The sequence below is a fragment of the Diabrotica undecimpunctata genome, chromosome 2 (assembly GCF_040954645.1).
Source record: "Diabrotica undecimpunctata isolate CICGRU chromosome 2, icDiaUnde3, whole genome shotgun sequence".
Classification (NCBI taxonomy): Eukaryota; Metazoa; Arthropoda; class Insecta; order Coleoptera; family Chrysomelidae; genus Diabrotica; species Diabrotica undecimpunctata.
In genome coordinates, this window is record NC_092804.1 from 98,124,400 (window position 1) to 98,196,488 (window position 72,089).

At 31.5% G+C, this 72,089-nt stretch overlaps 1 protein-coding gene across 2 annotated transcripts; it reads right to left on the minus strand.

Moving 5' to 3' along the window:
- Positions 1–13,472: 13,472 nt before the first annotated feature.
- On the minus strand, positions 13,473–32,737 carry LOC140433383 (uncharacterized). Of its 2 annotated transcripts, none has more exons than XM_072521399.1 (5): positions 32,562–32,733; positions 24,685–24,895; positions 18,946–19,133; positions 18,688–18,863; positions 13,473–13,713 (listed from the first exon to the last, which is right to left on the minus strand). In XM_072521399.1, exons 2-5 carry the CDS (start codon positions 24,886–24,888, stop codon positions 13,541–13,543), a joined length of 741 nt encoding a protein of 246 aa, XP_072377500.1. In that variant the 5' UTR covers positions 24,889–24,895; positions 32,562–32,733; the 3' UTR covers positions 13,473–13,540. The 2 variants fall into 2 exon arrangements, with proteins under 2 accessions (XP_072377500.1, XP_072377501.1); XM_072521400.1 differs by lacking the exon at positions 13,473–13,713 and adding an exon at positions 18,137–18,501 and having other exon boundaries at positions 32,562–32,737.
- Positions 32,738–72,089: the final 39,352 nt, after the last annotated feature.

The window sequence follows — 72,089 nt, forward strand, 5'->3', positions numbered from 1 at the left end:
GTTATCCTGTGTATCTTCTTCTTCTTCTACTTTTTCTTTTCATATAGACATAACTGTCTGTTTTTCAATGTGCCTCCAGTAAGTTGCCTTTCCATCGTTTTCGTGGTCGTCCTACTGATCGTCTTCCTATGGGTTAACCGTCTCTTGCCGTCTTTATTGTTTTATTTGTTGTCATTCTATTTTTCTAAGTGTTTTCATCTCTGCTGTTTCATATCCTTTTTGTCCTCTCTGTGTCAGATCTTGTTTCTGCCGCGTATGTCATTATTGGTCTGATGACTGTTTTGTAAATTCTGCCTTTCGTTTCTGTTTCGATATTTTTATTTCTTCATAATGTTTCATTTATGCAGCCTGTGGCTCTGTTTGCTCTATTCACTGGGTCTTCCACTTTAGTTTCGAGATTTCCGTAGCTAGATAATGTGATGCCTAGATATTTAAGCTCTAAAACTTGTTCTATTATATGACCTTCCAGCTCCAATTAACATCTTAGTAAATTTGCTGTTGTAACCATGCATTTTGTCTCTTTTGGGCAAATTAACATGTTAAATTTTCTGGCGGTTATATGAAATTGGTACAGCATACGTTGTAAATCATTTTCACTTTAAAAGAGTAGTATTGCGTCGTCTGCACAGCAGATTATTTTAATTTGTTTTTCTTCCATTTGGTATCCTTTTTTAGTTCTTATTTTTTATTATTTCATCCATAATCAGGTTGAATAATAGAGGACTCAGGTAATATTCCTGTCTTATTCCATTGTCACCTTCAATAGGGTCGGTTAGTTCTTCTTCTACTTTTACTTTTATTGTGTTGTTTTGGTATATATTTTCGATCGTTTTGATTTTTCCTAGAGGTATCTCTCTTGCGTACAATAAGGGGATAACGTTTTTTTAATTTGTGTATCTTCTGTATATCATTATTTCTTTTGTGTATTAAAAATTAAATTTTGGTTATTATTTCTTAAGATTCTCTTAACGTGTTTATTAATTGTCTTGTTTTATGTGTATCAAGATATGTGTGTCATGATAGATTGTAATGCATATTTCATTTAATGTAATTAAAGTGCTCTTTGCGTTTGCCTATTACTTTCTCACTTCCTTAGCGATAGGTCTTTTTTTCCTCATCAATAACCTTATCCTCGCTCGATACAGCTATTTTAACCCTCTCTAGACCCGTGTGTACTCAAGGTAACAAAGGAGTTTTTGATGCAGAAAACTTTTTTAAAACAATTTCCGACTCTAGTATGCCCTCTGTTAATTTCAGGCAATATTTGGTTATACATTTTAATACACTCTATGAACCTATGACGAAACCTATATGGAAATGTTTAACAGTATGTCAAATGGACATGACTGCCTTATTAGTTTGTATTTTCGATCGTGATTTATTGTTATAAATTGTGTACAATTTATATAAAAATACATACAGAGGCATTATATCAGCATTTAGATATTGATTACCGTTGACATTTGTTTATTTTATTGTGTTGTTTCAGTACTGTGATAAAAAACAGGTATGTTGCTTTGAATCCACACTTTACCATATTATTTTAAATTATTTCTTTAAGATGGATACAAAAACGTTCTACGGGAAAAGCAGTAAATATCCGAGGAATCCAAAGACTCTGACTTTGATAGTGATAATAAGAAAGTAATAATAAATTTTCCAGGTAGCCAGATATTAATCGATTCAGAATCAAATAAAATGGAAAATGAAGACGATTTGTACGAAGCAAATTTAGACCAGGATACCAATTTAGATTTAGACTAAGATGAAGATGAGGGCGATACCGATAAAACTGAAAAACACACTGAACAAAATGTGCTCAAAAGGTCAAAAATGATCGTAAAAAACATTCAGTGGAAGAGTGGTTCTCGAACAGTATTTCCAATTCCAGAATGGAAAGGTAATTTACCAACATGCAAATTATTAGAACCGGAATCCCCTCTACATTATTTTAAAAAGATGATATCTACCAATATGCTGGAAAACATAGTAGAACAAAGTAATTTGTATGCACTGCAAAAGAATATAAATAAACCATTGAATATGACACTAGCAGAATTAAACCAATTTATTGGATCTGTTCTACTGATGTCAATATATGGCTTGCCAAGGACAAGATCATTTTGGCAGAAGGAAACACGTATTGCTCAAATAGTCGATACTATATCTAGGAATCGCTGGGAAGAAATAAAAACTAAAACGCATTTCAATAATAACGAAAATATGGTCAACAATAATGATAAGTTATACAAAATTAGACCATTCATCAACGGTCTATTTTAAAATTTTCAAAGTATTCCAATGAGTGAAAAATTGTGTATTGATGAACAAATGATACCATTCAAAGAGGCACATTCTTTAAAACAATATATGAAGAACAAACCCAAAAAATGGTAATACAAGGCATTTGTTTTGTGTGATAGCAATGGTATTGTTTATAACTGGGAATTATATACAGGAACTGTTAAAGATCCCCTTCATTTACCTAATGTAGACACCAGCGGTAATGTAGTAATAAGATTGTGTGAGATAATTAAACCAAACAAATACTATAAAGTATATTTTGACAACTGGTTCAATGGCATTCAGTTGCAGATTGAAATGGAAAAACGTGGACTGCAATGTTTGGGAACTGTTCTTCCAAACAGATTGCCTTATTGCCATTTTTCTAATGACAAGAATATGAAGAAACAGGGCAGAGGTACTGTAGAAGAAAAGCACGCTACAGTAGATGGCATAAGACAAACAGCGTTAAAGTGGTACGATAATAAACCGGTTCATTTGCTTAGTACATTTGTTGGTTCTAAGCCTACTTCGTTAGTCAAGAGGTGGGATAAGAAACAAAAATCAAGAATTATTGTATGCTGTCCAAATTCAGTACAATTTTATAATAAATTTATTGGAGGTGTCGATCTTATGGATTCACTAATTGCTCTTTACCGAACAGACATAAGATCTAAAAAGTGGTATCTAAAAATATTTTTTCACCTTCTGGATTTAGCTGTTGTTAACAGCTAGTTGTTGCATCGTCGTGATTGCGATTACTTTGAAATTAAAAAGAAAAACCAGTTACCTTTGTTACAGTTTAAGTCCCACTTATGTAGCGTACTGTTAGCAAGCAATGATCAGATCAAAAACAAAGGACGTCCCAGGCTCACTGAAATTGAGAACGAAATTGTAAAATAACAGAGGAGAGGATCTACTGCTATTGTACTACCAAAGGAAGTTAGGCTTGACCAAACCTTCCACTGGCCAGTAATTTCTGAAAAAAAGGAAAGATGCAAAAAACCAGGATGCTGTAATACTTCTAAAGTAATGTGCGATAAATGTAAAGTTGCTTTATGTTTTACAACTAACTACAAATATTTATTTTTTTGAATGACATAATAAATAAGTATATAACTTAATTCGTTAGTTTTTGCTAAACACTCCCAAAACTCTCCCCAAACGAAATTTAAAAAATCTAAAAAAATTACTAGTTGTTGTAAATGGATATTTGAGCACATATACAAATTAAAACATTTTATAAACAAACAAGTTTACAAAAAAGTCGGGCAATAGAGGGCTAAGATATTTATATTTCACTATATGCTCTATCATTTGGTTTTCATTTATAATTTGCACCTATGACGAAATTTATAATATCTAAGATCTGGTGCTTTCATATGAAACTGGAATAAAACACTTGTTAGATAATATTTATTCGTTTTGAGTACACTTTTCTTAGAACCTAGTATATAAAAAAATAATATTTGTCTGTCAACAAATTTCTTTATAAAAGTACGAGGCACTATTCTCATGCTGTGAGCTTTGCTGCTCTATTACTTTTATAACGCTTAAGCTATTTTTAATTTATTGTCAATATTTTTGAGGTTAATATCTGGTTAATAACTTGGTGTTATCTTAAATGATCATTTTTAAGGTTAGTACGTTTGATTAAATGAAATTGACATTAATTTGATAGTTTCCATTTTATTAGTGCTGATGGTATATGACTAGCATCTGTTGGTACTATATATCAATTTCAACATGTGGAAGTGAGAGCACTCTCTTGTTAGTAATTTCAGCGTAAATTTTGACGAAACCAGAAATAACCCATATTATTCTCCCCGTGTGATCTTAGTATTTCCGTTGATTAAATAGTATAGGGTATCCAATATCAATATCTAATGTTGATTTTTAAATGCACACTTTAGATACTCTGTTTTTGTTTACCTTATTTTTAGACCTTTTTGCTCAAGCGCCCATCTCCATTGTCTCAATCATTAATTCAATTATCTCTCCTTATCTCTTACTAACACCACATCGTTAGCATACATAAGGCACCAAGGGATATCTCCTTAACATGTTTTCGTTAATTTTTTCAACACTAATTAGAAGAGATAAGGGATTAGCACTGACCCCTGATGCAATACTATTCTCAAATGAAATTTATCAGTCTTACCCTCACTTGTTCTAACATTAGTTTTCCATTACTTGCCTTATGATAAAAATTGCATCCGTTGTTGAGATGCCTTGCATGAATTTAAACTGATTTCCTAATATTTCTGTTTCTTCCTCTATCCTACTATCAATTATTCTCTCCCACAGTTTCATGGTGTGACAGAGTAGTTTTAGGGCTCTATAGTTTGTACAGAGTTTAACATCTACTTTGTTTTTGTATACAGGTACTAAAATGCTACTTCTCCATTCATCCGGTATTCGCCTTACTTTCAAAATTCTATTAAATAGTCCTGTTAGCCAACTGTTCCTGATTTTCCTAATGCTGATCATATATATCCAGGGATGCCATCAGGACCTATGCCTTTTCTTTTTTCATCTTATGTAGCTCTTGAATTACTTCCGCGGTCGTCATTTTCGGCACCATTGCTATTACTGTCTCTGTTGCCTCTATAGATGCTTTCTCAAACTCTTAGTTTAATTGGTCGTTAAAGAACTCCTTGTAGCTATTTTTTAGATCCTTTCCTTGCATAAATAGTTTAATGTATTTATCTCGTATACATTTAATCTGATTAAAATCTTTTTTTACAATTTTTTTTTTACACTTTTAACAATTTTGTATATGTTTTTTTCTTAGTACTCAGTTCATTGTACAGCTTTTCATGCGCTGCTACCTTATATTGTGCTACCGCACATTTGCCTCCTCTTTATCTATTTGATACTTTCTTATTCTGATATTTTTTCTTGTCCCTCCTTCTCTTGTCTTTTATATTGTCTTAAACATCGTCTGACTATCTATATTTACCAATTTTTAAGTCAATTTTCTGAGATTTTTTCAAGTATTTTAGTTACACCCTCTTTAATAATTTTTGACACATTTCTCCAAATTTCATTATGACCTTTTCCATATTCCAACACATTCTTTTTTTATTTCTGTTCTAAATTGAACTACTTTGTCGCTTGTTAACGTCAATTAATTGTTTTTGTGACTCTCCTCAATATTTTGGTTTTATTTCATATTTTACTTGTATATCTAGTTATATTTCACTTACAGTTACACTAATTATTACTTTAGAGTCTTTACATAAGGGATTGGCTTACGATCCATATTTGGAATTGATTTTGTCTGCTTTTAAATTGGATAAGTTGTCTTTCTCTTTTCTAAAAGCATGTACTAACAGTGGACTAGGTATGGCCACTGTTAGTACATGCTACTGCTAATTCCAGCATATTATCTGCCATATTATTTGCTGCTAATAGCATTCTAATATTTCATCTATAGATTAAATCCGTATAACAAATAGATATTTTTCACTTTCTCGGAGTAATAATATTCTAACATACAAAATCCTATTAAATTGCCAAAACCTTCCTTGCATATTTTATTCACTCATAAGGGAGAGCAGCAATATTAGTACCATAATAAGGGTCCTGGTAATAAGTCCTGGACTGGCTAATCGTTGGATAATAGGAAGCATGAGTGTAGCAGTTTTAATGTTTTCGGGACTGCTACCTGGTATGGGGGAGCAGAGATATCAGTACCAAGTTATTGCATATATGAATTGTTGCTTGAACTTTATTATTATTAAACAGCACTATATAAACAGCACTATATTCTATAACACAAGAAACACTGTTATAAAACAGTCGAATAATATACAGATTCTCAATTCAAATATTCAAAAAATTAAAGAACAGCTTACTAAAATAGAAATCGCCCTTTTAAAAATGCAATCCATTAATGGCCCAAAGTACCAAGCACTTCTAGCATATGGTAATGATATTGATCTCATAAGAAACTCTCTCCCGTCTGCGACATCTTCAACAAAGTGAAGAGAACACGAAAAATGTTTTACTTAAAATCAACAAAATGAAAACAAATACAAGCGAATCAACAGAAGAGAGCAATTCAATCTAGATTGTGAATAAAACAAGTGATGTTTTTATCTAAGGGACGTCATAGAATTTTTGGAGAAATTTTCTCTAATTTAATATGTCGTAAGCGGCATTTTGATTGACAAATACTACCCCTAATACCTGATATCTTTCGTACCCGTTGTTGATTTTTGCAACAACGGGTACGTTATTACATACTTTATAAGTATTACGAATAAAAATAAATAAGCAAGAAGAATGTAAGTGTACTATATTTAAACCAAGTGTACTATAGTTAAACCAATATTATACATACATGTACTTCTAATTAAAAATTATATGCCTGACAACGCAAGATACAAAAAACAATGATTTAACATTGAAAACAATGATAGCTTGCACAAGCGACAAAGTATTTAAAACGATAAGGCCGAACATATTATATGTAATTGTAATAGATATGTTGGCTAAAATTATACCATAAGACACCGAAATATTATATCTATGTGTTTATGTGTATCTAAAGTATAGTAGTATATTGAATTCCCTACATTAAAAAATCGAAATATTTAAATTAGACAGTAAAAAATTATAATTTTAAGATTGATTTATAAATTATTATAATTTAAATTTTACTGCTTGATGAAACAAATATTGTAAGTCATACACTATAGCAATCGAAACATCGGAAAGTACATTTATAATATAATAAATATTTCAGTGCCAATGTATTAAAAAAAATTCTAGTACATAAAAATGGACACTTGCCTATTCAAAGTTTATAATAGACACTAATTTCAGTTTATCTATAATTAAAGCAAGTAATATAAATTATAATTATTAAAATATTTAACTACATTAACCAAGTACGTATTTGTGAAATTTCTCGATGACTAAATTGATTGGTATTTAAATAAATTTGAAGTTCCAAAACGTACCTGCTGTAAAATTTAAAAATCTACGACTAATCAAATTATTGGCAACATCGGAGGAGTTTAGTTGGGTACGCAAAGAAATGTATACGGATCCCAAAAGTGTTTTAACCTATTACAGAGTCCACTTAATCCGACGTGTTGGTCGGAGTCCACATAAAGCGCTACCCAGATAATAATATACACGGTGTATATTCGCCTGGAGTTAGTATAATACCGTTTTAGTACGGAGCTCTCATTAACCGCTAGATCTATATATATATATATATATATATATATATATATATATATATATATATATATATATATATATATATATATTATTTATGAGTATTTTAAAAATAATACTTATTTAGAAAGGCCCAATTTTATTGAAAAACTGGCATCTCAACTTATCCAACCTCAGCTAAATAGAAGCGACATTAATAGCAACCAATACCGCATGAGAACAAATGCTGAGGTCAAGCAGATGTATAGAGCGAGCGATATAGTCCAAGAGATTAAATAATAACGTCTAAGATGGGCTGGCCATGTCCATAGACTCCCTAATAACCGCCTTGCCAAGTTAATATGGGAGGAATCCCCCACAGGAAAAAGGCCCTTAGGACGTCCACGAATGCAATGGAGAGACAATATATGGTCAAATCTAAGAACAATGGGATTGCCCACTGACCCAACTATTATGGACGACCGTTTAAGATGGAAACAAGTTGTGCAGTTAGCCAAAACCCACCCCGGGTTGTAGTGCTACGAGAAGAAGAAGAAGAAGCTAAACAGAAGACTAGAAAGTTCCTCTACCTGGAAACTAAAGTTAAGCATATGCGAGATACTGGGTATAGATGAACCTCAACGGCGTCCAGAACTAAGAGTGGAAAAATGAGAAAAAATAAAGGACTGTTCTTACTGTCGCTATAAAAAGAAAATAAGAACTAACATCTTATGTATGCTTTCATTGTCAAAAACAGTTGCTTGGAATATGCGAAAAAGGTTTGTTTTGAGTGCGCTACACTCTGCCAACTTTAGTGACTGTTAGTTTTTTTTGTGTTAACGTTTTTTAAAAATATTATTATTTTAATGTTTTTTACTCTTTGCTTATCCCGATTATAAATTTTTATCAAGATTCTTTAATTTGTTTCATTTTTATCACACTCTTTTTTAGGCGTAAAAATGTACACAAAAAATCGATTCATTCTTGTTATAATGTTTTTTATTTTAATCTTCTTCTTAAAGTGCCCTCTCCTCAATGGAGGTTGGCTACTACAATTTTAAAATCTTCTCTATCTTCAGCTGTTCTTATTAGCTGTTCAAAATTTAGCCCTGTCCATTGTCGGATGTTTCTGAGCCACGATAGTCTTTTCCTTCCTAGGCCTCTCTTTCCCTCGATTTTTCCTTTCACTATAAGTTGGGCATATTGGTACTTATTATTTCTCAGTATGTGGCCTAGGTATGATGTTTTTCTAACTTTTACTGTGTTAAAAAGTTCTCTTTCCTTGCCTATTCTATGCAGCACTTCTTCGTTTGAGGTATGCGATGTCCATGAAATTTTAAGCATTCTCCGGTAGATCCACATTTCAAAGGCCTCCAATTTATTTACGGTTGATGTTTTTAGAGTCCACGTTTCAACTGCATATAGAAGAGTCGACCAGACGTAGCATTTTGATAAACGTAGTCGAATTTCGAGTTTTATTCGAGAATCACAAAGCAGTTTTTTTATTTTTTCGAAAGATTTTCTGGCCTGTTCTATTCTCGATCTTATTTCTAGATCAGGATTTAGGCTGCTATCGATCCAACATCCCAGGTACTTAAATCTATTGACCTGTTCTAAAATGTGCCCATTTATTGTGCAAGGTTGAGGTACGTTTTGATTTTTTCGGATTGACATCACTTTGGTTTTTTTAATGTTTATTTTCATACCAAATTGCTCACAGGTCGAGTTGGTCTTGTCGATGAGTCGTTGTAGACCTACGTCGGAATCCGCAATTAACACTGTATCATCGGCGTATCTGATACTGTTGATATTTACGCCATTCACCTTGACTCCATCCTTGGAATCCTCCAATGCTTCTTTAAATAGAAACTCGGAGTAAAGATTAAACAGCAGAGGCGACAGAACACATCCTTGTCTAACTCCCCTCCTAATTTCTACTTCTGCGGATGTGGAACCTTCGATCCTAACTCTGGCGTTTTGGTTCCAGTACAAGTTTTTTAAGATATTGATGTCTTTTCCATCTAAACCGACTTCTTGCAAACGTTCTAATAGTAGGTCGTGTCTTACTCTATCAAATGCTTTTTCGAAGTCTATAAAGCATATATTTATTTTAATAAATACACATAAATTATATCAATTACAATTTTTTTAGATAGCTAATACTTTCAGTAAGTCATCGTAATTAAAATATCTACCAATATTTTTTTGCTTTAAAATATTTACCAAAAAAAAAAGATCCATTAAAATGTTAAACCCGTTTGTCAGCGGTTAGTTAGTGTTTACGCCATTGATTTAAGATGTTGTAAGTACTTAAGTGTTAAGGTCTACGAAACATGCAAGTATAATATTATTATAATAAAAAATTACCTATTAAAACGAATTAGGTATGATTTTTTGAAAAATTATGGAACTAAAAACCAGCTTCTACAACGGCGACTTTTCACAACAATGACGTACTGTGCTGACGTTATAGTGAATGTGGACCATCTGTTTAACAGTTTCGACACTTTTGTATTACTATCTTAGTACCAAGATTTCTATCGTTTAAACATAAAAATAGTACGAAATTTGTTAGATGGCCATATTACCGTACATGGCCATATTACCTACACCTACCTTAGTTATTTTTCGAATAAAATTTAAGTTGATTATATTTTTATTTGATCAGTATAAAAATATTATAAGCATGGTAGTCGCCGACGTTCCGTAGGGATATGGGACTCTAAGAAGAAGATATTTTTATTGTTTCAATATAATTTTGATAATGTAAAGGTAAATTGACCAATTTTCTTTGTTATAGACGTTTAAAGAGAGATTAACTTGTCAATTTATTTGAAGAGTAAATATTTATTTGATACATAGATAAAGTAAGTATTGGACGTTAGTGAAACGTAGATGTGTCAGTTTTATTGGTCGAATAACTTTATTCATCGAATAAACTATCATTCATCGTTGCCGAAACCGGCCACTAGAAAACTAATTTGAATACAGTTTAGATTTTAAAATACAACTCAGAACGTAAAACTACCATTTAACTTTATGTAAGTGCTTTATTTCTTATTAGATTTTACCGATAAAGAAACAGACGACAAGACATTTTCGTCTGATTCGATAGAGGATCCCAACTACTCTGTTAAAAATGATCCTGATTATGTAGAAATAATAGAAGACACAAATAGCATTGGTTCAAATTTGAAAGAACTAAGCGATTCAGCTTCTGAGATATCAGAAAATGAATTTTACAGGCAGGCAGGTTGGAGCATTCTGCAAGGAACTCATCAAAATTTTTTTCCTACATATCATGAGTCGGAAGGAATACGACCAGAATTTGCAGCAGCTTTGGTCACTGAAACCCCATTTGATTATTTTTCTACATTTATAGATAACGATATTATCGAGACCATGGTTCACCAATCAAACCTTTATGCGAGGATGTGCCAGAAGGTGCCAGATTATATCAGTGGACTCAGACTATGACAACTGAAATGTACAAGTTTTAAGGTCTCAGAGTATACATGAGATTGGTAAATATGCTATTACGTCATTCCTGTAGTCGAAATACACTTAAGTAGCTTTGTACCAAAGGTGATGAGTCGAAATCGGGTATTGATGTAGGTTTGGCATTTTACAGATAATATAATGTGTCCACCAGGTTCTCGCACAACATTCTGCGTAGATGAATCGCTTATTTTATTTTAAGAACGCCTCATATTTAAGCAATAATTACCGCTTATAACCCACAAATATGGAATAAAAGTATTCAAACTGTGCTCTGACGGTGATTATATGTAATATGAAGATTTATTGCTGAAAAGAACAATACGCAGAAGCTAGTATTCCTAAAAATATTGTAATGACTCTGTCTGAGCAAGTTTTGGACGCAGAAAGGACAGTAGTTACCGACAATTATTATACAGGTTTAACAAATAAATTGTTAGATAGACAAACACACCTTTTGGGTACACTTCTATGAAATCGACACGGTAATCCAAAAAAAGTTACATACAAAAAGCTAAAATGTGGAGAAATTGTAGGAAGAGAAAATGTAAGAGGAGTTTGTGTTACGAAATGGCGTAACAAAAGGGATGTCTTTTGTCGACAAGACATACCGATTCAATAAAAGAAGCAAAAGTCAGAGGCCAAACAAAGTATAAGCCAACTGCTGTTCTGGAGTACAATAAAGGAAAGAGTTTCATAGACCTTTCTCATCAAATGGCATCCTATAATTCAGCTTTGAAAAAGAGTATAAAGTGGTACCGCAAAGTTGAAATTGAAGTACTGTTTGGTACTTCAATTCAATTGTGGTAAATTCGCACAATTTTTACAAAATTATTAATAATTCCCGTATATCTATTACTGAGTTTCGCGAAAAAGTGTACAAACAAATATTGTTTTATGAAAAATAAGACAAAGAAAATGTGGTAAATGGAACACCAAAAAAAAAGCGAAAATCTAAACATATTTTAAGCAAAAAAGAAGGGCCTTCACACAAAACAAGAAAGTATTGCAAGACTGTTACCAGAAAAAAAGAGAAGGAAAAATATCCAAAAATAACGTAAGAAAGTTAATACATTTTTTAAAGATTGTGACGAATATATGTACATTAAATGTTTTAATTCCAGTCACAAATGAATTCAGTTATTTTATATTATTTTGTTTCACAATTAAATGTTTACTTCCGTAGTTTTGCTAAATATGCTTGCTTTCCTAAATATACATACACTTGCATAAAAAATTGTTGTTTTATTGTTTGGATAAAAAAAATAAAACAACAGATAAAATCTTATACCAAAACCTAAGCTGTACGCCTAGAGGTCCATTGGATTCGATAATATTAATGAATTTGTTGGTCCCTTGACCCACAGAAAAAAAAACACTGAAAGCATAACAAAGCGGTCCCGACGGACCGCTCTGGCCCGGTGCATTAGTATAAGATCGGTCCCTAGGGACCACCATGGCGTTTAACCTGATATTCTTTTAACTGTTTTTTGACATCCCCATTTAGTTGACTAGCAATTCATTTGTTCTCTTGATTTCTTGTTCTGTTGGTTCTTCTCCTTTTGTTGTTTTTCTCCTTTATTAGATCTTTCAGCTCAATGCTGATTTCTATAAATTTTTCTTTTATTGTAGGTATATCTCCTTCTGTGGTGCTGGCCTCGATAGCATTTTTTATGATTTTCTCCTATTATAGAACACATTCTTCTAGTTATTTTTTGTTGTTACTGTTGGTATTCTTCCGATGGTTTAACTTACAATTATTCTTTTGTAGTTTGTCAAACGTCTCCACTTTTTCTTGTGGGATTTCAAGTAATTTGTTTCTACTGCTCCCATGGTCAACACAACTGAGTTGTAATTTGCTTTACTTTCGTTCACTGAATGCATTTCGTGTTAATAACCCACTTTTTGTATAATTCCTAATATGGGGTGAGTCTGTCTCTACTGTGGAAGCATGTAGGTTCCGTGGACCCTACTACTGCTATGGTCTTTTGTCTTTCTTCGAGATAGCCACATAAGAGTCTCCCGTTGCGGTTTGTAGTGCAGCGAAGCATTTGGACGACCTAGCATTTAGGTCTGCTATAATAGTGATGAGCTCCCCTGTGTCGAAAATGACATGACTTAAAATTGGACTTAAAATGCATATGGTTTCCCGTTTTAATCCTTAATATGGTGACTTCCATAGTGACCAGAAATGAAAACTTTCATAGTAGGAACTACTTGATTTTCATTTTTCACCAGAATTACCGTGCCTTCTAATATAGTCATTGCTATAGATATCATAGCCCGGAAATTTAAGTTTTATTTTTTTCTATTATTTTTATTTCCTGTAAAGCTGTGACATTTAATTCGAGTCTGTTGCCAAACTCATTCAGGGTATAGATGTTTTCTAAAAACTGATCAACGTCAGTTTTTAGTTTTCCTAGTTTGGAGAATGTTTTTTAAAATACATTGAACATAGATACAAATTTATAATAAATGTAATAAGTAATAACGGTGATTAAATAAAAATTCAGTTGTAATTATTACTGAGCTATATTTAATAAAAAAATTCCAAATATTAACTGAAACTAAATACTAAAATTAAATACTAAACGTCATTATTCTGGGTAATACTATTTCCATAATTTAATTTTTCTGCAATATCTTCAAGTGCTTTAGCAATACGGTTTTTTGCTTCAACATTCCGTTCTAATATCTCTAACTTCTTTTTGTAATATTCTTCTTTGGCGTTATTGCAAAGAAAAGAAGTTGTTTCATTCGCTAAAATAAGACAAAAATAAAATTACAACTTATAAGTATAAGAGATATATTGACACGATATGCAATTTAACCTGGTACCTAATAAATTACGATTATAAAGGTCTTTATAATCTTCATCAGTGATACTGTAGGACTATTGGAACCTGGACATTCACTACTGTTTCTTCAGTTTTTCCTGTTCATTGACAATTTTTCACGCCAATTTTCGTCACATTATCGTCTCACCATCCTTTCAGCTTAGTTTTGGCTTACCCCACTTATGTTTCTTACAGGAAGCGATAATATGATTTGTCTACGATGGTATTTTATATTCGCTTTTGAGATGTGCCATATTGATCTTTTTATTTTTTAAAATAATATTACATACTTGACATCTACTTTACATATTTCTTTACATTTTTATATAGATTTAAAAGTTATATAATTCCAAATTATTGGTTAATCATGAGATGAACAGACGCTTTGCTTTTTAAAAATAGTCCACGGAATAATAACCATATGTCATCACTGATAGGATGCCGGTCTTAAATATATTGGTAGTTTGGTTTTTTTGGTTTAATATTCTGTTTTTAATATGTTTACTTAATTTAAAATAATACGTATTCTACAATTATTGTTCTTCTGATTTTCTCCACTTTAGAGTTATCATTGGTCCTGAGGAAACCTATATAAATTGGTTTAACACCTTCAAATTGTTATTCTCTATGGTAAAGTTTTGATCAACACCTCTTCGATTAGGTCTGTTATTTGTAGTCGATATCATAGCATGCCATTATCTTTTAGTGATATAAATATTATTTTCGGCGATAATTTAAAAGAGAGAAAACACTTGTCCATGCAAGCCGATAACGTGGCACCTCGTAGAGTGTATTTTCAGTGCTATATTATAATAAAAATAGTATGCTTAAGAGACACTCCAGTACATCTCCTTATAATAACCGTATACGGCTTTCAATCATTGCTTGTATTTGTCTTCTGAAAACTATTTTTACCATTGTTGTTTTTATGGGTTTTATGTTTTTTTTTTCAAATAGTTTAGTTTATTCATGCCTTTGTATAGTTTACATTTTAGCATCGATATTGAATTTGTGGGTTTTACCTCATTTTTTATGTATTATAAAGATTCGATCCATTGTAGAACTGCCCAATCTAAAACAACTTAACTCACTACGGAATTTTTCGAAGTATTCAATTGCATGGCTGCATAAAGTGTTCTTATAACGATAATTCTGTATAAGCAGATTATCTCGAACAGTGCTTTCAAAAGAGTTTTGCCCCTGTAATTTTTATACTCTAATACATATATCTTTTCCTGTATATTTTGTTTCATAATAGGTCTTTTTAAAATTTGTTTTTTTCTTCTATATACGTGTATTTCCTTCCATTTCAGTTGGTTATAGATTTGCAGCTTGTCTCATTTATAGCTAAATATCTGATTTTGCTACCATTTTTATTAGAAGTCTAAATTAACTTTACTGAAAAACTTATTTAACCAGAAAGCTTATTTAACAAACATTATTTTTATTTACGATTTGTTTCAACCTCAAAGGGTTATTAGCATTTAACTGTATTTACATGGAGTGTGAAAGAGGAACGTTACTTATAGTCGGTTCGCTATATTTACGCGGGTTTCGGATTAACAAAATTATGCTAATGACTCATTGATAACCAGTTGCAGTAAACGACTTCCCAGAAAATTAGGTAAAAACTGCATTAATGGTCATATTTTAAAACACATTAAAATAACATTAGGGTAGGTATAAATTTGTTACAATATTGCAGTTGAATTGATTCTTTGCCAGTGTTGACATTGTATGTTTGGTGGAAATATTTAAAAATGCCTAGACGTGTGTTAGATGTAGATAGTCTAATTTGTAGTGTAGATAAGTATTTTACGGGTGAAAAAGAAAATGCTCTAGGAATTAGTGAAACCAAACTAAGAGGAGTATTACAAAATCGCAATAATGAACGGCCAAAAGAAGATCACCGAAAAACTCGCCTATCATTGAAAACGAAAGATATTCCAGATGGAAAAAAATTTGAAATTCGTGATACCATTTATCGAATGCGAGCCAACAAGGAACATGTGACCTTAAATACAATTCTTTCGGAATTAAAAGATAGAAAATTTGACGAAATTTTCAGAACAAGTCTATGGCAAGTGATACATAATTTGGGTTTCAAATTTCAAAAGGAGGATAACAGAAAAGCCCTTTGTGAAAGAAGTTCTGTTGTGCATAAAAGAATAAACTGTCTAAGAAAATATTCTAAATTAAAAGAAGAAAGGGCAAATTTTATATATTTAGACGAAACATGGATATTTTCTAGGGGTGCAACCAAGAGAATATGGCAAGATGATAACGTAAAGTCTATCAAACATACTGATGGAGAAGGGAAGCGACACATAATTTTACATGCAGGAGGGAAATCGGGTTTTATAGAAGGTGCTGATTTAATATTTTCATCTAAACCAAATCAAGTGACTATCACGATAATATGAACACAGAAATGTTTGTAAAATGGTTACATGAAAAACTTTTCCCAGGTTTAAGTGAGCCCAGCGTAATTATTTTAGACAATGCACCTTACCATTCTGAAGTTTTAAACAAAAGTCCAACAGTCTTGGACTGTTAATAAAATTAAAGAATGGTTGACAAAGGAACATATACCATTTACACAACATATTTTAAAATCAGAATTATTACGCTTGGCAAATATCCATGCAAAACCAAAAATCTTTGTTGTGGATCAGATTATTGAAAGTTACGGTCATCAAGTTTTACGTCTGCCACCGTATCATTGCCAGTTTAATCCCATCGAATATATATATATATATATATATATATATATATATATATATATATATATATATATATGGGGAATAGCAAAACAATATTATGACAACCATATTGGGCCTAACGGTTATAGCGACGACGCAGTTCGGGAAACTTGGCGAAAGGCACTTTCAATTGTAACTCCAGAAGTGTGGTGCAACTGTATATTCAAGTGAGAGAAACTAGTAGAAGATTGGTGGACTCGTGAAAATAAAATAAACGAAATAAGTCCAATCATAATAACAATTAATGGTGATGACAGTGATGATGATGACGATTATGATACTTTTGATGATAATGACTGATTTTCATTTTTGTTGGCAAGTTAATTTTTTTTATTTTTCATTAGAAATTATGTCCATGGAACAAATATACATAGACCATATTTTCTGTGTGAAGTGTAATATAAAATTATTATTAGGTTTATATTAGCCACATTAGACTCCATTAATAAAGTAATTCTCCTTATTATACTGTCAATTATATAAAAGATTTTCCATTATTATTTAATTAAAAAAAGTTATGGATTATTTTTCATTTCATTTGACCAGTTGATATTTCCCCAAAGAGCAGGTAATTAAAACTGGGTACTTACAATAAAATTTTTAATCCGAAACCCGCGTAAATATAGCGAACCGACTTTTTGCTTTGTAAAATAAATATGGTTATCACGTTCTAAGGTTCTTAGCTAACCTCTAAATTTATAAAACGCCGTTTTTGACTCTTTAATTGCTGTTTCATAATTTAAATTCCACCATGCGACTGGAACATGTTTTTTAGGAATCTTTGAAAAACCTATGGACTCGTGAGCTATTGACGTTTAAAATTGTACGAAATGGAATACTTTAGAGTTAATATCAATATGTGTATCGAAGGGCTGTACCAACTGAGACATTTTTTTGTGAAATTAAAGAAGAGTAAAAAGACCAATCTACATTTTTCAGACTCCATTTATTGGATGGAGTTAATGAGAAGATATGGTTATTGTGAATAATTAGTATGGGAAATTGATCACTTCCATACAAATAGGATGTCACATCCCACCACAGAGACGGTAGCAAGACAGAGACGGTAGCAAGACAGGGCTACAAAAAAATATTGGGGACCCATCGCCAGTGGAAATATTAAATCTTGCGATTTTTTCATCAATAAGGATATTTGTATTAAAATCAGTAACAATTTATCCGATTTTACGTCCCAATGAATCTGTTTTTTGGCCCTTTAAAGTATATTGTGGATATTAAAATCGCCTAAAATAATACGAGGCCCTGGAATTTGATTGAAGAGTTCATTTATGGACTGGTTTAAGTCCGGAGGTAAATAAATATTGCGGATATTAACTTTATAGGGCCCTTTTATAGTTACTGCTATTGCCTTTAACTCAGTTCTTAAATGTATGACTTCTAGTAAGTGTCAGCAGAAGTATCGCTGCTCTAATCAAGATGTAGATTGTATATTTTTTCGTAATTTAATTTTTTAATCTAGTACAGCGGCTTTTAAGATACCTGGTAGTTAGTGCTGGATGGACTGTAGTTAAAAAAATAAATAGTATATAATATAATAGTCTGTCGATATCTTCTGTATACGTTTTAGCAAGGCTAAGAGGATCAGAAGAAACGTGTGCATTTTCGAAAAAATCACTTAGTTCTTCCAGGGTTAAGTATTTATTATTAAAATTATCTTTAAAGAAAGAAGTATTACATTTAATAAGATCTTCTGCTAAATTCGTGTTATCTTCAGGTACAGTTTTTGGTTTCTTAGATTTGCTTATAGGTTCTTTAAATGAGTTCTGGTCTACTGTTGTCAGAGGAGTTGTTATTTCTAATGCCGTTCTTTTGAACGATTGAGTGTCACATCATGTCAGAGTTGAATTTTGACTGAGTTCATTTATTTCAACGTTTTCTGGGTGTATGAGAAGTTCAAAACTGCGGTTCAAGAACTTTAATGTTAGCAACTAAAAACATTAAATAGTTAAAGACACGAAAGAGTATATAAAAACGACATTATTAACAGTAGAGTCAAAATATTGAGCGATTGTGATAAAGCATCAGTTCTGAAATTTGATAGTGACCACTTGGCAAAAAAATACTGCATTGAAATGGATATTAAAAAAATTAGAATAAAGTTAATATTAGGTTACCTTTTAAAACTTGTGTGCCTGTTTGTTCTTCAAAAATACCTATTATTTCAGGATGATTTAACTCTTTTGGTTGATATTTTTCTTCAAACTCATCAATTCCTTCACATCCTTGTTGAAACTCATCAATGTCATCAATCATCTCTAGTTTAGTCTCAATAATTGGTGCATCTTGCGTTCTATAAACAAAGGATTTACTACATACATAACTCAAAACTACGAGTGTATTTTTTCTGCTTTTTGCATCTACTATATACGTACCCCACAGAAGTACTATATTCTTTAGTTTCCCGATGTGCAGATTTTGTATCATTTTCTATAATCGTCACTATTCTTTCTTCAATAGGTGTTAAACTCTCGATTGGTATATTAGCTTTCATAGATTCAATATTTAGTTTGTAAATTGATGCTTGTTTATATTTTGTTTTTGTCCGTATGTCTTGCCAGGTCTAGAACAAATATCATAAAAAATTATTTATATACTATTTATTCATAAGTATTAATGTATTTTTAAACATGGACATAAAACAAAATCATAATCCTAAAAAACCTTTTTTTAATTATCTTATATACTAAAACGCTACGCAATTACGTATGAGATTGTCAAGATATACTTTTGGTACAAAAATTCACTTCCGGCTTTGAGATGACCGGAAGTTAAAATTTACTTTAAGTTTTAGACCCCACAATGTATATATGGATCAAAAGGTCTCGTCGAGACGAATCTAAATATGTACTTCCGGTTGCGATCGGACACCGGAAGTGACCCGAAACGCGCATTAAACGTCAAGATAGATAATCGATGACACCGGATTCGTGATTAGCATGCAAAATTAACTGCTAAATGATAACATTGTAACAAAAAACATTGTTTTCGACGAAATATTTCGTGATATATATACTAAAACGCTAAGCCCTTTTCTTGTCCACCACTTTACTCAAAAATCATATTAGATAATTAAAATATTTTTTCGGAATATTATTAGTATTACGTATGAGATTGTCAAGATATACTTTTGGTACAAAAATTCACTTCCGGCTTTGAGATGACCGGAAGTTAAAATTTACTTTAAGTTTTAGACCCCACAATGTATATATGGATCAAAAGGTCTCGTCGAGACGAATCTAAATATGTACTTCCGGTTGCGATCCGACACCGGAAGTGACCCGAAACGCGCATAAAACGTCAAGACAGAGCAAATCTGACACCGGATTCGTGATCAGCATGCAAAATTAACTGCTAAATGATAACATTGTAACAAAAAACATTGTTTTCGACGAAATATTTCACTTATATTTAATACACTTTTTACTTGTATTATTATTGATGAATGTTATGTATATTCTTGCTTATATTGTTTGTATTGATCTCTTAATTTTTCTCGCAAAATAAAACTTTAATTTAAAAAACTCGATGTCGAGTTGGTCCGCTAGTGTCTACAACTATATCAAGACCTAAATTAACAGCAAGTTCTAAATCTATGAACATCATCATACGATTATCTAATCAGTATTGTTTCGTTGGCGACCGACATTTTGTTTTTATAATGCTAACTCGGAGAAGCATCGTTCTCGAGTGCAGCTAATAGCCGGAATTGTGGTGAATTTTATTATCAATATTATAAATATCATAAACTGATTTTAAATTAGAATATCCAAGAGCATTTTTAAGAGAAACATTTTTACTTTTTTGTTTGTTTTTAAAAGTCGAACTTCTGCCTTCAATTCTGACGTATTCAGTTTAAAGTAAATTGATCTGAGACACATTTATGATTATTTTGATTTAACGAAAATTCATCTTATTTACACATAATTAATTCACCTACAACAATATTGTTGTTTGGTTCTTGCCTAAAACTAGCGTTTAAAAATTAAATCAACTTGTCACAGGATAAAAAACAATTAATTTTGTTTCTTCTGTTTTATCATTAAATACAAACGCCATATCGGGATTATCGTCCAAGAAGCATGTCTTGTATATCCAATTTTTTTTGGCATATTTTTTAAGTATATTTTAAATTCACTATCATATTTTTGTACTAGCTTTACAATCTTGATCGGTAGTCCTTTTTCGTAGCTATCCTTTTTATTATCATGGCTACGTATTCGTTTTCCTCAATAACTGTAGTGTTCGAGCCCGGTCGTCCTAAGCTAAATAAAATAGACTGTGAGTAAGTCTATTAAGTAAATTTATTTCTATAACCCTTTTTATATCCATATTATTGTAATCTGTACATACTTTGTTGCCAAATATCCAAATAACTTGCCACGCTAGCTACAATTCTGTAAATCACTACAAAATAACGTAAAAGAAAATCCAATAGGTATTCTTGTAAGAAATACTGTTTACAAATGAGTATTTACTTATTTGGAGAGAAACACATTTTCAAATTTGTGTCTGGCTGTGTGGGTAATTACCCTAAAGCCAATAACAAAAAAAAACACATATTTTTTTCAACATGTGTTTTCAAAAAAAATCGGTTAGTTATATCTCATGGTAATAAAGGTATAAATAATAATAAAGATGATAATAAAGGTGATCTTGTGCCTCAGAACTTAATCCTTTACACTTTTATATATGCAAATAAATGACTATGACGAAGAACGAAATCTCTACAGTATATGTATTAAGAATAAAATTTAATTACAATTTTAATAGCAAATTCGTTATATTTGACGTTATTCACGATTTCTGAGGAAAAAATCGAAACGTCAAATATAATGTGGAATTTAGCACAAATGGCAAACTTTATATAAAACTGTAACTAAGCTCATAACAGCCAATATTATTCAATTCATCCAACTCTGCCCGGTAGCATTCCTTATTTGACCTTTTCTCCTTCCAAATCATTATGCTTTCAGTGTTACTAAAATAAAAATTCACCATGGGTGCTTCTCAGCCCATCGATTTAAAATAGAAGTATTTCAGAGACCTTCGGTGTACCGTCATTTCAATAAAGGCAGCTTTACATCTAGGCTATGCAAGTCTCATGCTATGCAAGTCCGTCTTGCATGGCACATCTCTTGCCTAGCTTGACCTTTTTACATCAGAGATATTTCTGTGCAATTTTAGATCCCACTTTCATTGTTGCCAACAGAGAAAATATTTATCAATTTGAGGTTATTTTATTTTAAATAAATATAATTAAGTACTAAAATAAATAATATAATAAATAAATAGACACTATTTATGGTTATTAAAAGGGTGAAGGATGTCAACCAAAGAAAAAAAAACATTGTTATTGTTGAATATTGCTGTTGTAGCAACAATCATGAAAAATAATAAAAAAAGAAAACCTAGAAAATGCTGGGTCAAACCTTGGTTGAATGCAGGACTGGGAAATTTGAAGTTACCCCAAGAGTTCTTGGATGCTAGAGACCTTCAAAGTTTTAAAAACTTTCTTCGAATGAACGAGTCCACTTTCCTTAAGCTCCTGGAAAAAATTAATCCCTTAATTCAGAAAAGAGATACCAATTTTCGCCAGTGCATTCCATCAAGGACAAAATTAATTCTAACTTTAAGGTATCTGGCAACTGGTGAAACGTTTCGATCTCTAATGTACAATTTTAGAGTATCAGAATCAGATATCTCTCAATTTATTCCCATTGTGTGTAGGGTAATTTATGATATACGCTAAAGATAGAGATAAGGTTATATTTTATTCTGTAATCTATTATAAATAATTGTTATGTTGGCAACATGAATTTTAACGATAAATTGCAAGAAAATAGCATGAAAAATAGAACATGTTCTAATTTTTCGTCTAGCACAGGAATTGCATGGAAATAGCCCGTGGGCATGCGCAGTTCCATGATCTGTCTTGCATGGCTCTTGCCTAGCATGAAAATAGCATAATGTAAAACTGTCTTAAGAAACTTAAACCACATATTTTTCAAATGTATAGTTTGTCTCAAAATATATCGTTTTGACTTTCCCGTCGTTAAAGGATTAGTGGTATTATCGCCATTATTAATAGACAAATGCGTTTTAAATTTCTACCTGACCGCTCAGGGTTGAATCAGGTACGGCTAATGTAATCAGTCATTAAAAATCTCTACTTGCTACTGTGTGTATAGTATATTAGTGAAGATTGTTCGTAACAAATATGTTTCGTCGACGGAAAAATAATCGCTCGAGATCTACTAAACCTAATCAAAAGCATTTGTCATTGGACGCAAAAAAATAGTTAAAAATGTGTGTCATACTTTAATAGATAGGGCCGACAAAGGCTATTGTAAGCGAAGAACCATTGACAAGACGAAAAAAAGTAGTAATTTTTAGTCTATATATATATATATAATATATATATATATATATATATATATATATATATATATATATATATATATATATATATAAATATATATATGGCTTTAAAATAATTAACATTTTTTAATAAAGACTCATAAATTTCAGTTTTAGTACTTGTTTGGCGCTTTTTGTAGCTGTAGACTGTAGTAGCTTGCGTTATCCATGACGATTACACTACTTTCAGGAATATTTTTTAAAATAGAATTTTGAAACCAATTTTCAAAAAGTTCTGCACTGGTATCTTCATGATAGTCTAAGCTGAAGTCTTTCATATTCTTTGCAGATAAGAACAAACAGTTTCGAACCCACATATCTTTCGAACTGGCGTGAATTATTGTTATGCGTTTTCCTTTATTTAAAGATGCTTTCGTATGACATTTTTTACTAAAATCGACCTTCTTTTACATACTATATCATGAGTATCAAACCATGTTTTATCCAGATATATGATAGATTTGTTTTCTAACCTATAATTTCAGAGAGATACTCAGTTCTTCAAGTGTTTAAAACTTATTTTAGAAAGGACTGTATGGAGAGTGGTATCTATATTTGTTTCTTCTTCCTATAACTTCAATTTAATTTATCTAACGTAGGAACTATCTGATTTTCGTAAAGAACAACTTATTGTTCTTCTTATAATATCTTATTGAGTACTGTCCAAATAATGAGACTAAAAATTACTACTTTTTTTCGTCCTGTCAATGGTTCTTCGCTTACAATAGCCTTTGTCGACGATATCGACGTTTTTGTAAGTAAATATGTTCTTTTCACAACATTATGTTTGATTAGGCCCCTATCTATTAAAGTATGACACACATTTTTAACTATTTTTTGCGTCCAATGACAAATGCTTTTGATTATGTTTAGTAGATCTCGAGCGATTATTTTTCCGTGGATGAAACATATTTGTTACGAACAATCTTCACTAATATACTATACACACAGTAGCAAGTAGAGATTTTTAATGACTGATTACATTAGCCGTACCTGATTCAACCCTGAGCGGTCAGGTAGAAATTTAAAACGTATTTGTCTATTAATAATGGCGATAATACCACTAATCCTTTAACGACGGGAAAGTCAAAACGATATATTTTGAGACAAACTATAACAAATACACGAATTTATCCAAAGAGTGATTGTGATTATCCAAGTTGCACAAAATAAACATTGCGAGTCCCGTTAATATATATCATACAATATTAATTACCTTAAATCAATATATAATCGATATTTCTTATTAAAACAAAAATTAACATTTAGCATCAAAATAGTCAGTAAAATTCATTCGATACGTACAAGTAACGAATTCTTATTAACACACAAATTATTACTAATTTTTAATAAGATTATTTCATATTTAACGTTCTGTATTTTGTTTTCAATTAGTTATGAAACATCTTTAGTTATGGCACCCCCATTAGTTATGGAACACCCTGTATATCCGTACCTGTGTAATGAGAAAACTATATTAATTGTACTACTAAAAATTTTAAACGTTTTGCAACAGTTAATTGAATAAAAATAAATATGAATCAGAATCCCTCGGGTAATATCCATAACTGCAAACATATATGGTTGCTGTAGAAAATACAACAAAAAACAATCAAAAGAAAAGACTCATACCTGGGATCATGATTTTATAATATACCTACACATTTATAAATATATAACATAAATCATTTTACTTTTCTCCACTGTCGCCAGTCCTTTCTGGAACCAGGTACGCTGTTAAGCTTAGTTGCAAGTTGCTGCCACAGCATCTGAGCTTGCCGGAAGGTAAAATTGCTGTTGAACTTTCCACTTCTAAGGTGCTTGTGATCTTCTAAAAACTCGATTAGAATCTCCTTTTGACCAGAAGACAGATATCTGGCACGTTGTTTGCGTGACATTGGAATACTACAAAATATAAAGCATATATCTTCTCGATTTATTCTACTATCAAATTAGAAACTGAGCAAAGTGACCTTAAAGTAAGTAGCTATAAGTCTTTATTATAATAAATCCCAGAGCTTAAAATTTTTAAAATACAAGTTTGTAATAGAAATGAGTAAAATACGTTTATAGGAAGTAGTAATATAATAGTAAATCTAACAATAGCAAGTATTAAAAATTTTATATTTTCAAAGCTAACTTAAGTAATGAGAATAACAAAAAATCTATATTCTAAACCCCACTTCTCTAGATGATTATGATACTCTCCAACACAGATAATAAGTTAAGAAGTAAATACAATAATTTTAAAGAGGTTCTGAAACTGTTTTTTTTTAATTTTTTTGAAAACGATTTCCTGAGTGGAAGACGAAATGTCCAACAGTTATAGAATGTAATTTCCACTACAATCAACTGTAGCTTAATCCTATATATAAACATAATATTTACAATAACACTCGTCAACAAAATCAACTTTTTTGTGAGATGGATAAAACATAGTGTTTATTATATACACTATCATGAGAAAGCTGAAAATAAACCTGAATTTTTTCTATCACCCACACTTTATTTGCTACGAAGAATTGTGCATTGTAGGGAAATATATCAACTTTAGTATCTTCTTCGCAGTGCGCTTGCCTCAAAATATTGTACCAGGTGTTTAACAGTGATACTTATTAGCTGGAGCATAACAGATTAACGTCCAGCAGTAGTCTGATTTGGTATTACGGAAAAGCCGTAAATTATTTGGTGATTTTGGTCTAGGGATGAGAAATGAAAGGAGAGAAAGATTAAAACTATCTGTAGAGGAGAAATAATTTGCAATACTAAATACGTTCTTCAAACTACCGCCAAGACGTTTGTATACTTTGGTCCCTCCGCAAGATCAACCAAGAAACATAATAAGGAATAAAATTGATTACATAATGGTGAAAAAGAGATTACGTAATGGATGCCTATCAGTTAAAAGTTACTCCAGTGCTGACGTATCGTTAGATTATATTCCTCTTATTGGTAAATTTAGGTTTAGATTTAAAAAGGTTACAAAAAAGAATAGTAACAAAAAATGTGAACACTAAAAGACTAAGAAACAAAGGAGAATTACTCCAGAATATATGCAAAACCTTTAACAAGTTCAGAGAAGAACATCTAATAGAAAATAAAGAGAAGAGAAAAAGTTGGATGAATGACAAAATACTGCACTCATGCAAGAAAGAAGAAAATCAGAGAATAACAAAAGAATGTACAAAAATATTCAGAGAAAAATAAGAACCGAAATACTAAAGGCCAAAGAAAATTGGTTAAAAACACAGTGTGAAGAGATAAAGTTGTTATAACAAAAAAAAAACGATACATTTAATATAAAAAGGTAAAATAAGCAACTGGTCTTCAAAAATCCAACACAGCTAGCAACATGGAAACATTATCATAGATAAAAAACAAGAAATATGTATATGGACCAAATTCATACAAGAACTCTTTGGTGATAATAGGTCTGAACAACCCCCGTCCTACATATGTAATGACCACTTACCAATTACATCAGAGGAAGTGGAAAAAGCAATATCACAACTAAAAGATGGCAAAGCTCCTGAACCTGACAATGCATATGCTAAACTCATAAAGCTATTTAACACCGACGGTACTCAACGACTAACAAAAATTTTCAATGACATATATTTAATAGGAGTAATACCAACAATATGGCTGATGTCGACGTTTATTGCTCTACCAAAGAAAACAAAATCCGTTGAAAAAAAAATGAGCGACATTTTAAAGCTATTTCTAAAAATCATACATATATATATATATATATATATATATATATATATATATATATATATATATATATATATATATATATATATATATATATATATATATATATATATAACAAGCGAGTCTTCTACAGCTGACGCCGCTTCTTGCATCCTAATTTCTAGCGTTTTCTGTCGAAGCAATCTTCAGTTGTTAAATCTCTGGCGGTCATTGCATCGTCGACATCGTCTCTCCAGGATCGTCTTGGTCTACCTCGTTTTCTTCTAGTTGGCGGAGTCCATTCTTCTATTTTTTTTGGCCATCTATTTTCAGGCATTCTCTGAAGGTGTCCATACCAGTTAAGTCTTTTGGCTTCGATTGTGTCTATTATGTCTAGATCGACTTCACCCTATCAAGTCTAGTGAGCTGGCAACATCGTCTTCAGTAGTTCATTTCCATGGCCTTAATTTTTGATTTGTTTCTTTGGTTTATTTCCCAGAGTTCGGCGCCGTACAGTCCAATACTTTCTATTATTGTTTTATAGATTCTTCTTTTATTTTCTTTTGTTATTTTTTTTTTATTCCATAATAGTCCGTGTAGCTGTCTGGTGGCTGATCTTGCTTGGCCAATCCTGGAGTTTATTTCTTCGCTACTTCCTGCTTTTGATGTTATTTGGACTCCCAAGTATTTGAAATTGTCTGTTGGTTTTATAGTTCCCATTTCGATTTGTAGGCTTTCTGGTTTTTCTCCTACAACTAAGTACTCAGTTTTTTGTATATTAATTGTAAGGCCCCATTTGGTATACTCATCTTCCAGTTTTCTAAGCATGTAGCCTACATCACTCTCGTCTTCAGCTAGAATGGCTTGGTCGTCAGCGAAGTGTATCGTGTACAATCTATCATCTCTGATTGGAATGCCCATATTGCAGCACTTTCTTCTCCACACTGAGAGTGCCTCATTTAGATATATTTTGAAGAGTGTAGGTGCTATGCCGTTTGATTGTAGTAAATGTTTCTGATAATCTACAATCAAACGGCCAAAATCAAAATAGAAGACCAGTTAACTGATAAAATTGCAATAGAACGTGGAGTACGACAGGGCTGTATTTTGTCTCCATTGTTGTTCAATGTTTATTCTGAATGGGTATTTAAGGAAGCTTTAGACGGTTGTGCGAAAGGAATACTAATAAACGGTGAATGGTTGAATAACATTAGATATGCAGATGACACTATAGTTTTTGCCGATAATCTGAATGACTTACAGATATTAACAAATCGCATAACAGAAGTCAGCAACAGATACGGACTAGCTCTTAACATAAAGAAAACCAAATTTATGACAATTAGTAAAAAACCAATACTAAACGCTCAACTTACAATCAACCAACAGAATATCGAAAGAGTCGAGCAATATACATATCTAGGCACCAATTTAAATAGCCAATGGGACCACTCAACAGAAATTAAACAGCGAATAATAAAAGCAAAAGCAGCATTCGTTAGAATGAGAACTATTTTCAACAGTCGAGACATATCATTAAAAACAAAATGCCGTCTATTGAACTGCTACATATTCACAGTTCTGCTCTACGGAATGGAAGCATGGACACTGACTGTTGCATCTATGAATCGGCTCGAAGCTTTCGAAATGTGGTGTTATAGGCGCATCTTACGTATATCCTGGGTTGACAGAGTTACTAATGTGGAGGTCCTGCGTAGAATGGGGAAAGAATGTGAAATTCTCATGACCGTCAAAACTAAAAAGTTGGAATATCTAGGTCATGTAATGAGAAATCAAGAACGTTACGGCCTTCTCCAGCTGATTCTCCAAGGGAAAGTAAATGGTAAGAGAGGACCGGGAAGAAGACGCATTTCCTGGCTTCAAAATTTGCGAAAGTGGTATAACACGACTACCACTGAACTGTTCCGCGCTGCAATAAGCAAAGTGAAGATAGCCGTGATGATCGCCAACGTCCGGAACGGATAGGCACTTTAAGAAGAAGAGGTGCTATGCAGCAGCCTTGCTTTAGGCCCTTACTAATAGGAATTTCTCTAGTTAATCTAAAAATCATACATTAAAGGATATATACACTAAGCGAAGAAAAAATCAGCCGTATACAGTTGGATTTTCGAAACGTAGCGGATACGAGAGAGGCTCTCTTTAGCATGCAAGTGCTATTATTTCAACGATGTAGAGATGTGAATTGCGATATTTATGCATGCTTCGTTCATTACCATAAAGCGTTCGAGACTGTAAAACACAACCTGATGGAGATATTAACAAATATTGGATTAAACACGTGTGATCTAAGAATTATTAGCAATCTTTACTGGAATCAAACATCGTCTATTCATACAGAGGCAGGAGAATCCGATGATATTAAAATCAAACGTGGAACACGACAGGGATGTATACTATCACCCTTGCTGTTTAACATATACTCTAAGGAAATTTTTCAAGAAGCAGGAGAGGATGTTATAGTCGGAATTCGAATTAACAGAGAATGTTTTAATAACATTGGATACGCGGATGACACGGTGGTTTTCGCAGACAGTTATGAAGCCCTCCAGGAATTAATGAATTGAATCACAGAAGTGAGTAAGAGATATGGACTTTCACTGAACATTAGGAAAACAAAAGTGTGATGATTTCTAAGAAGGAACAGCAAATTGAAAGAATCAGTGTGAATAGTCAACCAATTAAGAGAAAGAGTAAAAACATATATCTACCCTGGTACGAACGTCAATGAAAATTGCCATGATCTATCAGTACCCATAAAAATCAGGTTGCCACGATGTTATCTCTTTCGTATACTGTTGTACGGAGTTGACTCGTGGACTCTCACAGAGGCTACTTGCAAGAAAATTGAAGTTTTCGAAATGTGGCTTTATCGTCGAATACTGAACATATCCTATACCGACCGCGTTACTAACCAGAATGTTTTATTAAAAATGCAAAAAGTAGAAGAGCTGTTAACCACAATAAAAACAGCTAAAAACAAATACCTTGGTCACATCATGAGGAACAGCGAAAGATATAGGTTGCTGCAATTAATTCTACAAGGAAAAGTAGAAGAAAAACGATGACCAGGAAGGTGAAGGATTTCCTGGCTGAAAAGTCTATGTAGATGGTTTAACACAACAACCACAAATCTTTTCAGAGCAGCAGTATGCAAAATATAGATTACCATGATGGTCGCCAACATCCGACACGGATAGGCACTACAAAAAGAAGAATAAGTAATCTGACAGCAGACTAGGACTTCATTTACCTTGGTAACCCTTTTCCATATCTACAACGTCTTGGTGGAACCATTCTACATGCTCATCAATTAAACACCTAAATTTTCTGGAAAGAAATTCAGATGAACAGCCAGGAGGTGAATTTTTAGAGACATGTTACATCCTATTTTTCTGTAGGTAGTAGTAGTAAGTAATGCAATGACAAGATATTTGTAATGGTCAACTTTGCCATTGTGAAAAATATTGGACACAACTATTTAAAAAGTTTTTTCTTAAATCATTACATTCACATTCTTCTACTTCTTCTTTTTTTATATATAGACATGACTCTGTCTATTTTTAATGTGCCTCCAGTAAGTTGTCGTTCCATCGTTTTCGTGGTCTTCCAACTGATCCTATTCCTATTGGGGAACCGACGTTTGTCGTCTTTACTACTCTATTTGTTGTCATTCGGCTTATGTAATCATTCCATTCTACTCTTCTATTTCTTACTCAGCTCTTGATGTTCTCTATCTTGTATCTACGTCGTATATCTGTACTTATAGCTCTGTCCCATAGCGTCTATCTATTAATTTTTCATCTCTGTTGTTTCTAACATCCTTTTTGTCCTCTCCACGTATATCATTATTGGTAATAAAGTTTTTTATACAGACTTTTGCTATGTTCAAAGGGACGGAATAGCTGATGGTAAATACTGAATACTACACAGTATTCTTGGACTTAGGTTCTATTCTCTGAATCTTTGTGAGAAAAAAATAACAATCTACAACATGGGCTGTCGGTTCTCTCCATAGCATTGGTCCTACAAAGCACATTCGACGTTTTGTAACTTTTAACCAAGCTGTTAATAATGTGACAAAAGGCTTACAAAATATATAAGGAGCCTATGACTTATCTTGATGTCCTCCTTTAACTCTTGATTTGAAAGTTAGTTTCTCAGGCATATGACAAAAACTGTTATCCTGATTTACACACTTCTTAGGCATTTTACTAATTTATAAACAATCATGATATGTTTATATAAATGAACAAAACAAAAAATGTAAAACACAAACACTTAAATACGTTTCGAGCCACGGCAGTAGAAAATGTACTAATTTGATTCGACGATACATACCTACTAATGTATAAATCGGATCAAGTGTACATCTTTTATAGAAATAAACAGATTTAACTTGTCTTAAACTGAGATATTTGTCCTTCGAAGACAATATAAACAGTAGTGGTGCGGGCGAATATTGATATCTCAATTATCTACCTATTTTCAAGATATAGCTGGTTACTCAAGATTCGTGGGTGCTAAACACATTTTATTTTTACTTTCGATTTTAGAATGCCGTAACAATTAGATATTCCGAAAAATCATATGTTACAAAATATGTGTTGACCAGTGTAATTATAATGAATAATTGCCTAATTTATAGAAGAAAAAAAGAAAAATTTCCGAAAGTTAATAATTTTAGCACTATTTCTCTCATTATCATTGGTAAAATATTACGAAATCAGCACAAAAAAGTAAATCAATTGGCTTCTAAAGAAATGCAAATGTTTTATTTTTTATTACTCCTATACAAATAATCCAAACTGTATAAATTATGTACCTACTACCGTAACTGTCTCGTCGTATTTACTGATCATTTGATTCTTCTAAGATCAGTGGTATTTTTTGTAGGTATTGTGGTATTGTCTACAAACATTTGTCTATAATCATGGATTAGAAGTGAAATAACATAAAAATGTATGAATTCCCGTATGCATTAAAATCTGTTCGACTATTATATAATTATTTAATCATTGAGAAAAAAATTACTATGATTTATTTTAACTAGTTACTTACTTATATATATATATATATATATATATATATATATATATATATATATATATATATATATATATATATCATGACCTCACTTTGGCCATATTGTTTTGACACTTTTGACAGATCGTATATCTTTGTTTACGTTTGTTGTTTTTCGAATATTTTTCGTTTTATAATACTTTTATAGAAACTGTAATAATATATTGTGATAGTGCATAATAATGGTTTCTTGTTCTCAACGTAGTTGCAGTGGCAGATGTTAATAAAAAATCTTCAGGAATAACGTTCTACAGGTTAGTAAACAAATATATAAACAAAGTAATGGCCCGTACTTCAGAGAATAAATTAATAGTATTTGACTGTATTAATTTATCTTTATGTATAATATATCGTGTTTTTAGTGTCTACCTCGGGATAAATAAATCATAGTTTATTAAAAATGTATTGCACTTTGTAGATTATGACTAAATCTTCTGAATAACTAGTCATATTTTTATAGTAGTTTTAATATTATTGAGCCCGGCCATGATCCCACCGCCATATTGATATCACAGTTAGCCACGCCTACCTACGCCGTTTTTAATACACACGTTAATATGCTCATAGCTTCTCCATAGATTCTAACTCGATGATATATATATACATATATATATATATATATATATATATATTTATATATATATATATATATATATATATATATATATATATATATATATATATATATAGTAACCTAAATGGCCTATTACGAGTGTTCTAAACACTATGTAAAAACAGAAGTTTGTATAAAAATTAGAAAATATTGGCTTACCTATTTCTTTTAGTTTCACAAGTTTTTTACAGATACTTTTCGTACGATAATGAACGTGTACGTATCGATTCGTGCGTCTGGCTTTAGAAGGTTACTGTACTGTACTGTCGTCGATCAGAATCATGCGTACTGTTTCGAAAACGAGAAGAGTAGGAAGGAGAGAAAGGGGCCGCTGACCCAATATCGTTGGATATGCATTTCGGGAGCAACTGCTGTTTGCTGTAAAACATACTTAAAATAAATAGGCGTTAATCTAAGCGATTGTAATTAATCTAAATATGCATTTGTATTATAATTTTGGCATCATCGTCATTTGGTATCATAAGTAGATACATAACGTTTTAAAGTTTTGTTTTAATAACAAGAAAAAAAAATATTATCAGTATTTATCAAAAAGGTTTTAACTAAAAGCAATACGTCGTAAAAAACTATACAAATCTAAAATGTTATTACTTTCTTCTATGTAGATCTTATACCAGGATTATTATTTAACCTTTTTGGGTACTTTTTAAAATCTTTTTAGTTTCTTCTAAACTCTTTAAAATCCTATAATCGAATATTATTTTAGAGGTTGTACATTGAACTGTAATAATAATACTCCATAATTACTGTAATTAGTTTATAATTATATTTATTATCAGAGCACTAATATCAGAGTTAAAATGTTTGAGGTAATTGATAAAATTTGTTGTTTGCTGAAGTTATTAGTCATAATCATTAAACTGAACTGAATGAATGGAAGTCTATTAAATTAGAAAGCTTAATTTGTTTCATACAGAGAATTACGATATTTACTTAAAATAAATTGTTTCCAACGGTTGTGAAAATAAGCTTATAAAAATATAAAAATTAATGGGAAAATCCCAGTAGTTGGCTATGTACCATAGTTTAAAAACTTATACAGAATTAAAACACTTCAAATTTGTATCTTGGAATATACCAAGATACAAATTTGAAGTGTTTTACTTCTGTATAAGTTCTTATAAAAATATAGATTTATCTCTTTTTATTTTCAAATATCATCAAAGTCGCTATTTTCGCTGTCGAAAATTAATTGTAAATCGTCATACAAAATAAAAATATTAGTAAATTAAACAACTTACTAATGTTTGTATTTTGAGAACGATTTCCGAAGTGGAAATTGAAACGTCAATAAACTTACTTTAACCTTTAATTGTGGCTTATTCCCATGTAAATAGTAATTACTTTAACATGCTACAAGAAAATAGCTTCAGAACAATATAAATAAATCAATTTGTTTTACTGAACTAAAAATTAAAAATGATAATTACAATAATGAAATACACTTATGTGCTATAAAAGTTAAATATTGAAATAGTGTTAAATATTGGAATAGTTTTATGTAACTATATAGAGCTCCGAAAATAAGATGCACAATAAAAGATTGAATAAACATTTTTTCCCAGTTGCAAAAACCAGTTGTAATAGGAGGTGATTTTAATGCCCATCATTATATTTGGGGTTCCAGTACAAATGATGGAATCGGTATACAGCTGATTAAAATGGCACATGATCTTAAATTTACAGTTTTAAATAATGGACAACCAACAATACTAACTCAACCTAATCAGAATTACTTAATTATTGATGTTATTTTCTGCAGTCCTGATCTTGTTAGTAAGACTAAATGGTCTATCTCTTCAGACACGCTAGGATCAAATCATTTTGTTATACAGGTGGATATTTGAATTAAAGCCGAAACAAAAAAAATATTATCTAAAGATAAATGCTTCTTTATACTTCTTTGGTGCAAAACTTTTTTAATCAAAATAGTGGTATTCCAAATAACACATCAAGCAAATATAAACATTTATTGAATAAACTTTGATCAGATAAAAGGCATATATCGAGCACAGTTTAATTTAATCTTGCCCAAGTACTTTCGATCCCTAGATCATCTTCAGGGGCATTTCGTCAATTGCGGCCTATCCGACAAGAACAAAATGTCATAAACATATAAATGTACATCACACTACACTACAAAAGGACAAACAAACACTTTAAAATTATATAGGAAAGACTACATTACGTGCAGAAGCCGGAGACAGAATGATTCATGAAAATATCAATCGTCGAGGACTGCAATCGTCGAGGGCATATACTCATCAGGCTTCCTAAAAGAAAAGTTCCGTTTCCTCCAGCAAAATTTCTTCATAACACTGCACATGAACTCCCTCATGAGTATTTTGATATTTTAGATTCATTCCCAATCAAATATTGCAGTTAACTACTGCACGCCAAAAACGCTGATAAAGAGCCATTCCGACTGTATGGCTGGTGACCCCTGAAGTATCTGATCTGACAAGGTTGGCAAAGTTCTCCCAAATTCGTCATGTGCGCTCCTTACAAACGTCCACACAGACAAGCCACCTTCTGACCCCCTCTGCTTCTTAGTAGTCCACTACTTCTCCACCAACACAACACTCATCTTGTTTACCACACTACCACTACTCCGCGAAAAAAAAGGAGATCCCCATTCCTTGAAGAGGCGCAAGCCTAAACAAGGTTAAAACCCCGGCTCCATCAGTACTTTGGACTCAAGCTAGAAAGTGATACAGAAAATTACCAACAAAAAGAAATATTTTGAAGATATTTGGATAGAAGAGTTTTTTGATATAATTGCTTCTCCAACAGTGATAGCTGTGTCTAATAAACCTAAGAAAATAGTAACCGACAAAAATCATTTTTGATTTCAAATCGGTTGAAAACTTCAACCCATTTGACAGACAGAACTAAGTTATGTTTTAAATAATCGTCCCCCAGGTTATGACCACATTAAGTATTCTATGCTTGATCTGCTTCCTCTAATCGCTAAAGATCTTTTCTTGAAAATATTTAACAAAGTTCTCTCTGCAGGTACGGATGATTTTAAAGAAGTTATTGTCATCCCAATTTTAAAGCCAATGAAGGATCCGAATCTTACAAAATCATACAGATCAATTTCACTTATGTCTTGTGTTCTCAATGTATTAGAATGGATAGTAAAAGTAAGATTCAAATGGTGGAAGTAAGAGAAAACTACTTTTAAATTCTGAGTTCGGTTACACACAAGGATGTGGTACTTTGGATGCACTTGCTACCGTAGTAACTCACATTCAAAATGCATATTTTCACAATACGTATGTACCGCTGTTATGTTTCTACTTAAACAGGAAAATATATATTTGGATTGAAAACAATCAACTCATTGGGACCCGTTTTAATAGTTCGGGTCTTCCACAGGGCTCAGTTTTAAGTCCTCTTCTATTTATTTTTACACAGCCGATTTTCATAATATTAGTATCAAAAAATTTCAGTTAATACAATGCAATGCGACTTCTGCATTTATACTGAATCTTAAAAATATAATAATGGCTTAAACATATTGGAAACTGTTTATGAACATTGCTGGAGGTAGTTAAAAAAATGGTTTTGAGTTGGCAAACAACAAGTCTAACATTTGTCTATTCATTAGACATAATTTATCTCAGAGAGAACAAAAAATATTAAATGACAATTACTTTCCCCTCTGTAAGTCGTTTAAATATTTGGGTATGATTCGGGTTACATAACTGACCTGGAAACTGGTGGGGTGCAGATATTGGAATATGTCTTCTATTTAATCGTTCTTATATCAGGTCCATTATAAATTATGGCTCTGTACATTACGGATCAGCTAGTAACAATATGTTATGTCGCATAGATGTTTTTTACCACAGTCTTGCGGTTTTGCATGGGTGCTATAAGATCCACCCCTTTTGAACCACTTTATATTGAGACAATGGAATCGCCCAGTAAATTTAGAGGAGAATATATCAGTCAAAAAAATATTCTTAAAGTTCGTTGTTACAACACTTGTCTTGTTTATATAAAAATATTAGTAGTTTAAATTATTTCGACTTAACAAATAAATATTTCCACAAGGAAACTAAGTTCCTGTAGATGGCTGTTTATTAAAAATTTTAATAAAATCCTTTATAAAAATGTTTATAAAAACCCAGTCGGGCTATGTTAAATAGACAAAACGTTTTCGGAATAAATATTCCATCATCAGTGTTAGGTTAATACATGGATGTAGCCACTAAATATGGGGGTAAAAACCCTTTAAAAATTACTAATTGAAATTTAGTTTACATTATTTCTTGTATAAAATTAAGATGGTAAAGTTACTTTTGGATTGGTAACATCGCCATGTTACCTGATATAGATTTTCTGAAAACGAAGAAGCAAAAGACTTATTTTATAAAGTCGAAGAGATATTATATATCACTTCATATAATATATATTACTTTATATATTCATATAATGAAACTTATATTATTGATGATGAATTGTCTTCATTAATGGATTTATAGTTATCTAAAGCTAACAAAAATGAGTATAAATTGCTCAAATTGGTGGTATCTGTCTTTTTATTAATAGTTTATTTCTCTTGAAAACTGAATGCCATCTCGAGAAACAATCTTATAGGATTTTTACATGTAAAAAATCGAAAGAGTGTCCTGTTGTGTTAGCATTGTGGCTAGGGAACATAAATATCAGTGTGTAGTTTAATGTCACTCTTTTGAAGAATCAAACGGCTGGAAACTTTTTCGGTGTGAACTATATAAGTATAAGTATGTATAAGAACTTTCCTAACCTAAACTACTAAGTTGGTATACAACATCACTTTTATCTGAGTTTGTACCTTGTCTTTCAATGACTTGTACAAAGATCCCACAACCAGAGTGCGTTTATTAGCAATTTTTACATTTGGTAAGTATTAAGCAAAAATTCTGGTCAATGTGGGAGTGATATCCTTAATAAAAGAAAGTGATACAAAAGAAATTTTGAAAAAATTTTTAGTCAGTAAATGGGAATCAAAGTTAACTTTCATAGCACCTGTATTTTGGGGATGGCACCTGTATACTTAACACACAAGAGAACCCTCCCCATCCTTTAAAATAAAAGTTTATAAAGGTGTTTTTATTAATTTGTTGCTAAATTATTGCAAAATAGTTTTAAAAGTCTATTTTTTGAAATATAAATATCGTACGACCTTTAAAACCCGTGTTTTTTTTTAGAAATTCACCAGAGTTTTATTTATAAACAATAAACAAATTAAAAAGAACCATTTGAAACAATACAAGTTTAAGTTTTGTCAAAAAATAGCAACGATTTCTTTAAATATGAGCCGTCCATAATGCACCAAAGTTAAAAGTTTTAAAAGCGAAGCGATTTTACTATTTCAAAAACTGAATTCATAAATTCAAATTTATAATAGTCGCAAATATATCCGGTTCTAGACAACGTGAATTAATGTTTTTTTTTTTTTTAATTTGGGGTGCCTATATTTTGATTTATTTAACCGAGTAATTTATTTAAACAATTTAAAATAAATATTTGTTTTGCAAAATTTTACTTTTTTCTTATTATAAGTCGTAGAAACCATTATGAAAAAAAAGTAGAAAGGGAAAACAAAATACTCATTACTAGATAAAACTAAGTAGCTTTAAGTGGAGAATTGATCTACGAAGAGTCGATCTGGGCTCCTATCGTATACATTATATTTGTATATAAACCTTTATATAGGGTAGACCGGGGACAATTGAAACAGGGTACAATTGAAACAGCCGCCATATTGGTAGTATTCGGTGATTAAAACCGCGTGCGCTTGTAGCAAACGCAGCGCCTCTAGGAGCCCGATGTCTCTATCAGTCAGCCATTGATTGTCGTTTGCATTACATGCGTACATTCTCGTTAGCGTGATTTACCGCTACCGAAGTAAACTTTTGCACTGAACAACAAAAGGTGACGCAACATATCGGAACGTAAGTATGCAGCTTCGACTATTTTTGTAGTTAAATTGGCATTTCTTCTTTAGGAAGGCCAGTTTAAATTATTACTATTGTCCTAGAGTGAAAAGATATTTAAGTGTTTACGAAAAAATGTCTCGTGGGGACGATTGAAACAAATAGTATAGGGGATGATTGAAACATGTTTCAATTGTCCCCAGAGTAGTCTTTTATGTTATTTATTATTGTACGTTGTAGTAGAGTATCCAGTGGTTAACACTTTAGAGGCGTTATTAATACCCCCCTCAAATTCATGTGAGATAACGTAGATTAAATTGTAGAAAAAATTTGGAAAAATTGTCAACGTAGTTTGTGCACGAGCCGTATTAACTGTTTGGTTTGTTCTAGGATGCCACGAGTACGAGTGAGAAAAACGGAAAGGGGTTTAAAACCCGTTTTGGTTAATGAAGAAGCCTATAAAGAGGTTACTGAAAATAACAAGTCCATAAGATCAGCTGCAGCTTGATCTACACTACGTGTCATTAAGTAGATTTATCAAAAAAAAGAAAAAAGCAATTGAGCAAGGATTCGTTACTCCAGTCACAATGGGTTATCATTGCAATCGCAATCAAATATTCATAATAAAATATTATAGTTGGATTTGCTTGCACAGGCATATCCCTTTAACAGAGACATATTTACGGAACTAGATTTTGCACCTTCATATGTCACGGATAGACCAGCTCTTAATAACACGACACCATATGCCACTGACGTTCTTCAAGAAGCACCTAGTGAAGATCCTCTACATACTAAGAGAGCTGATATCTTGCCAACATCACCACAAAATCACACACCGCCAGCGTCTCCAAGCACTTGCATTGCTCAAGCATCGCAGGTTGTATTTTCACCAAAAACAATTGGCAAACGAAAAGTGAGGAAGTTTGCAGTTTATACAGATACGCCGGAGAAAAATGCTATCCAAGAGGAATATGACGCAAAAAAGAAAAAACAGGTTAAGAAAAAAGTGACTGAGTTAAACGACGAATCAAATACAACTTTTAGAAAATACAAGAAAACCAAACAATGCCAGAACAATCAGCAATAGAGTGATAGCGACGAAGAGGATGATTGCTATTGTCTGGTTTGCTTGGAAGCATATCGTAGTAGTCGCCCTTTAGAGAAATGGGTGCAGTGCACTGAGTGTCGTCATTGGTCCCATGAAGAGTGTAGTCGCCAAGAAGAACTATACGTATGCCACAATTGCCTTTCATAATAAAAAATATTTTATATTGTATGTTTTTCACTAGAATAAACACTATTTTTCTATGTCTTAGTGCTGTTTCAATTGTCCCAGGTATCTGTTTCATTCGTCCCTGCCACGGGGACAATTGAAACAACTTGACAAGTTCAAGTTTTTATTTAATATCTTATTAATGACATTATATAGACAAAATATAATGATTAATATGGAAACACAATAGGATACGCTTTTTATAACTAATTTTGTAATTTAGAAATTTGCGATAGATGCGGAGAAAAAAAATCAAAATGCAAAAATGTTTTAATTGTCCCCGGTCTACCCTACATTAAAATATTTTTGTAATATACAATACGTTAAATAAGTAGGTAAATGGAATGGGAAACCCCAATTTTAAAATCAGAAAATATACTGAGTTATTCGCCCACGTTAAAAGATATAGCTTATGAGAATCCACCTGTAAGAAAGTCCGGTCTGGTCCGAACCCCTACACCGGCGCTTAAAAACAAAACAAACAGTATTTCCTCTAATGAAATTATGGTAATGGCCACTAACAGCTCATCTTAATGTGCCTCAATATCGACATGTTTATTAGAAAACAAACCAGCAGAACAAATAGAAGCCACCGAACAAACTCGTCAGCATAATGATGGAAGGTTAAACATTAATTCCAAATAATACGCGTTAGCCATCAGAAGATAGCTTTCCAAATAGAATTAAAAATTAAACTGATATTCAGGATTATTGGTTGCAAAAACTCACACCAACGACCAATAGATATATCCCTTTGCTACTTTACTAACTAGAAAAGAAGAAAGTCTTTTTACAATACAGACCACAACAAACACAACAGGTATATAACCACTATAAACGAATCAGAAATGAAACGAATACTATAGTTAGACAAATAAAAAAGAAACACTGGCAAACCTTCACAAAACAAATGAAACACGACTTCTACGGAACACAAAAAGAAATATAGAGAATGATCGGATGACAAAGAAAAGAGATGAACGAACTAATAAAAACGAAACACGTTCAGAGCAAAACATGGGTAGATTACTTTTGATCCATATCTGCTAAAAGTGACGATAATAAACCACCAACCCAGAGGTGACGACAAAAATGAAGAAATAAATATTGGGGAGGAAGAGGTAAAGAAAGCGTTAAGGAAACTAAAAAATAGAAATTTACCAGGAGAGGATAGAATACTGAACAAACTACTAAAGTGGGGAGGACCAGGTCTGACCAAACAACTATTAAAACTAATCAAAAATAATAGAACAAAAAAGAAATCCTCAAAAATGGAGATCAAACATCCTAATATCTCTCTTCAAAAAGGAAGACAAATCGGATCCGGACAATTAAGAGGAATTAATTTATTAAACACAACTCTAAGATTAACAACCAAATAAATAACAAATAAACTAAATGACATTATAACACTAGCAGAAGAACAACAAGGTTTTAGGTCGAAAGATCATGCACCGACACTATATTTATATTAAGGCAAGTGCAAGTGAAATCATTAGAATACAATAAACCGACATATCTGTGTTTCGTGCACCTAAAGAAGGTATTTGACCGGGTTAAATTAAAGGATGTTCTCCACTAATTGTAAGTAAGAGAGATATGTCTAGGAATAATCATAACAATCGAAAATATCTACCAAAACAACACAATAAAAGTAAAAGTAAAAGATGCTAACTAACCGACCCTATCGAAGCTAGCAATAAGATAACACAGGGAGATTCCCTGAGTCCTCTATTGTTCAACCTGATTATGGAAAAAATATTAAAAAATTAAGAACTAAAAAAGTATACTAAATGGGAGAAAATCATCTTATGATAATTTGCTATGCAGACGACGCAATACTACTCTTTTAAATTCGCCAGAAAATTTAACATGTTAATTTTCCCAAAAAAGACTAAACGAATGGTTATAACAGCAAATTTAATAAGATATAAATTGGATCTGGAAGGTTAGATAATATGTAGAGAGAGATAGATAGAGTTTAAATATCTAGACAGCACATTATTATATCTAGGAAAAGCTCGAAACTGAAGTGGAAGATCAAGTTAATAGAGCAAACAGACCTGCAGGTTGCCTAAATGAAACAATATGGAGAAATAAAAATATCGGGAAAGAAATGAAAGGCAGAATTTACAAAACAGTCATTAGACCAATAATGACATGCGCGGTAGAAATACGACCTGACACAGAGAGGACAAAAAGGATTTTAGCAACAACAGATATGAAAATACTTAGAATTGATCGTAAGACACTATGGAACAGAGCTAGAAGTACAGATATACGACGTAGATGCAAGGTGGAAAACATCAAGAACTAGGTAAGAAACAGAAGAGTAGAATGGAACAATCATATAAGCCGAACGACAACAAATAGAGTCGTAAAGGTGGCATGAGACGGTTCTCCAATAGAAAGACTATCAGTAGGAAGACCACGAAAACGATGGAACAACAACGTACTGGAGGCACATTGAAAAACAGACAGAATCATGTCTACATAAAAAAAAGAAGAAGAAGAAACTACTCATGATATAAAAGATGAAAATAAAAATGTAGAATCCAAAAAATCACTATGCGAACTGCTTGATGAGAAAATACCAAATCTATATACCGTTAAATGTCTAAGGGATAACCAAATTAAACTCTAAGTAAATTCACCTGAAAACTATTCGGATATTCTTAAAAGTTTAACAGCAAAAAAACGCAGTTTCACGCATATCAGATAAAACATTACCGTAGATTAATAGTGGTTATCCACAATATTTATCCCTTAAGAGAAATTATTGATATTAAAAGGCACTCGAAGAACTAGGACATTCAGTGAAAAATATGTCCAATATAAAACGAACAGAGGATAATAAGCAACTACTAGTTTTTACAAATAATAAAGACATTTATAAAGTTAATAAACATCTTCACTCAATCGTTGAAGTTGAACCACTACATCCCAAAAGAGAAATTTCACAATGCCATAGGTGTCAACATTTCGTACACACACACAAATATTGCAACAGAATGCTGGATGCGTAAAATGTATAGCCAAACATTTTTTATCCGAATGTCCAAACCAAACAAACAAAGTGCACAAATTGCCAAGAGAAACATCCTGCCAACTACAGAGGGTGCTTCAAAGGTGCTCCAAAGGAAACAATTTCCAAAGTTGAGGCAGAAAATACTTTCTCATTACCCGTCAAGTTCCTCAAATACATGTCAACTATGAATGCAATAGAAACAAGTAACAATTTAAAATTATTGGTTGAATGTTTTTTGTGTTGTGAAAAATAATGAGATACTCCTCTCATGATTTATGCCAAAAATTTAAACCGAGGGCATAACTGCAACATTTTACAGCAAGTGCTTGTACCAGCACTGCATGCTTTACATATTATTAAGGCTAATGAGGCTTGTTTTCAACAAGATGGAGCACCGGCTCACAATACTCGAGGAGTCTCGTACTCGGTACATTGCTTGATTAAATATTTAGCGATAGAAGGATAGCTAATAAAGATCCGTTTCTCTGGTCCCCAAGATTTCATTCCCACCGTTAGATTACTATATTTAGAGATGTGTTAAATATAAAATGTTTTTTTGAACCTGTTTATACTGAGTAAGATATAATAAAAAGTCCTTTATGTTTTAAACGAAATAGATAAAGAATCAATATAAAGAGCTACTAATAAAAATCTGATTAAAAGAGTTCATAAATGATTGGATGTTGGTGTGTTACATTTTGAACATTTATTACAGTCATAAGCTAGTGATATCTTTTTAATTGTTCAATGTTTAAATTACAATACGAAAGTTGTAAATTAACATAACATAGTCCACATTTTTTTTTGACAAAAATGTAAAAGTTAATTTATCTTTATCTGCAAGTATAGCGAATACTAATACAGATCGATAGTGAAAAACATATGTTTCTAAAATAATGAATCGCATACAGGGTATCCTATCTGAAAAAAAAAAGAAATTAGGCGAATTGAAACTTCTGACTCTCACGCCCACCAAAAGAGGCACTGCCATGCAGTTGATTTAAGACAAAGACATAACTAACAATGAAATTAAGATGGTAGGCGTCTCTACTCAAAACCAGCTGCTTTGTTTATCTTATCAATATATAAGCTTACTTCTTTCTATTATTTTCGGTGTTATTTTTTACACCGAATATTACTTTTTAGCAGTTGATTTACACTTGTTTTATTGTCATTCACTTTATAATCACCTGGTACTGTAGTTAGTATTTAATCTTGGCAACATTGGCGTCCGTTTCATAAATATACATAAAAAATAAGATTGTTAATGAGGCCAGAAACTTTAAATTATCAATATTATTCTTGATTGATATCTTCTAAGATAAATAAGCTTATCATATATGCATTTTTCTGTAAAAAATGGCAAAAACCGGCCCAAATTTGTCGAGTAAAAATATATATTATTTGTCACTCTATCATGTTGTCAACTGTTGCCCCTAGGAACCTGACGCATTTCTATTTTTCACATTTTTTCTGCAAAATCCAGGCAATGGAAATACAAATAATACTATAACGTGTGAAAAATTGTTCTTTCTCCATCTTCTACAAAGGGCGAATAAATATTCTTTTGTAGCTACAAGGAACTCATTTATCGTTTGAAAAATATTCCACTCGAGCTAAAAAGTTTTATAAAATATTTTTGCGTTTGGAAAAAAATTGGTGTCTGCCATTTTATCGAATTAAGGATGAAAATAAAGTGTTCGATATTTTATATAATCACCAGTAAATTTTTATATAGGTACGTTAAATGTAATGGTTTAAAATAACATTTTAATTACTCTTTCAGGAGATAATTTAACAAAAGGTATCATTTTTAATGAATATTTTTTTGTCGTTCGTTTGTTTTCATTTCTTTTATAAGATAGGACTGTTTCTGTTTTTACTTCAGCTGTTTGCGTTGTTCTGGTTCCCAGATATTGTTAAAACTTTTTCTTGGCTATACCATATTAGATAATCTAAAGACAATGTTTTTTTGAAATATTTCTATTTTCGTATTAGGTTCAAGTATTTATTAAAGCGGTTTTTCCGTTGCTTTCCATTTATTTCAGTCTGGTGTTATTTGAAATATTTGCCTGGTATTTTTAACTAAAGTGGGTGGGTGATCTGAGAAAAATTTAATTAGGTAGTGTAGCCTTTCTCATCAGGTGTTTAGTAATGATACATACTTAGTTTTTAGGGTTTACATTGAGTGGTCTAGAAATTATATCTTTTTAACTTATAGTCTACTAGAGCGACAGGTATTATGTAAGACGATGCGGTAACGGTGATAAATGTCAGCGGAAGACAGTTACAGTAGAAAAACGATGTAATAATATCTTCCTGTTAGACTGCGGTCTTCTTCGTATGCTTTATTGTTGAGTATTTCTTTTTATTTTTCATTTTTGTTAATGTGTTTGTTACGTGTTATGTCCATGATATTTTCTATATACGTTGACGACACTACATCTCAAAGCTGGCAAGTATTTTTTCAGTTACGTCCGTAATTGTCCAGGCTTTAACTGCATATAAAAAGGCAGAGAATACTTAGTATCTTAATACTATAGCTATAATTTCTATTTCAGTTTTCCATTGTTTTCCAATATTTCCATACTACTTTTATCTTATTGAAAGCACTTTCTGTATTATATTTTGTCGAAGGCTTTTTCAAAGTCAACTAGACATATGAATACGTTACAGTTGACATCTCGACACCGTTCTATAAACGTTTGTATACTAAATAATGCCTATTTAGTGCCAAAGCCTTTTCTAAATCTTAGTTCTTGTTCTTCTTTAAGTGCCGTCTCCCGATCGGAGGTTGGATATCATCATCACTATCTTTACTCTATCTAATGCTGCTCTAAAGAGTTCTATAGAACTGCATTTAAACCAGTCCCTTAAATTCTTTAACCATAACACTCTCCTTCTTTCTATACTCCTTCCTCCTCTTATCTTTCCCTGTATTATCAGCCTTAGCAGTTCATATCGCTATCCCCTCATTACGTAATTACTATTTAAATGGGAATAAGCCTCAACTAAAGGCTAAAGTACGTTTATTGACGTTTCAATTTCCACTTACTATTGACTACTATAATGTCTAAGGTTTCATCATTTATGCATTTTAAGGTTTCTATAGGAATTTGCTCTGGACCTACTGCTTTACCATTTTTGCTGTTTTTTAATGCCGTTTTAATTTCTTCTTTTAATATATTTAAAATCATATCCTCTTTTACTTCTATCTCCATCTGTTCTGTTCTATTGTCTTTGAACAGTTCATTGATATATTCTGTCCATCGTTTCCAGTCCATAATGTCCAGTTTCCTGTTATTCTATTGGCTAGTTTTTGTAGACACGTTCATTTATTGATCATTCTATATTCTTCACATCTCATTGCATTGAGTTTTTTGGATAGGTATTGGGAGGAACTCAGATATTAGCCATTCTTTCGGAATTTTCCCGGTATAGTAAATTTCATTAAATAATTCTAGTAGTATATTAATGTGGTTTTCTATTAGCATTCTTCATTAGCATTAGCAAAGATTTCTGTAGGTGTTTCATCCAGTCCCATGGCTTTATAATTTTTTATACGTTCTAGTGCTTTTTAATTTGCCTTTTGTTAAATGTAGGTCTATTTCTAAACCTTGGTTCTTATATTTTCATTTTTTCATCTTCTTTAAATAGCTCTTTTATATATCTTTCCCATCTACTCGTATTAATTTTCTCTGCACTTTTAATTATTAATTTGTTATTTTTGTCCGTTCATTATGTTTCCAATACTTCTGTTTTGTATATGCCAGCTGTTTCTTTAATTTTCCTCTATATTTTAAAGCCATATAGACCATCTTCTTTAACTTTTTTTGTGGTAAAATTTAGTCGTATGTAAAGAAAGGTTTTTATCATGGATCGTATTATAAACATTTAACATTATGTATGTTTATTGATACTTCATCTAGAATCTAGTACATAATTATCTGTGGTTACCTATGGTGTTATACATATATGTATATGTGTTACGAGTAGACAGCCCAAAATTGAACAATCCCAGCATTGTTCGGAAATTATTTTCCACTTTCCACATTGAACCCCCCAAACTGTACAATGTCCGAAATATTCAAAATTTAAAATATATATATATATATATATATATATATATATATATATATATATATATATATATATATATATATATATATATATATATATATTTCAAATTATTTTTTGACCGTACTGTTTTAAATATTGATTTATAGTATCAGCAATCGGTCAGGAAATAAAACTCTATTTGTTCAGTCTCAATATTTCATCACGATTTTGTGACTTCTTCAGGAGAAAACTGTAAATTTATTAGAATAATTAATTATTATAATGTAAACAAAGTGAATATTTTAATGATTACAACTATAAGAATAAAAATTTAAATTTTTTTAGCATATCTAAATAAATGACATACCTATTTGTTTGATTTTATTTAGGAGTTATGGTAACCGCAATATTTTATAGAGTGAATTCCCATTGTACAATTTTTAGTGAGTAGGTTTTTTTTTATTTTTTTTTTCTGAAAAATGGCTTTGGCAGAGCCAATTAGCCAGACTTATAGTGAGTAGGTTAAAATAAACAATTACTATGACAGTATTATCCATATTATAAAGTGGAAAGATGGAATTAATAGTACAGAATTGAGAAAGAATCAGGAACACGATAAATTAATCTATAAAATGTAATTGATGGTATGTAGTCAGTTATTGCAATACTGATATTTAGGAATGTAATAAAATTATAGGTACAGTTACTAGAGAATTATCGATGTTTCCTGAAGAGGGTTTTTTGGCATTAAAACACCTCGCTTGCCAGACGGGTTGGTGAGTTCTGTATCAGCCGCCCACTCTGGGTCAGACGCTGTTCGTAACCGTCCACTCTGGATCAGACGTTACTGTTTTCCTAGTTTTTGGTCCACGCCGGGTATTTCATTTCCCCGGTACCACCCATATCTGGGAGACATTCCCCTATCCGCCACCCGGGGACGCGCCCGATTGGGGACTATAAGTCATCTGCCCGATGGTCAGATGACTTGAAGAAACACGCAGGCCCAAAGTGGATACAAACTGCCTACAATAGAGAGACGTGGAAGAAGGAAGAGGGGGCCTATGTCCAAAATTGGACAGCAAGGGCTGTATAGATAGATAGATAGAGTTGAATAGCAGAGGTTTGATCGGTCAAACGTCTGCCATTCAATTATTGATTATAATATATATATATATATATATATATATATATATATATATATATATATATATATATATATATATATATATATATATATATATATATAGATATATATATATATATATATATATATATATATATGTATATATATTTATATATATATATATATGTATATATATTTATATATATATATATATATAAATATATATATATATATATATATATATATATATATATATATATATATATATATATACATATGTTTTTTATGGGTTGCAGTCAATAAAAGTTGCTATTAGTAAACTATTCTTTATGTCAAGCTTTTAATTGTTGCCGGCTAAGTTAAAACTATTGTAAAAAATATCTAATGAATGTTTCTTTAAATTTAGTAATTTTGAAAAAGTTTTTTAACAAAAATACATAAATTTATAAATAAGTTAGAATAGCTACCAATTACTAAAGAGCCCCAATGTCATGAATGCCAACTTACAATTTTCAATTTTGACAATTATATTGCCAAAAAATAAAATTTTGTTTAAAAAATTCTTTTTTATTTAGTAATAAAAAAGAAGATTCATCATTGATAGATGTCTAAACATTAGTTGTTAATTATTGTTAATTAACATTAACAAGGCAATTCGTAATATAATTTCCTTTTACATCATCGCACTGGTAATATTCATCATGATGCTCGGAAATTATGTGACAGGTTTGGAAGAAATATTATTAATTTAGAGATTAAAATCACTTTTTCCGATATTAACTTTTTCGAAAAACAATTACATGAGTTACGTACCAAGGCTTATAATGTCTTAAATTTCCATACATTTAATGAATTTAATCGTAGACAGACAATTAAATACAATATAGAATTTCATAAAATTAAAAAAGTACAAATTAATAAAATTGATAAATTAAAAATAAAAGCTTTTGATAAGATAAAATTTTAAGAAAAATTGTTTAAAGATCTAACATCTATTCATTTTCCTTTTTAAATTAAAAAATTTTTAGCACTAGGACCTAAATTTTCTTTATGTCCTTCTAAATCAGATATTAGAGTTCCAAATTTACTTTCTGACATTGAATCGATAATCAGACCACTTAGTGATAGTCAAAAGGATGTTGTTAGATCTAAATTTACAAACATTATTACAAACTTTTTACATAAAGAAGTCAAAGATCATTTTTTAAATAAATACTATGTACAAACTAAACTTTTTCTTAAAAACCATCCTAAAATTTATATTGTCAAAAGCGATAAAGGTAACTTAACTGTTGCAATGTATAACGGGGATTACTTACAAAAAACTGGAGAACTCTTGAATGATACTAAGTACTACATTACACTTGCAAGGAGTCATATTTGTACTTTGCAACAAAAAGCAAATTGTCTAGTATCTAAATTACACAAAAAGAAATTTATTGATAATAAAAAAGCAAAAATATATAATTCTATTGCTCCACGATTTCATGCTCTACCTAAAATACATAAACCAACTTTATCTATGAGTCCAATAGTTTCATCTTTATGCCCTCCTAATGGACTAATAGCACAACTCCTCACTGACATCTTAACTAATGCCTATAATTTAAACAACAATATTTATATTAAAGATTCATTTGATTTTAGTTTTTTTATTAATAATTTCCAATTACCACTAAATTACGTTTTAGTTAGTTTTGATGTAACATCACTTTTTACCAAATTACCATTAGATTTAATCATAAGTAGTGTTGAAAAACATTGGAATAAGATTTCGCAATATACTAATATTGACTTATCACATTTCAAAATACTTATCAACTTTGTTTTTGATTCTAATATTTTTATATTTAATGGTGTCTTTTATAAACAAATTTTTGATAGCCCTATCGGATCTAGTATTTCACCCATTCTAAGTAGCTATGTCATGGATGATGTTATTAGTAATTGTATCAACAATTGCACTTTTTTCATTTCTTTTATTAAAAGATATGTAGATGATTTAGTTTTGGCACTTCCTAAACACAAAATTCATGAAACAGTTAACATTTTCAACAATCATAATCAACATATACAGTTTACAGTTAAGGAAGAGGTAGATAATTCTCTACCATTCCTTCACATGAGAATTGTAAGAACTACAGACAATGTGTTGAAAACTAGTATGTAGTAATAGATACTTTTTTCTAATATTTTCAATATAAATAACTTACACAATTTTTTGCTAAATCTCAGAACATTGTATCCAATAATCAGAACACCTATTATCATTCACGTCCTTTTGTACCATCATTAACACCTAAATTAATATTAAACACTAAAGGTTATTGACAATAGAAAAATAGCAACAAAGAACATAAAAACTATTTCATCTTTATATTCCAAAACTAAGTATCCTATAGATAAATTAGATAAAACAAATGTAGTACACAGCATCAGTTGTACTCACTGTGAAGCTGTGTATGTTGGTGAGACCTGAAGGAATCTGTCAAACCGTATTATTTCTCACAAAAGTGACTGTAGAATTAAAAAACCATCTTGTGCTTTAGCAGAGCATGTAATCGACAAAGACCATATTATGGATTTTGATAACATTAAAATTTTATGTAATGAAAGTAATAAATTCAAAAGGACTTTTTTAGAAATGGTTTGTATTAGCAGAAGGGATAATAATTTAAACAAAAGATCAGAAATTCAACATCTAAGTAAACTTTATAATTATATTATTTCTCTATAATTTATTCATTAAAATATCACATTTTAATTTAATATTCCATATACTTGTTACATTGGTCAGACATCTATCAATGATGAATAAATCTTCATTTTCATTATTAAATAAAAAAGAATTTTTTAAACAAAATTTTATTTTTTGGCAATATAATTGTCAAAAATGAAAATTGTAAGTTGGCATTCATGACATTGAGGCTTATTTGTAATTGGTCGCTATTCTAATTTATTTATAAATTCAATTATTTTTGTTAAAAAACTTTTTCAAAATTACTAAATTTAGACAAACATTCAATAGATATTTTTTAAAATAGTTTTTAAGATGTTTACAAGTTTAGATTTAATAACAATACTAATTTTATTTGGTGAGTTAAAATTTATTTTTCTAGTTTCACTTTGTAAGATTTTTTGGATTTTTAAGATTGTAAACACAATTGAAAGCTTGACATTAAGAATAGTTTACCAATAGCCCCTTTTATTGACTCCAACCCATAAAAAACATATTTATATATTTTTTTCCAAACGAGTCACAAGTACTTTTTTCTTACTCTTATATATATATATATATTTATATATTATATATATATATATATATATATATATATATATATATATATATATATATATATATATATATATATATATTGTTATGGTGTATTGTTTGTGAATGATGAGCAATGAGTATTTTTAATAATATAATATATAGGGTTTTTATCGCGGTTCTCAAAGAATTAGTTTGTAAGTACTTTTTTAAATTATCTTTATTATAACTATTATGAAACACACATATATATATATATATATATATATATATATATATATATATATCTAACCTAGCCAATGTAAATTTAAAATAAACTATCTTTAAATTGATATTCTTATAAAACTAATTAAATTCTATAGACAATGTAAAATTTAAACAAACTATCTTCAAAATTGAAACTGTTATGACACTAACTAAATTATATTAACAAAATTTTGTACCTTTCTTTCACTGAATGCCTAAATGAACTGTTTTCCACTATATAGATTCTAATCACCACTGAATGTCTTCGTACTTCGGTTATCCTTGTTTTTGTGAAATTACTTTTTCCAATTATCAGCTTCTACCAATTTAAGATATATTTTTCTTCACCAGCATTTATAAACCACCAAGCAAACCAGCAAAACAGCATTTATATTCTTCTTTATATATATTTATTCTTCTTTTGAATATACCAATATCCAATTATTATAAGTTGATTTATACTAATTTCCAATCATAATATAATTTTAATTTCTTCCAATATTCTTCTAATATACTTTTTTAATCTTTAATAATTATTTGTGTATAATTATAAATGTGCATAATTTTTAATCTTCATTTAACTCACTATATTAAACAATTGGACTATTTGTAACTGATTGACTGTCTTGAAAATTCTGAACAATTGACTTCACTAACTAAATGAGTCTATCTTCTACTAACTTTCATAATAAACTGGCCCTCTTGAATCCAAATCACGGGTATTTATATCTTTTCAATCTTCCAGAACCATCTGGTAAGAAATCATGTTCGATTTAGTTCTATTTCTTCTATATGGATGTTCTCGAAAAAAGTATCTGTTCGATCCTCCGACATAATCATTATTCCAGAATGTTCCAACATAAACAAAAGTCAAATTCTGCATTCTGGAGAATTCGTTAATGTTCTATTGATAATTTTGTTGACATTTAGGCTTTTCAGATCAGACTAAGCATTTAAATTAGTAACTATATATAAATTAAACATTTTAAACTAACATTATTATTATAACCCCACTTTATATTCCTAATTATTTAAAATGTCACTTGGAGAGTATGTATATCTGTCTATCACTCACATGTATAGTTGGTTGCCTATGCACATGGCTCACTTAAATATATTTACAACATTAAACTACAACTTTTTACAATTATTATATGCTAATTTCTTAAAAATTGCCCTCACATAAATATATTTTTATTAAATTCTCTAGTATATAACTTCTTAAAATAACCAAATACTTGTTATATCTAATATTATCTAGTATATAACTTATAAATTAATTTTTTAAACAATATCATTTCAATATTATATATATATATATATATATATATATATATATATATATATATATATATATATATATATATATATATATATATATATGGAAAAGGATAATGCGAGTGAATAATAAAAGTAAACATAATGTCATGTCTCGCAAAACAGAAAACCAAAAATGGTATATCGATGGAAGGCAACCGTATATACGTATTTCTGACTATTGGTCGTCTTCAGTACGGTGCAGCCAAGTTATAAAAGGAGCATATTAACTTAGGAAAAGATCACTACAGGAGCAATGCAACCAATTTGTGGCATTAGAGTTAGAAGGCCCTGATGGTTTCCAGGGCAACATCTAACACCAACTACGGAGGAAGCTACAGCTACCTGGGGAAAGGAATGCCAAACGTTGAAACGTTTAAAACAAATGGAGAAGGATAATGCGAGTAAATAATAAAAGTAAAAATAATGGCATGTCTCCCAAAAAATTTAGACTCTCTCCCAAAAGAATAGACGTTAATAATAGGGAAGAGAGTATGCAGCCCTGTCGTACTCCTCTCTTTATTGCAACTTCTTCTGTTAGTTGTTCTTTCACCCGAATGGTTGCTGATTGGTTGTAGTATATGTTCTTGATTACTCGAAGGTCTTTGTTATCCAGATCAGTTGCCTTTAGTATATCCATGAGCTTATCGTGCTTGATTCTGTCGAAAGCGTTTGATACCACTCGCGTTAATAATTAGCAATTATTAGAAAAAAATTTAATTTTCTCAGTATTATAGCTAGAAATATTTATTCATTTTATCTTCACCATCTAACAGAAACATTTCGATGGAACATTTAATTTTGAACCACTTTTCTGTAGCTATATATGTACAAAAACTGCAGAGAATTCACCCAAATGCACCCTAGTGTATAGGGACAAATTTACCCCTTTTTCAAAAACGCATCCCTTTAAATGGTAGAACTACGCGGTTTTTTATATTAGGGGTCCATTAACCAAGTTAAACAATAAGCACCGTTTGTTTAAACATTTATTTTTTTCACGCTCTCTTCACTAGGTGGACCTAGCACTAACACCCGGAGAGTACTTCACTTGAAAATGTCCCAGTTATCGGGACATTTTTCCCCTTACTTTGCTACACTCACCTAATTTGACCTCCATGTCAATGCAGTTACCCAGGGTGTAGTACATGGAGCGATAAATGAGAGATTGGTGTCTTATGAGGACCAGTTATCAAGAACTATCTCCCGTTGGGTCCAATGGGGTTGTTACGATAAAAGGTGCTACCTATATAACATAATTCTACATTCCTTGTGCAGCATAGGCAATATAAATTGAATCGATTAATATAGAAAGAAAGACTGAAATAGATACGTTATTCAAATAAGAAGAAACACATGTCATCCTAGAGAGAAATGAGATGATGAAATCAAACAAGATATGAGGCCACTTTATAGGACAGACAATATGCTTAAATAAAGAAAAAAGAAAAAAATTATTAAAGAAAATGCGTAACCTCATTCGTCTATACGGGTTAGTACGTGGTGGGGATACAGCAAGGGTGGTTTAAATGGGATAGTAGTAGTATTTATACCTGGTTTACTCGGGTTATGGATTGGAAACCAATGCAAACTGCAATTAAACTCAACACTCAAAAAAATAGGTAGGTGGAATATATAAAGTCTATACCAACAAGGAAAAGCTTATAACCAGATTCAAGAAATGCAACACTTAAAGATAGACATCTTTAAATGTAGTAAAGTTCAATGGCCTTACAACGACAGAAGTGTAATAGACAACTACGTGTTTTATTTCTCTAGAGATATCAGCTGACAAAATTGCAATGGAGCAGCTATTGTCATCAACAGAGAAACCGAAAGATCAGTCAGAGGGTTTACACCGATAACAAACAGAATTGCACTTATGAAATTGAACGCCATGTTGTGCAATATAAATATCACTACAGTATACGTATGACGTCTAATAGCATAGAGAAAGAAATGGATAGCTTTTATAATGAATTAGACAAAACACTAAAATGAACTAAAATAGATTAACTTAATATTATTTTTTTAGGCGACTTTAATGCCAAGGTAGGAAAAAAAGGTAGAAAAGTAGTAGGCGTATATGAACTAGAAAGACGTAATGAGAGAGGAGAGAGGCTGGATCAGATTTGCAAGGATAATGAACTTATAATCAAAAACGTATGGTACAAACTACCAGTTCGAATAATATACACCTAGAATGACCCTAAAGATGAGAACAAGAACATGATAAGAGACCAAATTGACTACATCATTATAAAGCACAGATTCCGTAACGCCATAGTATCGACTAAAACTTACCCAAAAATTAGACAGTGATGATAAAGGTATAGCCGAAATAGACAACATACTTACAGCAACGATAATAACATCAGGAAAAGAAATAGCAAAAAAGGATCTAAAAAAGAAAAACTATATATCAACCGAAACAAAGAAGCTTATGGATAAAAGAAGGAAGCTGAACAATGAAAGCAAAAGGAAATCTATAGAATATGTAGAAATCAATAAAACAATAAGCAGAATGATAAAGGAAAATAAGAGAAAAAACAAGAAATAAAAATAGAAGAAGTAATACAGAACAACAAAAATATGATATGCTTCAGACCGAAATCAGGTAAGTGTGAAATAAACAAAATAAAAAATGTAATCGGAGTAGAAACAATCATTAAAGATGACATCATAAATATAATCCACCATTTCTACTCAGAATTATATAAAACAAAAAAGGAACCACCAGCCAGAAGAAATTAAAAATTAATTTAAGGCTAAAATAAAAAATGTCAACTCAGAGCTACAGTAAGATATAAGCAAATCAGAAATAAAGATAGCATTGAAAGAAAGGAAAAACAACAAATCGTCTGGAAAAGATGGAATAACTATATAGATGCTGAAATACGGTGAAAAAGTGGTAATTAATACTCTACATTCCCTTTTTAACAAGATATTAAAAGAAAAAAGAATCCCAAACAACTGGAAGGAATCCGTAATCATTATCCTACACAAGAAAGGGGATATAGCAGATATAAAAAACTACCGTCCTATAACACTCCTCAATGTCATGTATAAACTCCTAAACAAAATTTTTTCAACCAATAGATTGACGACAAAATTCGATGGATACCAGTCGAAAGAACAACCTGGTTTTAGAAAGGGATTCAGCACAAGTGGCCATTTACTAAGTATGACAATACTTATAGAACGAGCAAATGAATACCACATTTCTCTATATATAGCATTCACAGATTTCGAAAAGGCTTTCGACAGTGTCGAACATTGGGCAGTAAAAAGTTCTTTGATTAACAGCAGAATTGACCACACATATACGGAACTAATAGCCAATATATATAAGGAAGATAAAACAACAATTAAAGTATATGAAGGAACAAAATCAATACAAATATATAGAGGCGTGCGACAGGATGACACAATATTACCAAAACTTTTCAATCAGGCTATGAAGGATATTTTTAAAAGATTAGAATGGAAAGAAAAACGTATAAAAATTTGTGGACAACGCTTGAACCATCTAAAGTACGCTGATGACATCGCATTGATAACCGATAAAAAAGAAGAAATATTTGAAATGATGAAAGAACTGGACGTAGAAGCTGGAAAGATAGGCCTTAGGCTAATTAGATAGATAGATAGTGAATAATCTCAGCTTTGCAGACGATACAATACTCCTTGCTGACAACCGAGAAGGGCTGCAGATTTGGTTAAACGTACTGCGAAAGGTATGGAATGGCAATAAATACAAAAAAAAACAAAAATTATGATTTTTAGTAAAAACAACACTGAAGGCGAAATGATCTACGATAAAGTAACAGCTTTAAAGAAAGTACCCAGATACAATTACTTGTACCGCAGCCTTGAAATATAATGACGCATTAATATACATATATATAAATAAATACGTAACAAACACGAAAACATGAATAAAGATGAAAAACATTAAAAAATACTCAATACTAAAAAGGAGAGAAAAATGAGCTACTTTGGTCACATACTAAGAAATGAAAAATATGAGTTGATGCGATTGGTTTTACAAAAGAAAGTGACGGGAAAAAGAAAACCAGGGAGGTGACGCCCGTCCTGGTTGAAAAATATAAAGCAGTGGACTGGAAAAACAACAATAGAACTAAAGAGTTCTATTGTTGTTATTTCTTTCTCCGCATGTTTTTTGGGTTAAAAATCCATAATAATGCTGTGTTTTTCATGTGAGAGTCTTTGATAATACGTTCTAGACAACTTGTTGTTGGTATTACCAGGACCTGAATGTTGATATTTATAGACAGAGACAACTCAAGAAATTTGAGAGCAATAATATTTCTAGAATAATGATTTCCTCAAAATATTTAAGTTTTTTTTAAGTAATAATAAAATCTTTTAGTATAATTTAAGTATGTATTTTATAACGGATCAAAATTCGTTATATATAAAAAATATCAGTTAATATTTTCTATTTTCCGAAGCTAACAATTTCCTTATATCCCAATCTTATTGGAAATACTAAAAGGCTATACATATCGGTGTTCATAAAAAGCATTTTATATCAAATAGAAAACTGTAACGAGTCATCTTTATTAAATTTTATCTTGAACGAACATCGAATTGAAAGGCTCTTGTCAATTTTCGTTGAAATTTGGGAAACACTTGTTTTTCTCGAAAATCTGCCGGTGAATCAGCGATTCTTCAAAAAATGAGCGGAAGTTTTTTATTTCACCGATATATTATAACAGCTTTTAGTAGTAATACATTTTGGATATTCGACGTATTAGATAGTATGATTGGAAAACTATTAATTTAATAAAAATAATAAAAGTGTTATTGATAGTTATTATATAGAATTAGGTAAACGTAAATAGAAAATAAAAGTAGAAGTTATTAAAATATTATTAAATTATGGCAAATTTAAATTTAAGCTTTAGTGAAAACTTTTATTCTTAATAAAATAAAAATTAAAATTTTTTAATCAGTAAGAAATCAGTTTTTATAAATATATGTTTACTTTTTAGTACAATCATAATAATTAATATTAATTATTATTATTTATAGTGCCCGTTGATATACACAAAGAATAAGGTTGTATAAATTATGTATGGGACGTAAATTGACTTAATTTAATAAAAAAAGTCTAGTTGACTATAAAAGATATACTTGTGGAGAAAAACAAAAAGAAATACAACTACAATATATTTTTAGAAAGGTACGGAACCACAAAAATAATACGTGGAGTAAACTGAGAGACATACAACTGCCGGTGAATCAGCGATTCTTCAAAAAAAGGAGCGGAAGTTTTTCGGGGGAGAACTCTTTAAAGTCCACCTGTATGAACACGCTTGCAGTCTGTTTCATCGTGACTTTCTCATTGGTTTTTTCACTACCTTTTTTTGTTTCTCAATGCTGCCTAGCGCGACGTGTCAGTGCCCTCCATGTCTTCGGTGACTCTCGTTAAGTTTTTTTATTTTTAATCACAACCTTTATGTTTGTATGATCAGATATTAATTTTAAATAATTATTTGTAACGCTGGTGAGTTCCTTCATTGCCCTTACCATGGGCGTTATGTCAAAGCTCTCCTCCAAAGTGAGGAGCTTCTTTGCAACGTTGCCTCACTTGAAAGAGCCTTTTTTGTCAGGTCCCTACACCTGACCGGAGATCTTTCAACAAATCCTCCACAAGTTGAGAAAATAACATTATGCTTATGGAGATCAGTGTTGCTAAATCTCTCAGGCACGTGTTGCTATTATATTTTCGATATATGATTCAATCTAATCAGAGCCGTATTTAGCTCTGTGTAGTTGTAGTTAATTAATTTCACTAATAAAAGGATATGTATAGTTGAATACAAAATAATACATTATAAATACTTGTTTCTTTAATTGACAAATATAGGTATTTATTTATTAGTTTTTTTGGTTATGGGCATAGGCTAGGTGTCAATCAGCCAGTTACAACATGACTAATACCTTAAACATATAAATTTTATGACCGTAAAATTCATAAAATATCAATAACGAAAAGCTGAATAATATGCTTTAAGAACTAAAGTTAAAATAATATACAAGTTAAATATAGCATCTTTTCAACATCATCAGTGTGTTCAAAAAACGGTACATATAAGTAATATAATTCAAAACACTTGTTTTTGTATTATCTCCTTTTTGTCTATATTTACATACAAATAAGATGATGAAGTTCTCAGAGTTCCACAGCAAACTCTTGAGCAGCTATCTACTCAATCCGACAGCTGCTTTGCTATGGACTGTCTAAGTTGCTCACCACAATTTTGCATATACGTATATGTATATGCATAGATGTATTTTTTTGATAGTAGATACTACAAGACTATTTTGGTACTTGGCAGAAATTTTACTAATGCATTATAAATTCTTTTATTTCCATTAGCTAAAAGACTAAGGATATTAAACGGGGCCTGTACATTAAGATCATGTAATTGTTGAATAAATTGATCTGTTTCACCCTTATATTTTTGGCATTCGAAAAAAATATGATCTAAATCACCTTTTTTGCCACAATTTTGACAGAGATTATTTTCGAGAACATGAATTTTATGTAGTTGTGTGGGATAACAGGCATGGCCAAATCTAAGACGTGTTACAGTTGTGATATATTTTCTTGAATAATTATATGGCTGGAACCACGTTTTATTCGGTATTTGATTTTGTATAATGCAGTATCTAGAAGGGTTGGTATAGGTATGTTGTGACCAACATTCGTTCCAAATATTGATATATTTCATTCTAATATAAACTACTGCATCACAAAAACTTACAGGTAGTTTATTGGTCAAACCATTTTTTACACTTTTTTTTGTCAACATATCCACATACTCGTTATGTTCGAGACTGACGTGTGCTTTAACCCATACAAAATTAATGTTTTTGTTAACCTTTTGCAGTTATAAAATCCTTTTTTTAATTGCATATATGATATAATTGGAGAAGTAACTTGAGTATTTAGCCAAAACCAAGGAATTTAAAACAGACAGGGAGTCCGATATAATTATTGCAGAATCAATTGTAGACTATGATAAAAATGTCAACGCTTCGTAGATTGCAATAGCTTTAGCACTAAATATAGAAAATATGTTATCCAGTTTGTAGAAATAATTTATATTTTTGGAGGGAATATAAAAAGCACATCCCACACCATCCTTGGACTTCGAAGCATCGGTGTATATTGCCACAGAATCCTCGAAGCTTGCAAGTATTGAGTATAATAAGTTAATGTTAATGTAAAAATTATCGCTATATGAAGGTTTTACAATCTTTATATTTAGAAACGGGAGACTATTATATATTTAGAAACAATGAATTGTAATCATAAAGATCTAACAAAGTTAAGCTGGGATTATAAAATCACTAAGGATATCTTGATTAGATTGATGTGCTATACACAGTAGTGGAGAATTTTTCTTCGACCAATATTTATTTGTCAGGTCTTGTTCATTTAATACTACTATATTTGAATATAGATTACTATTGGTTCTGGATATTCTAAGAAGAAATTTGTTTGCAAGGAACTGCCTTCTGTGATTTAAATGAGGCTCAATAGCTTCTACATGAAGGGGTTCGACTGGAGTTGTTTTCATGGTACCAAGACATACACGTAGGATTGAGTTCTGCAAGATATTTAAAATCTGTAAACTAGCAGAGCCGTACAAGATACATCCATAATCCAATATGGACCTGATATAGGCACGATAGAATAGTACGGCGGTTTCAACGCCAGATCCCCACCAAGTCTTAGTAACCATTTTTAAAAATTTAAACCCTTAATACGTCGGTCTAACATGTAATTAATATGCATTTTCCATGTCAATTTCCTATCAAGTACCGTTCGCGTCATAAAAAACTGGTACAACTCTTATAACCGAAAATCGTGTTTTTCAAGTTGTGTAAGTTGAGCTTTTCATACGTGTCATTCTAATTTCGAAGGCACCGTTGCCAGTTCAACGAAAATATTATATCAAACCAGCTAAAACCAGCTAAAAGCATTCTCGATCAGCATTAAAAAATTCTATTAATTTTGAAATTTTCCATTATCTCAGTACCCATACATTGATTCGTGTTTTATTATAATTTATGAAAATATTTCAATTCAAAAATAATGATAGATAATAAATATAGACACGACTTTAAATTATTGTTTAATTTCAAATCGAGAGGTGTGATTGGTTTCTCGTAAAGTGTAGCACAAAACTGTATTGAGTTGTGGAATACTTCAGTAAATAAAACCCACTGGAAAAATTTAAAATTTAATTTGAAATTAATAAAAAATTAATAATTTTTGCAGTGAACAAGTGTGAAATTTAAATATATGTATTACAATTCGAAAAGTTAATATTTTGTCATAGCTTCATTATTATTAATCACTTCTTGTAATCTTCTGGGAACTGAGTTTATTAAATTTAGTGACAAATTTTCATCTTCGGCCAAGCTTTCCCAGGTTTCTTCAATGATGGTCCATAAATGATGCCTGTTTTGGAGAACTACATTTAATTTTTGTATTTTGTTGATCATAAGTCCCCAAACGTTCTCTATTGGATTAATATCTGGATTTTTAGAGGGCCATGGAAGAACTTCAATGCTATTTTTCCCGTACACGGTGGGCTGTGTGGATTAAACAGTTGTCATGTGGAAAATAAAAATATTGTTGGGGAAAATTTCCCTAACCGATGGCAACATCACATTATCTAATATATGTAAATAGGTTTCAGTATTGAATCGTTCTTCAATTCTCCAACACATTCCTAAACCTCCTCTATACATCCAAGTCCAAACATTTACAGAGAACCGTCCGGACTTATCACTTGATAAAATATAGTTTTCGTTAAACCTATTTCGAGGCGGTCTAAAATCCTAATATGGCCATCATAATGAGACTGGAATACTTTTTTATCAGTAAAAATTACACGGTCCCAAAAATTGACTGGATCATTTAAAACGTAATTTAAAGCAAATAGGAGTCTACTTTGTTTATGTTTCTCGCTAAATTTGTATTTTCGGGCGGCTGCACAATTTTTTAAATCTGTTCTTCTAATTCTCCTTAATGCTGTAGTTATAGAAGCATTAAAGTTTGTGTTAACTTTTGCTTGCCTTGCCGTATGGAAGGGATACGCTCTTAAATAATTAGTTAATGTTTCATCTTGTTGGGCTGTAGTAATAACTGGTCTCCCACTCCCTCACCTTCTATCCAAAGTCTGCTCGTTTTCCCATTTTTTTAATGTTGTGGATTGTGGTTTTGCTTCTATTTAACTCTTGAACCAGTTGTCGAATAGACCAACCATCTTCTATTTTTAAAATTATTCTCGTTTTATCAAACTGACTTAACTGACGTGGCATCTTTAAAAATTCACTTTGACAAACTTGTCAAATCTGACTGATGGCAAGCAATATTTTTTATGTTTAATTTTTATGTTTAATCGTTCGGATATGTTCGGGAAGTTTTTATGCACTGATAACATCTATAGATACTTAACCAACATTTTTCAGTTATAAGAGGATTTTTTAAGACAGACGATGATATCTTACTCTGCTTAATTTTATTCTCATTATCATTTATATACCGTAAATCATTTAATTTTGAAAAAAATATGCATCTGAATGGGTAGGTAAATGTTTTTGTTTACATTTTATACATAATAATATAAAAAAAGTAATAGTCTATTTATAGATAAAAACGGATTACAATTAGGGTGTAGATTCAATCTCCATAAGGAACGTTACAGTGCGATATTGGCTTGTAATGTAGTACTGTCACGTTTTGAAAAGCATTTTTCGCCACTGATATTTTATAGTTTATAATCTACGTAGGATAAATTATAATGTTAGTTTTTCATATTTATCGTTAATTTAGGTAGTTTGCCTGTTACTAAACTTATTAACATAACATACAGTCAACAGTTTGTGTTCTGTAAGTAATTGAAGTATAAAATTACAGTAGATGTATTCCAATGTTCTCTGTGCCAATACCCTAAGTTTAAATATCGTTCAAAATTTTGGACATTAACTCAATCCTCTCTCTGGTTACCAAATTTATTAGATACGGTTTTTTGTTGTTAATAATAAAAATAATACCTATCTAAAGACTTTATACATTTTTAAATGTTATTTTTTACGTCTTACGTTTTATTTAAATTTACTGAAATTCCGTTATCTGTGATGGCAACAACGAATTGATTCACGAACCATTGTGTCCAGTCTGAACACAGGTTTACATTGGGAAAAAAAAGTGTACCAGTTTTATATGACGGGAAGTGTACCACGCCAAGATATTTGACGGAGTCTTTAATGGAAAATTATAAGAACCTAGGACAATGTGACTTAATTTAGTTATATTGTGTCTACTGAAAACACAAATTTCAGACTTGGAGTGGGAAATCTGAAAACCATTTAATGTTAACCATTCATGAACAACACCAAAGATGTCTTTGAGAGAAGCCATAGTGGTATTAAATTTCTTATTTTCAGTACCTATATATGCAGAGGCCATCTGCATACTGTACTATTTTAAATGGAATGTGATTGGAACCTAATTTATGTAAATCAGCAGTATACAAATTAAAGAGAAAAGGGCTTAAAACTGAGCCTTGTGGAAGTCCGTTGTTGTTATTTCTTGGACCTACAATTGTGTTATCAAAATTTCTTAAAAATATTTTTCTATTAGTATAGAATTTAATAATCATGTTGACTACCTGATTTGGAATATGAAATAATTTCAACATCTTATCTCTTAAAATGGGGAGGCATATATTATCATGCGCACTTTCTACGTCTATAAAAAGCGCAGAAAGGTAATTGTTTCTGCCAAAATTATTGTTTATGTCTACCACAAGAGTACTAACAGCATCTAGAGAACCAACCCCTTTTTTAAAAGAGAATTGATTTTGGCAAGCTAATTTATTATAAGTTATCCACCACTCTAGTCTTACTTTGATAATTCTTTCCAAAGTCTTCAAAACACACGACATCAAAGAGATTGGCCTATATGATTGTACCAAGTTGAGATCTTTATTTGTTTTAATGATTGGTATGACAATAACAGTTCTTAATATATAAATTTCTACGTTTTTTGCTATATTTGGAAGTTTTTTTAAGCATAGGATATTTAATATCATCGTAGCTCGGAGCGGTGTTAGAACTATTAGTTAGCGCAAAGTCAAGTTCTTCCCGTGTAAATGGATTTAGAAGAAAGTGACTTGAAGTTGTAGGATTATTTTGAATTTCTATAGCAGTATTAACTGATGGAGGTGCTATTTTGTCAAAAAATTCTTCAATCAATTCATCATTAAAATGATTAATACTTGGAATATACTTCCTTTGCATTTTTCTTGCTTCATTCCAAACATTTTTAATGGGCATATTTTTATTTAAGGATGAACACCAGATTTTCCAACTTTGTTTGGCTTTTAGTTTTAGAACTTTCTTTGTTTTAGCCATTACTTCCTGACATCGTACATAATTAGCGAAACTATAGTTGGTTTTATATGTTTTTAAAGCATCTTTCCTGTCAGAAACAACTTGTTCACATTCGAAGTCCCACCACGAAGGAGGTGGTCGTTTAATAATTTTAAAGGGTTTATATGTTGGAATGGATTGAGAAGATGCATTATAATACTTTCCATTAGGAAGTCATATTTCTCTGAGGTAGACAAGCTGTCCGAATAGTTAAGAAAATTTTGTTCAATCAGATCAGAATATCAGAATAGAGAACTACATAATGATTCGATCCCAATGTGTCATCTAAGACGTCCCAAGTAATTTCTTTTGCTAAATCAGGAGAACACAACGTAATATCAACAATAGATTGTGTCACAACCGGGCGGGTCAGACAGGTTGCTTTGCCATTATTAAGAACAACTAAATCAAGTGTATCAATGGCATTAATAAGTTGGTGCCCAATGCCATCATTTTTAAGTGAACCCCACAAGCTGTTATGTGCATTCATATCACCACCTATAATGCAAGGAAAATTAAATTGTTCCAATATTTTACACCAATCTGTGGAAGTCGATCGAATATCTGGAGGTCTATAAATTGAAGCAAAATTAATGTCAGACTTATTTTATTTTAAAGTGATTCCACCAACAAGAATATCGTCATTAAAATTATGTGTAATACAAATTTCTTCAAAGCGATGAATTGATTTTATAAGTATAGCCACTCCCGCGTAACAGTCATATCGGTCGCGACGAAGCATCTTATAACCCTTAAAAATATATTGTTTATCGGGTTTAAACTATGTCTCACTCAACAAGGCAACATCAATATCATTTTCATTTAAAAAATGTGTTAAACTGTTTTTGTTGGCGACAGCAGATCTACAATTCCATTGCATGATTTTAAATTTATTTAAGACAGAGAAAATTATGTAAAGATTTTAAATCGTCCAATGTACGTATCTTTTTTAAAAAACTAATTAAAAATTTAGTCATAGCTCGAGCAATATCTTGGCTCTCCCTTTCACCACTGTGAGAAGCGGAACGGGGTGGATTAGCAGGTAGAGGTTGAGATGGTCCAAATCTGAAATTAAACATGGGAGATGGCTGAATAGAGTTAGAAGATATAGCAGGAGAAGGATTGGGTTTCCTCTTTTTGTTAGGAACTGAGTAATTGTTCGAGTTTTGGCGAAAAGTTGGATTAAAATTAGTACTCGTAGCTGCATTAGAAGTAGATTGCGCAGATGTTAGGGACATTTTATTTTGTGTAATATTAGGAAAATTTTTATCGTTGTTGGATAAAATTGAAAACTTATTTTGGCCTAAAGCCTCTGAATACGAGTTTTTATTAATTTTCTTGGCCTCTATAAAAGAAATTTTATTTTTAATCATATTTTTAATTTTTTGTTGTTTTTGGTAAGGACAACTTTTTGATACCGAAACATGTTCAATGCTCTTACAATGAATACAACTAATGTCTGAATTTTCGCAAGAGTGATTTTCATCTTTATTTTCTCCACGTCAAATACATAGATTTTGAGAACTTCTACACTATTTTGAAAAGTGACCGTATCTCAAACACCTATAACACTGAGTAACCCTACCTACAAATTGTTCGAGTGGACAAAAAACTCGATTTATAATAACATACTGAGGCAGTATTCTTCTTCTTCAAGTGCCGTCTCCATCAATGGAGGTTAGCGGTTATGGTGGCAAACGTTTGTCTATCTTCAGCTGTTCTTAAGAGTTCCTCAAATCCAAGTCCTGTCCAGTTTCTGATATTACGTAACCAGGACAATTTTTTTCTTCCAATTTCCCAATTCCTGATTAAAATACTGAGGCAGTATATTACCTTCAAAAGCTACACTAACAGTTCGTTTTGCAACATAGTCAATTGTACCAACTTTTCTATGCATTCGTTTAATATTTAAGATATGTGAAGAAGATTACACTTATCTGAATTTATGTTAAATCCTCTATTTTTTAACGGTACCACGTTTTCTTCAGGCTCAATTACTTCAGATGATCTAACAATATTGTAAGAGGCACTTAAAAGTGTCCTCGAATCAATGCCAGTCCCCATAGGGGAAAGTAACAAAGTTTTAAGCACTATGCGAGTATGTTTTTATTAAACACCACAATTTAAAAAAACTAGCCGAATAAAATTAATTTAAAATTACGCGGTATTGCTTTGAATCCAATGAAATAAACTTTTTTTTTTTTATTTATTTACGCTGCAACCACAAGGGTTATTAGCGACCTAAAAAATATAATACAGGTAAAGGTAGAAAAAATTACAATAATTGATACAGTTCTGAGTCTTTAAGATAACTGATTGTGTTTTTTAATATTCATGTTTTTTCCTAAGACTTGTGATGGAACAGACATGAAGTCAACAGTGATATTATTATTCTTTAGAGGAATTATTTACCGATGAGTCGGAATCTTCTTCCGATAATGAAGTTTTCACTGTAGAGAGTAAACCTATGTGTTTGCCAAGTTTTCGTATTAATTTGGTGCTTATGGTTTTCATTCTTTTGTCGATGTAGTATGAATGTAATTCCGTTAGAAACTTTATATCCACTACTTGATCGAAGCTTAACAATTGCTTTTCCCTTTCTACATATTCTCTAACTGGTTCCAATAATGTTTGGAGATTTGGTATATCATTTCTTAAGTTTTTGTCATCAGTTTTGGTTTTTTTCTTTAATTGAAGCTTAGGTTTTTCAAAGTTTTCTTCGGAGGGTGGCGTGATTGCATCTTCTAGGGTTCTTTTTCCGGTTGCTTTGTTCGAAGTTACTTGGGGTTCGTAAGAATTCAAATGTGTATTTTTATTTGGAGGTAAGTGTTGACTTGTTTCGGGTAAGGTTGATTTATGTTTTTTAATATTAGAGGATGACTCAGACGATGTAGGTGTTGCGATTGTAGTGTTAACTGAAGAAGTGGTCAAATGTATGGATGTATTTTGTAGTGAGCACTGTTGGGTTTGGTTTATTGATAAATTTGGGATTGCTACTCTTTGTAATGTGGTTTGAGAAGACGTAGTAAGTGTGGAGGGAGTGGTATTTGAGATTGCGGGAGTATTTTGTAGATTATCTTGTTGAGTATGATTTATGAATTTTGTCTTATTTCTGTTTGCATTGCACTATCATTGTGAGGATGGTTAGAAGGTGAAATATTTGGACAATTAGCTGCCTGGTGTCCAGTTAATTTGCATTTGATAATAAAAGATTCAGGTAGTACAAAGTTGTCTGGAAAAGGTGAAACGAAAATTTGTCTTCGGAAGCTTAGAATATGACTAAAGGCAGGATTGGTTGCTCCTATCCGTAGATATGATATGTCTGAGAGAGGATTTAAACCTAGTTGTATTAATTCGTCCATTATTATGTTAGAAGGTATGCTTGGACATACATTGGACAGAATTAAGCGGAGTGATGGAGTTATTAATCTTCTCGCTTCTAGTATATTTCCATTTACTATTATTTTCTTTGTTTCTGCTATGAATTTATCTACTAGGTTTTTGGATGATAGATATATGCATATTCTACCGTTTGATATACGGGATGCGAAAATTATATTTTTCGGTTCTATATGCTGACTCAATCCTTCAAGATAGTCATTAATTGTACAATTCTCTAGAGTGTTAAACAAAATAGCTTGATCTCTGCTTGGGATTAATATACTACGTGGTTGACTAACTGCTTTTGAGTATGATGCATTTTGTGGTAGCTGATTGGAAGATGACATCTTTTAAATGGATTTTAAAATCCGACTAAAACCGGTGCTGTTTTACAGCTTTCGTTGTGATACCAGTTCATGTAAATTGGATAATACTTATAACTGATTGCAGTTGTTTACTTAAATATATAAATCCAAATAGATGAAAAAAGTATATTTTATCTACTCACGATTCCAATATTCAGTATACAAATCACTTTCACTTTTATACTTAATTACTTTTCTTAAGTTATTAAACCACTATAAAATTAACTTCTTTGCGAGCTATTTTAGATTAGACTCGAACATGATTTTGATTTTAATATAATTCACTATTTACATGTTCAGAACTGAAGAAATAATCGTTTAAATATTTAAATTTTTAAGAGAAACTTTGAAATGCGTCTAAACACTTTGACAGTTTTTTGACGTTCCCGAAATAAACTTTAAAATGCAACTTTAATTTTATTTTCTTGTATACAGGGTGAATCACCATTAACGGAACGGAAGATTACAGCGAAATAGTAAGAAAATAAAAAAATAAATTTAAATTATTAGTTTGTAAGTTAATTAAAGATACATTTTAAAATTATTTTCAAATATACAGGGTGACCCAATAAATTTCGGCGTATCAAAGTTATATTTTATCTTCTTATTCTTCTTCCCCTTTATAATGTATAATGTATAATGTATGTATATATATATATATATATATATATTATATATATACATATATATATGTATATATATATATATATATATATTATATATATACATATATATATATATATATATATATATATATATATATATACAGTGTGACCCATTTAGATTGGAAACACCTCTATAAAATTTGAAGTTGTTAACCGATTTTAACCAAATTTTTTTTTAATGTCATGTAATAAAAGGTCTAGGGACCTTTTATTACCTTTTTTGTCCCGTAAAGGGACAAAATATGAAATATTTAGTTAAATTTTCAGGGCATTCTACGATACTTTTTCTTCGTCGAAAATGGAGAATTTGTATTAGCGATTTTTTTATTAAAAAAATTTCTACGCCACTGGATTTAGAGTGGCTTTAAATAGCTATGACAAAAACTTTATTAAGATATATTTATTAATAACAAACTTATGACAACTTAAAATTTTAAAACTCACTAAGAAAAAAACACTCTGTATTAACGTTAAAAAAAAAACACTCTGTATTAACAGAAACATGGAAACATAATTTTAGTTTAAATCCTAGTTGCCTTTATCAATCCACCATCTAATTGGATACATTTGTCGTAGCGTTTATGAATATTTCTAATTACATTTCTTAGTTGTTGGGGAGTAATTTCTGCACATGCCTGTCGAATTCTTGCACGAAGTTCGTTTACGTTTCTTGCACGGGTAAACTTTTTGTTTGATAACTCCCCACAGAAAGAAGTCTAAAATTGTGAGATCTGGAGATCTGGGTGGCCAATCTATCAACGGACTACCCAGGCCTATCCAACGGTTCGGAAAATTTTCATTTAGCCATTGCTTCACGGTTCTGGCGTATGGAACAGAACACCCATCTAACTGGATATACAAATTTAATCGTTCATTAATTGGGAGCTCATGAATAGCATCCCACAAGCCGGTGTTTAAAAATTCTAAAAAGTTCTGTGAGTTCCAGTTTTCTTCAAAAATACTGCAGGTATTATACTTAGAATACTGCAGGTGAACATCGGAAGGGCAAAGGTGGCACACGACCTGATTTACTCAAAAGCCCTGCAAATTGACGCAGATATCATCATAGTCCCAGAACCGAATAAAAATATCTCAAAAAAAATTGGTTGGATCTCCGATAACAGAGCAGACGTTGCTGTATTTTTGGTAAACAACAAAGTGTGCATAAACAAAATTACCAAAAAAGAGGGATTTCTAAAGATAAAAATAAACGAACTAGCAATCATAGCCTGTTATATCTCACCTAATATAACCATGACACAATATGCTGAGCGGGTTGAAAAAATCATTGAGGCGTCACAGGGAGAAACAACATACATAATTGCTGGTGATATAAACGCCAAATCTATTCTTTGGGGGTCCCCAAAAAATGACAAAAGAGGAGAAATTTGGAACGAATGGATCTCCTCCGCAAACCTGACTGTGCTAAACAATGGTAAACCCACATTCGAAAGAGGTGAGTCGCGAAGTCACATAGACATTACACTAGCAACCAACAACTGCGCTAAGAAGATCTCGGGATGGGATGTGCTTGATGATAACATCTTTACGTTTCACAAGTACATCTCATACGAAGTCGGCATTAAGGTCACAACCAGGCACGGCAGGAAATTACTCGAGTTCGATAAGAACAAATTCAGGAATCAGATACGGAACTTACAAGAAGAAACTACCAACTTTAATAACTTTAGAGACAACATAATAAAAGCACACAAAGCGAGCAGCAAAAGCAAACATGTCACATACACAATACCATACTGGTGGAATGAAAACATTCACCAAAAGCGGACAGAATGTCTTAGAATCAGGCGTACGGCACAGAGAAATAGGACGCAGCAAGTTAAAGAAGAGTATAAGAACGCCAAAAAGGAACTCAATAAATTGATCAAATGGGCTAAACGTACATGCTGGCAGAACTTGTGCGAGGCATTGGAGAACGATATATGGGGCGAAGCATACAGGATCGCCACTAAGACGCTGAGGTCAGAGACCCCATATAACCTATGCGATGACAAAAGAAGGGAAATAGCGAATACCCTGTTTCCTAACAAGCCTATAAACGACTTCCTGATTAGAGACGATGAGAACTGTCCCAAAGAATTAACGGCGACTGAACTCACCAGAGCCGCCAATTCCATCAAAATAGGTAAATCCCCTGGACCGGACCGTGTGCCACCAGAGGCGATAAAAATACTAGTGAATGAATGCCCAGAAGCTACTAGAATAGCACTCAATGAGCTGCTAACAAGACAAGAATTTCCAGACCAGCTGAAACTAGCTAAACTTACACTAATACATAAACCCGGTAAAAACCCGGACGAAGCCAATTCGTACAGGCCTATATGTTTATTAGATTGTCTAGGAAAACTATACGAAAATATTGTCAAAAATCGCCTAGAAGATGAATTAAGTGAAAGAGAGACTATCTCCAACAGACAATACGGATTTAGAAAAGCTAAATCAGCCATAGACGCGGTAAAAAGTTTAACCGATACTGTAAAAAACACAAAGAAAAGATGGGCTATACTGGTTATGTTTGATGTAAAGAATGCCTTCAACTCTGCCAACTGGGCACATATCATAACAAAACTGGAATCAGCACGAGTGTCAGGATATCTCATCAATATCATTAAAAGGTATCTTACTAATAGATACGTTACAGTGGCAAAAAATACAGAACAGAAGTTAACAGCCGGCGTACCGCAAGGTTCTGTATTAGGTCCGACACTCTGGAATATATTATATAACGGGGTACTAGAAATAGACTATGGTAGAGATACTCTAGCTATTGCATACGCAGATGACCTGGCGATACTAGTCATGACTGACATGAACTGGAAAATCGAAGACAAAGTCAACACATGCTGCAGAAAAGTCAACAGCTGGATGGCTAGAAACGATCTCGAACTAGCAGGAAGCAAAACGGAAGTGGTCATACTAAAAGGACCACGACGAAGACCCGAGATGACTTTTCAAATTGGTAGTACTATTATAACCCCTACAAATTGTGCAAAATACCTAGGCATATACATCGACACAGGTCTAAGGTTCACAAAACACCTGACAAATGTAGTCCAGAGGGCGGAAGAAAGAACGGCAGCCCTACAAAGAATCATGCCGAATATAGGAGGCCCAAGCAACCAAAAACGAAGAATGTACCTGCAAGTGGTACAGTCAACTATATTATATGGAACCCCCATTTGGGCAGACGTACTAAATTACAAAAAGTACAGAGACATGATAACCAGAGCCCAGCGAAAGCCTCTATTAAAAGTTACAAGTGCGTACAGGACCACTTCAACGATGGCCCTACAGGTAATAGCGGGCACGCTCCCTATTCACCTCCTAGCTAAAGAACGGCAGATGCTTTATAACTCTCGAAACGGCCACCTACCTCAGGTCAGAGCCGCCATTAGAGAACAATTACTAACAGAATGGCAAGCAGAATGGGAGGCACAGATAGACAAGGCACAATGGACCAAAAAACTAATACCCAATGTAATAGAGTGGTACAAATGTAA

Excerpts from the sequence above, each read along its gene's own strand:
- LOC140433383 (XM_072521399.1), bottom strand. The coding sequence starts at position 24,888 with ATGTCACGCAAACAACGTGCCAGATATCTGTCTTCTGGTCAAAAGGAG. Across the intron at positions 18,864-18,945 it reads GAATATAGTACTTCTGTGGG|AACGCAAGATGCACCAATTA; the intron begins GTACGTATATAG and ends CTTTGTTTATAG. Across the intron at positions 13,714-18,687 it reads AGGCACACAAGTTTTAAAAG|CGAATGAAACAACTTCTTTT; the intron begins GTAACCTAATAT and ends GTCTTATTTTAG.